Source organism: Sparus aurata, chromosome 19, assembly GCF_900880675.1.
Source record: "Sparus aurata chromosome 19, fSpaAur1.1, whole genome shotgun sequence".
Taxonomy (NCBI): Eukaryota; Metazoa; Chordata; class Actinopteri; order Spariformes; family Sparidae; genus Sparus; species Sparus aurata.
Genome location: NC_044205.1, coordinates 3075837 through 3147925, shown reverse-complemented (window position 1 = coordinate 3147925; position 72089 = coordinate 3075837). Strand labels below are relative to the sequence as shown.

At 42.4% G+C, this 72089-nt stretch overlaps 1 protein-coding gene across 1 annotated transcript; it reads right to left on the bottom strand.

Annotated features, from left to right (window-relative positions):
- Positions 1 to 48509: 48509 nt before the first annotated feature.
- On the bottom strand, positions 48510 to 52164 carry LOC115570454 (uncharacterized). The gene is given in 4 exon segments (XM_030399058.1): positions 48510 to 49330; positions 49914 to 49992; positions 50137 to 50371; positions 51083 to 52164. Coding segments are annotated over 4 exon segments (2217 nt in total).
- Between the last annotated feature and the right edge of the window lie 19925 nt (positions 52165 to 72089).

The window sequence follows — 72089 nt, the reverse complement described above, 5'->3', positions numbered from 1 at the left end:
CTGGCAAGTTTGACCCAGTCTTAAAAGAACATGTTAGGCGCATCACCGCTGGTGAGAAACACACTACCTACTTAGGGAAAAGCATCCAAAACGAGCTGATTGCCAGTATAAGTGGGAAAGGAAATAAAACAGTCAAAGTATTTTGCAATCATTTTAGACTGCACCCCAGACATCAGCCACCAGGAACAAATGTCAGTTGTTGTCAGAATTGTCACACTAACACCCCCAGAGATTAAAGAGCACTTTCTGGGTTTCTTACCTGCCAAGCACTTCAAGCTGGAGGAGCTTGGCATCAGTTTTCAAGACTGCAGCGGTCAGTCCTATGATAATGGCTCAAATATGAAGAGGAAAAATAAAGGAGTGCAGGCCAGGCTGATTGAAAAAAATTGTCGTGCTCTTTATGTTCCATGTGGGACACACACCCTGAATCTAATGGTTGCAGATTCAGCAAAGCAGTCAACAGATGCCATCAGCTTCTTTGGTGTAGTTCAGAAGCTCTACACCCTGTTCTCTGCTGCTCCTCAGAGGTGGGCCATTCTCAAACAGCATGTCAACATCACACTCAAATCCTGGAGTGAGACGAGATGGGAGAGCAGAATCAAAAGCATTGAGCCGTTACGTTACCAAACTGACAAAGTCAGAGAGGCCTTGACTGAGGTCAGAGAAAAGGCAAATGATCCGGCTGCAAGAATTGAGGCCCAGTCCTTGGCAGAAGAGATAGGGTCATTCAGATTTCAAATCTATACAGTGGTTTGGTTTGATATCTTGTCCAAAATCAACATCACTAGCAAACTCCTGCAGTCGCCCAAAATGCAGCTTGATGTCGCTGTCGATCTTATTGACAAAACAAAAACATCCCTGAAGCAGTACAGGTTCACAGGATTCTCTGATGCCCAGACAACTGCAAGAGAAGTATGTGAGAACATGAATGTGGAGGCAGAGCTCAAGCAGAAGAGGCTTCGTAACACCAAAAAGCAGTTTAGCTATGAGGCAAGAGATGAGACTGTGACTGATGCATTAAAGAGAATGGAGATGACATTCTTTAATGTTGTAGTTGACACTGCCATTCAATCTTTGGAGGATCGTTTCACGTCACTGAGGGATGTCAGAGATAAATTTGGTGTTCTACTCAGTTTCTCTGACATGGATGACAAGGCACTCAGAGAGCACTGTGAGCTACTTGGGAACACACTCACTGAAGGGGGGGGGGGGGGGGGACTGACCTGGACTGGCGAGAACTAGCCACAGAAATCCAGAGCCTTCCAAACCTACCCAAGACAAGTATGACCACATTTGAGCTTCTCACCTTCATCCACCAAAATGAGCTGACTGGGTTTTATCCAAACCTTTGGGTGGCACTGAGAATAGCCTGCACACTACCAGTGACGGTGGCATCTGCAGAAAGGAGTTTCTCCAAGCTCAAACTGATCAAGACCTACCTAAGGTCCTCCATGTCAGAAGAACGCCTCAGTGGACTGGCAGTCATCAGTATCAACCACCAGATTGGAAGCCAGATTTCCTATGATGATGTTATAAGTGACTTTGCATCACAAAAAGCAAGAAGACCAAAATTCTGAACTGGAACAAAGGAAGGAAAAAAAGGGGATAAGGGTGTAATGAAAGTTGTTTTTTGTAGAGTTTTAGACTTGCCTTTGATTTTCTGATTTATTTACTTATTTTCTTCATATTGCTCAATTATTTTATCTGTTAGTCATTTCATATTCTACTTTAATTTTTTTCTTGTTTATTTTGTTTGGATGTGAATTAAGCTTGTTTGTTTACTTGTCACAGGACTGAATTGTATAGAGTTTGAAGTTTTGGGTTGTAAGATTTAACTTATTACTGGCACCTTTGAGTATAAGACAGGGATAAAAAAAAAAGTAATGAAGGTTTTGTTTTGTTTTTTTGAAGTTTTAGACAATATGATTTATTTATTTTTTCTTATTATTTATTTTTCTTATTTTATTCAAATTTATTAAGATTTTTTTATCTATTATTCATTGCATTTTCTACCTTGTTAACTGTTTTCTTGCTCATTTTGTTTAAGTGTGAATGTACAGTATATATTAGGCTTGTTTGTTTACTTGTCACAGGAGAGAATTGTATAGAGTTTGAAGTTTTGTTTTAAGGGTTCTAGAATTTAGCTGTACAGATAATTTAAAGAAAAAAATCTGTTTAAACTGTAATCTTTTGTAGAATCTTTTATCTTTCGGCTACATCAAAAGTAGTGATTTAATACTGCAGGTTTGGAGCCACTTAGTGGACAAACACAGTTACTGCCATTTCACAATATTAACATTAACATTCAGACAAAAACATAGAAGAAAAAATGACAAGTGCAATTAGACAGCTTTAAGTGTTTCAGTGACTCTATTTAATTAGTAATAAAATATCTGCTCGCCATCATGTTGATAGAGGTACAATAAAATACGCAAGGATTGCATACGGTAGCTGGTTTTATGAATATTTGATGGTACATATATACACTGTGAGGCAGGGCCCCCAATTTTATCCTGCTTAGGGCCCCCAGATGTACAGGGCCGGCCCTGAGCGGGACTCACAGTGTTTGATAACAGGCCAGAAACCTACATAGCATGGAGATCTATGTTTCGCAACGCCACTGGAGATTTGAACTTAAAATGCTGTGAAGAGCTTGATTTACTTACCAAATGGCTGAGCGGTGAGTCTCTCCAGCATGCCCTGAGAATTAGAGCTGTTCGCGTTAGCAACCCAGAAGCAGGTCTTCAACGTTTATGGCAAAGACTCAACAGAAATGATGGCTCACCAGAAGCCATCGAAGCTTCTCTGTTTAATCGCCTGGAAAGCTTTCCCAAAGCTGATCATAAAGACAGTCACCTCCTGCAGGAGCTTGCAGATCTTCTCCAAGAGCTCGAAGCAGCGAAGAATGAAGGGTATCTACCAGGCCTCAGCTTTCTCGACACTTCAAGAGGAATAAACCCAATTGTGGAAAAGCTCCAAAGTGGCCTGCAGGAAGCGTGGGTCAAAGAAGGGTCGAGATACAAGAAAGATCACAAAGCTCACTACCCGCCTTTCTCCTATTTTGTCCAGTTTGTGAATAACCCCGCTGAAATGAGAACAGACCCCAGCTTTATTCTGCAAAAATGTGGCACTGCACACATGAAAGCAGAAAGGCTGCCAGTGAGACAAACACGGTTCAAAGTTCCCGTCACAACGAACAAAACACAGGTCGGTGCAACTAACAATGAACCAAAAGCTCCCTCTCTTGACCCTAATAAACAGTGTCCAGTACACAAGAAGCCACATTCACTCACCAAATGTAGAGGATTCAGAATGAAGACACTAGATGAGAGGAAGGGCCTACTAAAGGAGCTGTCAATCTGCTATAAGTGTCTCTCATCAACAGAACACAGGGCCAAAATCTGTAAAGCTGTTATTCACTGTGTAGAGTGCAACAGTGATTCACACACTTCCGCCATGCATGCTGGGCCACCCCCGTGGGCAGATGCAGGCCCTGACACCCTACCAGGGGCACATGGCGGGAAACCAGATACCTCAAGCCCCACAGTGACCACATCCAGCTGTACTGAGGTATGTGGACAAGGACTACAAAGTCTTGCTCTAAAATTTGCCTGGTAAATGTGTACCCCTGCTCAGCCCCCCGTGAAAAAAGAAAAGTGTATGCAATCTTAGATGATCAGAGTAATGTGTCATTGGCCCACTCCACCTTTTTTGATATGTTCAACCTACATAGTGAAGCCCTCCCATACACAATGAAAACATGCTCTGGAACAATGAACACACTAGGGCGCAGAGCTCACGGCTTTGCCATTGAGGGCATGAACAGGAAAGTGTCGATGTCACTACCCATACTCACTGAATGTAATCAGATTCCAGACAACAGGATTGAGATACCCACCCCTGAAGCTGCAGCTGCACATCCTCACCTATCTCATGTAGCCACACAAATACCGCCACTTGATCCATCAGCTGACATTCTTCTCCTGCTGGGCCGAGATGTGATTCAGGCTCACAAGGTTCGCCGACAGATAAACGGCCCAAACGAAGCACCTTACGCCCAACAGCTTGATCTTGGGTGGGTAATTATCAGAGATGTCTGCCTCTCAGTAGCCCACAGACCCACAGTAAATTCCTACAAGACAAACATACTTGACAATGGCCGCCCCAGTTTTCTAGTTCCCTGTGAAAGCAGAATCTACACAAAGGGAAGGTTCACAGAAGACAATCCTTGTTGTGAGAGCACGCAACCCAAAGATGAGCTGAGCAAACACATCTTTGAACAAACGGCAAATGATGACAAACTGGCACTCTCTGCAGAAGATGAGTCATTTCTGAATGTTATGCACAATGGGTTTGCTAAAGATGAGGCAAATAACTGGGTGGCTCCCCTGCCTTTTCGTCATCCATGACACCGCTTATGTAACAACAGAGAGCAGGCTCTCACCCGCCTCATGTCACTACGCAAGACATTAACCCTCAGAATCCCAAATCCCGCCGGCGGGATCAAAATACCACTTATTTTTAAATGACTGGCATTTACAAACCATTTGTCCTATCCAAAAACCGAAAACACTGGCGTAATCGTCAGATTCTCAAGGTTCCGAGGGTACCTGTATGTATCACACGCGACAAGCGCAACATGTCTAAACAGGCCGGAGAACACAGGAGAATTTCATGAAATTTCATCAACCTCGCTTTGATAGCCATGTCTTCTTTGAAAATTTGCAGAAAATAAACCGTTTACTCTATCCAAATTCTGTAAACAACACATAATTCTACGCATCTTACTGCTTCCGGGAAGCCCCGAATGACTGACATACGTCGAGTATACACCCTTCAAGGTTACTTTGGATTTTACGTCCCATGGCATTGTCTTGCAGGCTTAACATATCTGCTCAGAGCCGCTCAGCACCAACGAGCAGGCTCTATATGCCTGCTGTCAGTGCCTTACAAAACTTGTTTCAGGTCAAATTAAAAAACGTATTTCCCGAACAAACCTCCTTTTCACGAAGGGTGACTTAAGAAGTAGGAGAGAGAGGAATGAGAGAAATACAGAGAGGAGAAGTTAAGTGTTTATCTTGGGAAAATGGCTCCGAAACATTATTCGAAACGTGATTTATAGCTTTTAAATCTTGGTACACTGCATGACAATTCTGACTGCATGACACACACATAATTGGTTTACATCAGCCTATAGCCATGGTTGTCCTGAATCTACAGAGGTGCAGCACTTCACTTTGCAGAGAAAAATGAGACCACAGTGAGTAAAAATGTGACAGAAGCAAAAATGGCCTGGAATTCCAAACATTAAACATCAATAAGGCTTCAGAATTTGTAGATTCTTTGAATGTAGGTCCACCACCAATATTTTCCCTATGTTCCTTAGGCCTGGGGGTACCTGAAAATGTGGTGTATACACTAATTCCTTATTTCTTTCAATTTTTAAGAAAGATAAAATCACAGAAATTGAATTTCCGTTTTTCTTTTTTCTAATGATTTATAGCTTTAAAATTTTGGTACACTGCATGAAGACATAATTGGGTTACATCAGTGAGTAAAAATGTGACAGAAGCAAAAAACGGCCAGAAACTGCTTGGGATTCAGAGAAAGCCAGAGATGAAAGGGCACTACGTGGAGTTTATGAAAAAAAACATTCGACAAAGGACATGCAGAAAGGGCTCCTCCTCTCAAACCCCATCAAGAATGTTGGTATCTCCCAAGCTTTGGTATTTACCATCCACAAAAACCAGGTAAAATCAGAATTGTCTTCGATTCAAGTGCTCAGTGTGGAAATGTGTCTCTTAATCAAGTGCTACTTAAAGGCCCAGATCTTAACAACAGTCTTGTAGGTGTGCTTGTCCGTTTCAGAGGCAAACCATATGCGGTGATGGCTGACGTGGAACAGATGTTTCACAACTTTATGGTCAGGGAGGACCATCATGATTATCTGCGCTTTTTGTGGTTCCGTGATCACGACCTGGATGGAGAAGTGGACGAGTTTCGAATTACAGTTCATGTGTTTGGAAACGGTCCATCCCCCTCAGTCGCCATTTATGGACTCAAGAGAACTGTGTGGAGGGAGAGAGGGAGTACGGCAGCGATGTGAGGACATTTATTGAGCGCCATTTTTATGTAGACAATGGGCTAAAGTCATTCGCCTCTGAGAATGAGGCAATCGACATCCTTTGCAGAGCACAAAAAATGCTGGCTCAGTCTAACATCCGTCTCCACAAGATCTCGTCCAACAGTCCTGTAGTCACCAGTGCCCCGCCCATGCAACACAGCATCTGACTGGGCTGGACTTGTCCACAGACCAGTTCTCATTTCAAGTAGAAATAAGTGACAAGCCCTTCACTAAATGCGGCGTATTAGTGGTCATCAACAGTTTGTATGACCCACTTAGGTTCGCTGTGCCAGTCAGTATTGAAGGACGCTCCATTTTGAGAGAGGGAAGGATATCAGTGAATGGGATACTCCACTACCAAAGGAGAAACAGGACAAGTGGCCACAGTGGAAAGACTCTCTAAAGCACCTAGAATAGCTCAAGATCTCCCGTATGTATACATCCATCCCACTGTCCAAAGCAAAGAGAAAAGAAATGCATGTTTTTTGTGATGCATCCACAAAGGCAGTCGGGGCAGTTGCCTATCTGAAACTTACAGCTCCTGATGGACACAGTGACGGGGGCTTTCTCATGGGCAAGGCTAGGCTGGCTCCAAAACCAGACATTACCATTCCCAGGTTAGAGCTCTGTGCTGCCGTGCTGGCTGTAGAAGTTGCAGATATGGTCCAAGAAGAGCTCGATGCTACATTTGACGAAGTAAACTTCTACACAGACTCCAAGGTAGTGCTGGGCTACATCTTCAATGAAAAGAGACGCTTTTATGTGTATGTACATAACCGTGTGGAACGCATCAGGCGCTCCACTCAGACCAACCAATGGCATTATGTGCCCACACATATAAACCCAGCCGACCACGCCACACGTGGATTGCCCGCTGACCATCTTTCCAGCTCTACGTGGCTCAGCGGGCCTCCCTTCCTTACTGACTCGGGCCAAGGTCAAATACTGGAAGTGCCCTTTGAGCCCATTAGCCCCGAACAAGACACTGAACTGCGTCCAGAGGTTTTATATTGTGCTACCTCCCTGTCAAAAGGTACGCTCGGAGCTGCAAGGTTTGAAAGATTCTCCAGCTGGAGTCGTCTGTTGAAGGCCATCGCCAGGCTGCTCCACATAGTCACATCCTTTAAAGCTGCACCTGAGAGCGCATGCCATGGATGGCACAAGTGTGACAAGAACATCGCTGAAGAACAACTCCAGCAGGCCAAAGCCATCATCATTGGTGCAGTTCAAAATGAGGTGTATGCAGATGATATCAGGCACATAGAACGTGGTGAGTCTGTTCCCAAGCAAAGCCCACTTAGCAAACTGAATCCAATCATGGACACTAACATGATTCTCCGGGTTGGAGGTCGGCTAATGAAAGCTCAACTCACGGCAAACGAAACACACCCCATACTCATCCCCAGTAAACACCACGTAACTCAGCTCATAATCAGGCACTTTCATTCACAAGTACGCCACCAGGGCAGACACTTTTCTGAAGGCGCAATCAGAGCCTCAGGTTTCTGGATAGTGGGTGGGAAAGGTCCATCAGCAGTGTTATCTTTAACTGCGTTACATGTCGCAGATTAAGAGGCAAACGACAAGAACAGATCATGTCAGATCTGCCAGAAGACAGAATGTGCACAGACCCTCCTTTTACGTGTGTAGGCCTTGATGTTTTTGGCCCATGGCCTGTCACAGTCAGAAAAACACGTGGAAGTCAAGCAGAAGCTAAGAGATGGGCTGTAATTTTCACATGTATGAGTATTCGTGCCATACACATTTAAGTATTAGAGTTAATGGACACTTCGTTGTTTATCAATGCACTGCGACGTTTCTTTTCCATCAGAGGTGCTGCCAAGCTGCTCAGATCAGACTGCGGTACAAATTTCGTGAGCGGCTGTCACGATGGCAAAATCAATACCTATCTCAAAGATAGTGGTTGTGAGTGGCATTTTAATCCCCCACATGCCTCCCACATGGCTGGATCATGGGAGCGCATGATCGGCGTCAGTCGGCGGATTCTAGTGCAATACTGCTACAACACGGAAAGGCCAAGCACGAGGTGTTAGTGACATTCATGTCGGAAGTCTCTGCTATAGTTAATGCAAGGCCACTCACAGCAGTGTCCACTGATCCAGAACATCCTGAGATTCTCACTCCTGCCATGCTGCTCACGCAGAAAGTTGCCATGCCTCTAGTCCCCCCAGGCCACTTTGACGACCGTGACCTGTTTAGAACACAATGGAGATGTGTACAGTACCTGGCCAATTGTCTTCTGGGGACGATGGAAGAGGGAATACCTCAGTGGACTACAACCTCGTCGCAAGTGGAGAACACCCAAACCCAACCTACAAATGGGAGATGTCATCCTGCTTAAAGATGGGCAAGAGAATAGGAATGACTGGCCTCTTGGCGTTGTTGCAAAGACCTTTCATAGCCAGGATGAAAGAGTGAGGAAGATCCAAGTCAAGATAGTCCACAACAGCGAACAGAGACTGTACTTGAGACCTATCAGTGAAGTCATCCTGCTGGTATCGAAGGACCACACCTGAAAGACATATCCTTTGAAAACAGTGGGTGTGGGTTATTAGGTGTGACATCCTACTGATGTCAGACGGGGAGTGTTCTGTCTCTCAGTCTTGATTGTTAGTATAATCTGCACTTGAGGTTTATTTTGTGACACATTCCAGCTATTTCGCTCTTGTTTTAATCTGGTAAATGTGCCTTTAAGAGAAGTCTGTGGATTTTGCATTTGTTGACAATCACCGCCATCTAGTGGCGTAAAGCGGAAGCAGTAAGTGAGTTTGTATCAGGAAACGGAGTATAGCCGAGTCCTCCTAACATGTCGGTCCTGTGTGGAGTCTGCTGTTTTCCTCACCTGTTGCGCTTGAGAAGGTCATAATCTGTAAGTTCAGTGCAAAGATGCTTGATTATGGACGTGTATTGGTGCTTTCATTTTGTGTTATTATGGCCGGTATGCTATTCAAATCAGTAAAAGCTACGTGTTATGATTTAGCCTTTTGGTCGCTATTCAACTCAGGAGCTGTTGCTAATGTTAAGAATGGAAATTGGTTATTTTACACATGGCAATAGTTTTGAATGTGAAAAGTATGTTTTTACACTGGAACTGAATGCTCTTTATTCTGTTTCTGTTGTCACAGTTTTACAAGTGAGAAATGGTGCATCAGTAAAACTCAGAAGAATGCTACAAGTGACTCACGAGTGGTTACTGAAGCCATTTATGTTTAGCTCGCTGCATACGCTAAAGCACTCAATTTAGCCGAGGGCAGAAGAACATCCCTCACTGTGGTGTGACACAAGTTTAATGTAAATAATATTACGAGGGAGCTTGGTTGTGACAGTAAAAAGTCTGGAAATGTGCAGACTGGAGACAGAGACATTGCGAACAGTGTCCAATAGTTTGGAGATTGTGTTGGAGATAAACACAGCTTTCGCTAGCTGTTAGCCATTAGGTACATGGTAGTAAATGTAACAACACAATACAAACTAAATAACATATTCAGAAATACTAACCATTCTGAACTGTCCTGCTGCAGCCGCAGAGTCTGAATTTCTTTAGGAGCCTCTCCTTCTGGGTCCGATTCTTGATCAAACTAGTATGGTTGAACGAAAGCATCTCGGTGAGACATAGCATTACACCGTAAACATTAACGCATTCTGCCACTAGCGTAAGCGGCATCGTCTCCCTGAGAGGGGCATGCAACAGGTAAGGCAGGCGTTGACAGACAAAGCTCATTAGTATTTAAAAGCGCAGGCACAGAAACAGCCTGCTCTCAGTAGAGTAGCGCTTTTAGACAGCTAAAATTCAGGACCACAGATGTGTTTGGGGCAATACATTTCAAATACAGTGTTGTTGGACCTCTGACCGCTGTGTGAAATTGATGAAAAACAGTATAATATGGGACCTTTTAACGATGTATGGACCACAGCTGGTACGTATGTATAGTTAAAAGTGCAAGTCAATCATACAACTCTCCACTTGAAAACATATGTACATTTTTTTTCTTTTTTTTACAAATCATCATCAACATTTTTCAGCACACATGAGGCCTATTCCTAACAGAAAAACAAAAAAGACAGAAAATACTTGCATACACACATAGTCCAATCCCTGTTTGTGTAGGATATTCTTGGTATATCATTCAATTAAATTTTTGTTAAAATTATTAGCCTCTAGATTGGCTTACTTAGTCCTCAACATTAACAAACCTGCATTCACTACTTCTGATTTTCCTATCTACCCATGTCTAGTGTAGGAAGTTCAACTCAATACTAAAATATACTCTAAAATCTTCTCAAATTGGAGCATGTGGTGTGCAGTGATGCTGAGATAAGTCCATCTGGAGGTGTGTGACATGGAACTCTTAAGAAAGTTGTGTGATTGGAAACAGAGCATCTCATTTCAAACACCACACCTCTGCAACACCAATCACCAAACACACACCTGCTTGTTGTTATATTGCTGTGAGTAATATGAGAACTCCCTATGAAAATCACAACCATGTCAACTCAAGTCCCTGTTGGTGTGTAAGTGGCTTAGTCTCCAATTACATGTGTGAAGTCTCGTCTTGTCACTACACCCATACAGATGCGTGCTGGCGCGCGCGCACGCACACACACACACACGCACAACCCCAAGCAGTGAGTGGAGGTTAACGAGGCCTGGCGGCACCTTGATCTGTCCCAGGTACACTTCCTGCTGCTGATGTGGCTGATGCGATACTGTGCCCTGACCGTGCCGCACACTGACATTCATCTGGAGATTTGGTAATTAGCCTGTACTGACACACTGCAAACACACACATACACGCACACACAGATCTGCAACCATCTATCAATCAAGGCACCTAACAGTTGTGTAATTCTAACAACGTAAGGAAAAATGTACTTACCAGTGGTAAAGAGGAAGAAGAGGAAGTGGAGTGTAGGTACACCAAAGCCCTGATAGATACAGCATGAAAGTGAATGCATTATACCCTGTGTTTTTCCTTAACTAAATAGGACATTAGTTCTAATTAACACTGCAGCCCACCAACCAGCCCTCCTTCTGTCCTCTTATCTTTTGTTATCTATCTCTCCTTGCTCAGCCTCTGTAAGCCAATTACCAGTCAGATATGCATTCCTTCTCTTTCAGTGGGTGACAATCCCCCCGGAAACCTTGCCAAGATTTTGCTTTAAAGAAAGTAAATAAATATGCAACTCAACTCAACTCTCAACTCAACTTTATTAATAAAACACTTTAAGCAGCCATAGCTGGGACAAAGTGCTGTAAATAAATTAGAAATGGAACATAAAACATAAAAACATAAAAAAATAATATAAAAACAATAAAACAATAACAATGTTAAAACAATAAAAACAATAAAACACTAAAACAAGAGCAGAGTCTCATCCTGGGTTGAAAGCCAAAGAAAAAAGATGGGTTTTAAGATGAGTTTTAAAAATGGACAGTGAGGGGGCTTGTCTGATGTGTAGTGGGAGGACGTTCCATAGTTTGGGACCGGCAATAGAAAAAGCTCTTTCCCCTCTGAGCTTCCGCTTAGACCTCAGTACCTCCAGGAGCAGCTGGTCAGCTGACCTGAGGCACCGGGCAAGAGCGTAAGGGTGGGGCAGTTTAGAGAGGTAAGGCGGGGCAAGACCATTTAAAGATTTAAAAACAAATAAAATAATCTTAAAATGAACTCTAAAGTGTACAGGCAGCCAGTGGAGGGAGGCCAGAATGGGAGTATTGTGCTCCCTCTTACCTGCTCCAATTAAGAGGCAAGCAGCAGGCGAGCAGCAGCATGCAATACAAATTTTGAGTACATTGAAATTGCATAGCTTCTGTTCAGTTGAAGCTTTATTATTACCTTGCGGTAAATAAAAGAAGGTTGAAGTCTTTATTTTTTTACACAAAATAACATGTTGTAGTATTGATAAGAGTATCGATAAGTATCGGTACGATAAGGGGTATCGGTATCAATAAAATCCTAGCGATATACATCCCTGGCCATGATGCTGTGCGCTATAGCAAAACACACATTTCTTATGCTTGTTTGAACATTAAGCTGTTATATTCAAAGTAAATGTCTTCATCATTGAAAAGTTAAAGTAAAAAGAAAATTACTTTCCAGATTGGTACTGTAAATTGTGATGTTAGGTTCATTAATAAAGTGAGTATAGTCAAAATTTCAGAAACACTAAGGTCACGATTTTAATGTCCACCAGCATAACCCCATCCACTTGACTAACCTGAAACCCCTAACCTTTCCTGAGTATTAAAAAAGGATGGAAATCACAAATTGTTATTTTATTTATTCATATAGCTGTTTCATTATTTTTTTCTTTAAATTCTATCTCTGTTTAGGCCACGCTTAGTGTTCTTTCAAAGCCTCTCAACTGCCAAATATTTAATTCTACGTAGAATACTAAACCCCTTTTACTGAATGTAAGTTATTGACTTTATTGGGGGGTTTAACATTTGCTTTAAGAAAACATGCTGTTTTTGGCTCAATAACAGACATAAATAACTAGTTATGGTGGAGATTTTTTGCAGTGTGCATGTACACAGGATATTAAAAAGAACCCAACAGTTTAGGGAGGGGGAGGTGCGTGTCTGTGTGGGTGTGTGAGGGTGTGCGTGGTGTCGGGCCACAATGCCTCATTCATATTGACATTAAGAACTTTCTTTTATCTCCCCTTCCCCTAAGAAAAGAGGCCCTGCAACATTCTGAGGAAGCTTAGCTCCCAGAGCACAATAAAGAATAATTTGATTCCTGTTTACTCAGATATCAGCTGCTATTTCACAGCTCCAGCAAGAGTATATTGCAATGGTGTGTGTGTGTGTGTGTGTGTGTGATAGCACTACCTTTACTGACAAAGCAGTGGTTCAGATTGGGATGTTTGTCAGACATCATACTGAAATTAAAAACATGTTTGTCCAGGATGCAATGGCCAATCACTTAAGAAGTCAAATCACAAACAACTGAGATGATAACATCTACAATGTTCCATAAAGGACAATAATACCTCAAAAACCTGAAAAGAGAATTTAGTTTATTAATTGACAAAAGTGACAATAATTGACAATACATCAAAGGTATTTAATGTAGCTATATGAAATATATATATTTTTTAGGAGCTTTTATAATCATAATCACATTTCTGTTTCACATTTTGATTAATAATAAAGCTTTAACTGGGTGAAATTGAACAAAAAAATAAATACACGAAAATTAGAGAAAAGAGAGTAAATAAATAGAAATAAATTACTTTGATTTGTTGCAGTAATTTAATTTTTTTCAAATACCACAGATGTGTACATAAAAAAAGAAAAGACGAAAGAAAAAAAAAGGAAAATGAAGAAAAAAAAATGGGAAGGGGTGCCTGAATGTGTGTGGTGGTGGTGTGTGTGTGTGTGTGTGTGTGTGTGTGTGTGTGTGTGAGGATATCACTTTACTGCACTAATATAACAATTGCGGAACTCCACCTCTCATTAAATACATCTGTTTGGAGTACCAGGGCAAGTTATTTGTTCCATCTGGTAAAGTTCCCAAATCTTCTCTGTCCACATCCTACATGTTGGGGGTCAGGTTTTCGCCACTTAGTCGTGATACATTTGAGTGCTGCTGTTAATAGTATTTGAAGGTGGTAGTCTTTGCCTCTTCCAATGGTATTAATCCCGATATTGCCATCTTTGGATCCTTCATGAAACTTTGCTTGAATACTAGTCTCAGTGCCTCAAATACATTGTCCCAAAAGGATTTCAACTTAGGGCATGCCTGAGATATATGGGTATGGTTACCAGTTTGTGTCCCACAGTTTCTCCAGCATTTATCAGAGTGTGTAGGCTCCATTTTAGACATGATTTCTGTTGTTCGAAAACATATTGTTATTACCTTCTATCTTAATTCCCGCCACGCATTTGAATTAGTTACTAGATGTGCTTCAGTGCATATCTCTTCCCACATGTCTGGCTGTATGTCTGTATTCATTTCATTTCCCCATCTTTCTTTTATCTGTACTGTATCATTTGGATTCATACCTATAAATATTTGGTAGAGATGGCCAGTAACCTTTTTATTCCTGTTATCTGTTTGTATTTTGACTAAAAACTCTTCGATTGGGGGGGGGGGGGGTTCAAGGACTTTATACCACTCTTTATGTTTTGTTAAAAAGTTCCTTAATTGTAAGTACCTGAAGAAGTCTGTATTAGGAAGTGTAAATTCCTCTCTTAATTGTTCAGTTGATTTGAGGCTGCCACCCGTAAGTAGTTGATGTAGATTGGTGAGGCCATTGCTCTGACCATTTTCTGAAGCCTGCATCTAAAAGAGAGGGTACAAAATCATCTACAAATCCAGTATTTGTTAGTGCCGAATTTGCTTTAGATAACCCAAATGAGTTTTATTTTTCTCCAAATCTTCAGTGTCGTCCTAGTCCATTCCCTGATTTTGGTTTCTATTAAGGGGATTTCTAAGAAGGCAGAGTCCGCAAGGGCCATGTACATATACGTTTCTCAAGGTTGAGCCATTGTGTACAAGTAGAATGTTGCATCCATACTATTAGGGGTCTAAACTGTGCAGCCCAGAAATAACGCCTTTTGAGTTTGAGCCCTCCCTGTGCTTTAGATAGCTGTGCTTTTAGTCTAATTCTAGGCCGTCTCCATTGCCAGATGAATTTTGGAAATTGGCGGATCTATTTTATCAAATGTAGATTTAGGAATATCTAAAGGTAACATCTGAAATGGATAGAGGAGCTTGGCAACACATTCATACGCGCACTCTCAATGCGACCTGACAAGGATAAGGGAAGTGCTGACCATCTGTCCAAATCCTTACCAATATTTTGAATTATGCTTTAATTTACATCATACAAACTGTCTAGCGATGGGGGAATATGCATACCAAGGTTTTTGATGCCATCTTTGGGCCATTTGAACCCATTTTGGAGTTTGACCACCTGAGGAATTCTGTTGTCCATGTCTATGACTTATGTCCATGGCCATCATCTTGTCTAAGTTAACCTTGTAGCCTACAATGATAATTTATGTTGTCCTCCATTTATTGTCAGTCCCTTTATATTATTGTTGATATCTCTGATAAGCTGTGCGAGTAGTTGAATACCTATATCAAACAGTAAAGGTGATAAGGAGCAGCCCTGTCTGCAGCCACGTTTTAGTGCAAATCTATCTGATAGGAATCCAATCACTTTGACGGCCGAATTGAAATCGTTTCAGTGTTTGAAATAGGTAATGCCAGGATACTCGATCGAATGCCTTCTGGGCATCTAGGGACAATATCACTGTTTCTTTCTCTTTGGCTTTTGGGTGCATCATCAAATTCAGCAACCTTCTGACATTGATACTTCTGACAGTATCTTCTTGTGATGAACACGGTCTGATCAGGGTGGATAATGTTCGTGATGATCTTATTAGTACGTCTCGCCAGAATAGACGTTTATATGTGTAGCTCTGCATTCAGGAGGGATATGGGCTGATATGACTCATATCTGGCTGCATCCTTGCCTTCCTTATGTATTACAACTCTTGGTGTGTCCCTCCAGGAGGAGGCTACAGTTCCAGATTGTAACGCATGGTGCTTGTTTGAGCTCATTAAGCAGATTTGGGGATGGTGTTCTTTTATGTTGTTGCTCTAGTTGCAGTATTTTGTTTTCCAATTGATGTTGCCTTTCTTCCCTTCTCTTTTTTTGCACTTGCAAATGAGATGATGCAACCTCTAATGTATGCCTTGGCACAGTCTCATAGAATGAAAGGTGATCTTTCGGGTGAGGTGTTTATATGTAGGCAATCACTTTGTTCAGTTGTTACAAATATAATACATTTCCCACGATAATGCTAGGGGAGCACAATCAGATATTGTAATTGGCAAAATCTCTACATTTACATTTACATTTATGGCATTTAGCAGACACTTTTGTCCAAAGTGACTTACAATAAGTTCATTTGTCACAAGAGAGAAACCACGACATATCAACGCCGATGTCAAACCCTCATCTGAGGATCATAAATGATATTTGCGAAAAGATTCTATAACCCTAGTATTATATTCGTTTCTCCCCCCTTACTTTGGTGTTCCCGGTCAAATTTGACCGGTCTGCTTTAACTGCTCTTACATTACCACAAAAAACATAATTCAAACATAATCATCACCAAATCTTATTTACCACCTTTTAATGCTGTAAACAATGTTTCCAACTTCTTGTCAACATGCATAACTGTAGTAAATACACAAAGAATAGACACTGAAAATTATAATAATATTCAAAACAGAGACCAAATTCACAGAACATCAGAAAAAATCAACATGAATAGTCATCTGTGTGTGTGTGTGTGTGTGTGTTTGTGTGTGTGTGCCACACAGGAGTGGCATTGTACAATCAGGTTGGAGTGTGCCTTGCAAACATAGGCATCACATTTGTCGCTAACTTGTTTTATTTATACTCTCGGGGCAAGGAGCTTGCATCTCTTCCTCTTTTGCCACTGTCCTTGATGGGGGGCAGCGGCTGGTGCTTGTAGACTCCTAATCAGACTGGCAGAGGCTGGTGTGCAGGGAAGGTGCTGTCGCCGTTGAATAAGAGGAGTCACTAAAGCTTTCCCAAGCCCTGCCATGAAGAGTTGCCTCTTGAAGCATTCCCCCGATTCGAGACTGGGTCGATCCACACCACGTATGCATTATATGCCAGCAAGAATCAGCAAACCCATGTATGCTTGGAGGCCTACCTGGTCCAATGCTCTCCATGTGTCCCCAAACACACGCCCCTCCAGGTTTGTCATGTCCAGCATAATTTCCTCCATGGACTCTGGTAAAGAGAGTTTGAAGCTTGACTTGATGTCATCCACACAAGATATTACGTATCGTGTTGGCCCTGGCATCATCCTTATAATGTTTTCCACTCTTGCTCTGCCTCCTCTGTCCTGGGAGTAAGTATACCAAAGCAAGTTGCCACCCTTGGACTGGAATGTCACCTCAGGTGCCTCTTCTCCATGTGCCTCTTCCTCTGGGGCCTCTTCATCTGTTGACTGGTCAGTCTCATAAAGGTCCAGATCAAAATCAGGATCGATGTTGTCTTCCATGACTGACACATCTTCCTCCATCTCCAGTTCAACTTCGCTCTCCTCTTCATCTGATTAAAAAAATCTGTCCAGAGCCTCTCTGACAGTAAATTGCTTACTCGTTGTGGTCAAGGAGTAAAATGAGAGCAAGGCACAAATAAAGGTTTATATAGGTTGTCCATGAGAACATAGTCTATTATGTAAGGTGTGGTTCACGTGGAGGGATAGGCACATAAGCATAGGAAAGAGATCAATTCCCATAACAAACACCTAATTGTTTAGTTTGAAATGTGTAAACCTTTATATATGGGGCCTTTGAACAGGTATGATACATTGTTAGGTCTGGAGATTGTGGCTGCCAGGTGGCCACATAAGCGCGAGAAAGAAACAGGTTCCCATAAATGTCACCTAATTCTTCAGTCTGAAATGTGTGGTTCACGTGGGGGAATATATGTGTGTGTGTGTTGGATAGGGGGAGGGTGGTTGTGGATGTAGATGTGTGGGTGTCCATGGGGATGTTTTCCATCCAAAGAATGAACATAATCTAGTATTGCCCATTAAGTTGCTATCATGGTCAATTTATATGTTCAAATGCCTAGTGTGGAGGATATCATAAGGCCTCGAGGCAATCGGAGGAAACATAAAATGTTTATGATCCTATGAAGTTGTAAATCGGCCAGATTTGACCTGAACGTCATAGGAGAGTTAAGTGCATACGTGCTATGATTGAAGTGCTGACAATATGAACATAAAAGTTCATACATTTTAATTTTTTTTAATTGGGGGGGGGGGGGGGTATCATGCTATGTGGGATCGAACAAATGAGTCTTGAGTCTTTTGCGGGAGATGGGAGTTCATTCTACCACTGAAGTGCCAAAACAGAGAAGAGTCGCGACTTCGCTGAGTGGGCTTTGTTTGCTCTCAGCAATGGGGGTTCCAGTTGGCCAGCTGATGCAGTGTTGCCTACTTGGTGACTTTCTCGCTAGATTTAGCGACTTTTCAGACCCTCTCAGCGACTTTATTTCTAAAAAGAGACAAGCGACAAACTTAGCGACTTATTCAGATCAATGGGGGAAAGGCGAGAAATATATTATATTGTAATTCACATGCTGTTCAGAGTCATCGCAGTCCACAGCTCCTCTGCAGCAGTGCCGGGGTCTCTCCCCTCCCACGCAGCTGAGCAGGCGGTAGGCCAGTGTGTGGGGGCCGGCTGGGGCAGGCAGGAGCGGACACCGCGGCTGCTCGCTCTGTGGATTTTAGACTGGATAGCTGCCGTTTACTCTGTTTTGACCTGTTAATTTTCTGACTTCTTAGTCTTTCTCGGTTCCACTGGTACTTTACCGGTGATAACCTTAAGCTGCTGAGTCTAGATCACATTTGATCTTCTCTCTCACCCTGTCTCCAGATTAGGACGTTCCTCTTATCTTGTAAAAATGTACATAGTTCGTTTTGATCTTCTCTCTCCCTTTACAGTTTTTACTTCAAATATATTTGTTCCTGTAGTTTGTGAGTTTGTGATTATTTGGTAAAGATTTCTTTATCAACCTTTTCTGTATATATATGGCTTAAATCTTCCCCTCACTGCAACAGACACAGCCAGTAAGCATTATGCAAATGAGTACGTGATTACGTCATCGATATGTAAATGAGCGTATGACGGCACCTGGCGACTTTTGGAGCTAGTGCTAGCTACTTTCATTGGAAAAGAGTCAGCAACACTGAGCTGATGTAGATCAGCAAAGTGCTCTCGCTGGGGCTTGTGGTCTGACCAGTGTTTGGAGGGAGACGGTTGCAGTTCCGTTGACGGCTTTGAAGGCCTGCACCATCGTCTTCTATCCTGTGTAGCTCTGCTTAGGGGGTAAAGAGAAGATTGATTCTAGAATAAGACGAGTGTCTGTGTGAATAAAAGGTTAAATCTGTAGCTTTAGGGAATTTCCTTCTCCAAGCAAATTTTGAGTTTTTGATTTAGGTTGTCTCATCCAGAAGATGAGACAGAAGATGAGACAACCCAAATCAGCAGCAGGATTCCTAAACTGTGCTGTAGGATTATGGCAAAGAATCTAGTGATGAAGCCAGGTTTATCCTCGCTTGAAGCGTATATGTTAAAATGCAAAACTTATGGATCAGTGGATCCATTTACCAGAATAAATCTCCCCTTTGAGTCCTTGTGGACTTTAGTTGCTAAAAAGTTAACTTGTCTATGTATCAGAATGGAGAACCCCATTTTTCTACCTGACTGATGCGATGAGTGAAATACTTTGTCTGCCAAAGATTTTTTTAAATTTCTCATGTTCTTTATCCAGAGATGGGGACTCGAGTTTGCGACTCGGACTCGAGTCGCACTTGAGTCTCACACACAGAGACTTCAGACTTGACTTGGACTTGTGCTCAAGAGACTTAGACTAGACGCAGACTCGTGTTTTGGGACTCGTGAACAATCATTATGTTTTCTTTTTTAGTGTATTAATATTAAGGAAACTCTGAAACGTCTGATGAGGTTAATGTGATTACCTCCTTTTTTTCATGTTAACAATGGTAACCATATTACGCATCGGACACGCGCCTCGCAGCCTCATGCGCTAACGTCTGATGACTATGGCGATTGGTGGCACACCTGAAGCTGCGTCTGTACCATTTTGTTTCATCAAATTTGGTTACAAAAACTTCAAACAGCATGGCACAAACAAAAGGAGCACTGACTGAAAAGTTTGCAATACACGTATCAAAGATGCTGAATCCACCACATCAAATTTTATTAGGCACCTGAAAACTCACCCGGATAGGTCAGTCACATTAGCGCATATGGACGGTTAGCTCAGCATCAGCTATGTAACGTTCACTTAGCTTGCTACTAGCTTTTTAACTGAATATTTGAAAAGATGTGTGATGTTAGTTAGCTTGTCCTTGTCGCACTTGTTTGCATTGAGTGGTGCTGACATGACATGAAAAAAAAAAGGCCAGGTATTGTTAATCATCTATGTTCTGCTGCCACTATCTACTGGCTGATGTTAACCGTAGAAAAATACATAGTTATACTGTCGGCTTACAGGCAGGTTACAGGTTAATTGTTGACCACGTAACGTTAATGTTACAGGTTTACCAGGTTACCATTACACTGAGTTTGAGTGAGAGGATAGAGGAATGTGTCATTAAAGATCCAGTGTAATTAAACAATACGGTTGCAGAGTGCAACTTTTAACTTTTTTGTCCTCTGGCAAAATGGCTAGACTAGTGAATGTTGAAATTTTACCAGCCACTCAATCGTTTACATTTGTTATTTTGGCTGGTGAGAGCAGCATACAGTACCAGCCACTTGCCTGATTTACCAGCATCTGAATGGTGTTAATTTTGTGCCCAGCAGATGTAGCTATCTATAACTGAGATTGGGTGATTTGTTATTATTGCATGACTAATAATGTTAGATTTACAAGATTACAAGATTACTTTATTTGTCACATACATAAGTAACAGAGTAACATGCAGTGAAATGTCTCCTGGTTACTCCTAAACTAGCCTTATAACTAGAATAAATAAGATAACTATGAATAAAATCAAACTAATATGATGTAAATAATGTAATTAAATATAATCTAAATAATATAATCAGAAATGAAAATATGTGCAAGGGTGTGTGTATGTGTGTGGGTCAGGCTGAGTCCTGGTGATGGGGGAAGTGGTCAAATAAAGTTCTGGTTCAGGAGTCTAATGGCCTGAGGAAATAGCAATATTTTCCTGTCACCCTGAGTTAGTCCGTCTTTTTTAGCAACCCTCTCTATAATCAGAAATAAAAGCTGCTATATAGCCTGCAACATTAGTTTAGATCCAGTTCTTCTCTCAGAAACATATGGTCCCAGATGTGTTTTGCTACACATAAAAATGTTAGCATATCAGCCAAATCTTATTACTATAATTAACAGCATAATTTTCCATGTTGTTCATCTACAGGTTTTCTGAATTCAACACAGTGAAAAAAGTGGCCAGTGGCAGTGCAGAGGGACAGAGCAGCCTTGACTCGATCTTTACAAAACCAGGTGTGCAGTTATACAGCCAGGGCCATCTCAGGCAGAAGGCCATCACTGAATCCATAATACAGGATCTCATAATTTCATGCAATCTGCCACTGTCTTTGATCAAGAAGCCTAGCTTCAAGAATTTCATGTCAGTGGTAGAGGAGAGATACTGCCCAGTAAGCCAAAGCACCGTAACCAGACGTCTGAGTGAGATAGCAGCAGACAAAGAGTCCAAGATCAAATACAAACTAGAAAAGACAGACAATGTGTCTGTGACTGTTGATATTTGGACTGACCGAAGCATGCATGGCTTTTTAGGGGTAACAGCCCACTTCATGGAGATAGAGAAAAACAGCCCAAGCTTGCAGGCAGTTCTCTTAAGTTGTGAACGATTTACAGGGTCACACACTGGAGAACGAATAAGTGAGAAATGTGAGGAGATATGTGTCAACACTGTTGATTGTTTCCACAAGAATGTTACCCTTTTCTTCAAGAAGGGTTAGCCAATCACTCCAGTGATATTCCATTTTTATTTTTACTTTTAAGCAAGGAATCATTTTTGTCATACAAGGTGCCTTTTGGAACAAAACTGATCATGTTTTAATATCACCAGTTTATATACTTATAAAGTATATTTCAGATAATATGGCAGCAACAGTTTTGCCTTTTTTGTGAACACATTTTTAATTGCAAATAACACAGAAGTAACATGTTCAAGTGTTTCAAGTACTTTGAAGTGTTTTGCTTACAAGTTGTTTGCATTTAGCTAAAGTGGGATGTTTTGCACTAATTGCAGTGATGTTAATTATACTGTCTTTGACTGGGTGAGGTGTAACATTTTCTATATTTGTTCTTATTATGGTCCCACTGAGCCTGCACTATGGGGGGCAAGATATACTGTACCTATATGTTCATGTTGGAAGAATACAGTTTCCTTTAAAGGAAAGCATTCATTGTGTGTTTTCTTCATATTGCATTGCAATAGCCTGTTTAAACTGATCATATAACAAACAACTAATCAGTTCTGATACTGTATGCTAATAGATAAAAGAGTGATAATAATACAGTAAATGCTTTGAATTTCTTAGATATAGCTGTGCAGTATTCTAAGAGTGTCACGGTGACGCTGGGACAGTTTTGAGGCTGTCCTCTTTTTCTGTTTTTTCTTCTGTCTGCCTTCTACTCCCCTCCCTCTTCTCCCTCACCTGCTCTCTCCCTGTGTGTGTGGCCGAGGGCGGGAGAACCCCAGCGTCACTCTGCTTCGCAGCCAGCCTTCCTGCCCGCCCGCCTGCCTGCCTGCCTGCCTGCCTGTCTGCCTGCCTGCCCGCCGGCTTGGCCGAACCCCGGGTGGCCCGTCTGCGAGTCCGGACGACAACTGGACCCCGCACCTACCAATCACCTTTGCAACGCCTCTAAATAAACCTTTATTCATCTCGCCAGCTCTGTCTCTGGTCTCTGCATCTGGGTCCTCGCAAACTCAAACGTAACAAGGAGACCGGATAGCAGCAGATGACAGAAGGCTCATTACAACCAGAAGAGACATAAGACTTTTATTTTTTAGACACTTGAGACTTGACTTGGATTAGTGACCAAAGACTTGAGACTTGACTTGGACTCATGACCAAAGACTTCAGACTTGACTTGGACTCATGACCAAAGACTTCAGACTTGACTTGGACTTGCAAAAAAAGACTTGTGAACATCTCTGTCTTCATGTTAAAGGTGGGTCTCTTGCAGAAGAGCTATCTGGAAGTTGGCTCTTTTTAACTGATTGTGGATTTTTTTTTTCCTCTTTGTGGGACTATTGAGACCCTTGACATTGTAGCTTATAACCTTAAGTGATCCCATTATTCAGTGTTAGAATTTGGATAAATACAGAATTTGCCTGTGAGAGGGGAAAATCCCAAGTGGGGTGTAGTAAACTATACAGTAATTGTGTATGGGGTTGTATGAGTGTAGGTGAGTAAATGTGGAATGGTAAGTGTTTGCACAACATGTTGAGGAGGATGATACTGTAAGGCAGTTCAAAATAGAGAAGTTGTTCCCTGCCTCTCCTCCTACACGATGTGTTACTTGATACTAGATGTAGCATATTGATAGGTTATGAATGTGATACATAGGGGTGTGGCGAGATTACTCAGAAAATAGTCAGTTGAGGTTGAACTGCGCTGTTGAACGGCTCGTTGCATGGATGGCTCTGGCTTGCTGTTCTGTGCCTGAGTCGGAGCCATCAACCCAGCATAACTGTGTACGGTTTGTTACTGTTTGTGGCTGTATACTTTAACTGTCATGATCAATGTCATGGCAGCCCCTCCTAACCCTTTGTTTGTTGTCTTATTCCCCGTGTCTGTCTGATCCTCATGTCTCCCCGTCTGTGTTCTCTGTGTATGGGCCTGGCTAACTCTCTCCTGCAGGAAGCGCCGGGTGAAACTCATTCCACTAATCAACCACTCCATAAAGCCTCTGGATCTCCAGCCACTCATCGCCAGATCATACTATCAGCCAGAGCTGTATTGAGTCCTGATCCTGGTCCACTCGTGTATAGTATTGTTCTCTCATGTGAATAGCTTGTGCAGCTATCCTGCTCAACCAAAACATCTTTGTCCATCTGTAAAACTTGAAGTTTTGAAACTGCTGGGTGAGCTTGATCCCAGCTGCCCGTGATCCGAATATTGCCTCCCCTCATTCTCTCTCCCAAGTCTTCACACTTTTCTTTTAAGCTTTGCACTTGTTGCATGAGGTCTGTCACTGTTTTCTGTATGAAATGATTTTAGGTTAAAACATTATAAAAGTAACAAAAATTACAAGGAATATTAAGAAATAATGTGTCAAAGATGTCTGTGTACTGCAGTGATACATGCTAACCAGCCAGCCCCAACCTGTATATCTGGTAATACTGCTTTGCACCTTGAGAGGTAATAGTGAATTCCTATAGCTTCCAGTAGTCCAACATGAGAGATAAAGAAGGGACACTTCCTCTAGGGTGTGTTCTAACCACCTTCTCCCAACAAGAAACCACATTAGGCTTAAAAAAGGAGGGATAAAAATAGAAGCAAAACAAGAATTAACATTGACAATTTGCTTTCCAAAACTGGAGACAGGTACTCCCCAGCATGAGTAAAGGGAAATAGTTTGATGCTGAACTTGCAACGTTTCTTCAAGACTGGTAGGCAAACAGCTGTTCATAGTATTGTTGACAATTGAGCAATAGCTTATAATATAGCTAATTGTGTGAGGTTACTGACAGTTTTAGTATGTTTGCAGTACTAGTTGTTTGTTGAAATAAACAGCTATAAAAGAGACTGCAATTTCTTACTTTTTATGATAAGTGTGAAGCCAAAAACTGTCTGTTGATGTGTTGCCTAATTTGTTTGGAGTATGAATTCCAGAGGTGGCCAATTACATCACCAACAGCAATCTGCTATTCCATAGCTCAAGTAAAGTGGCTGCAAGGTCTGAGTTGAAAGTAAGATAAATGCTACTCTTTTGCATATCTAAATAGAGATAACTTGAAAAACATCATCTGTATCCTGCCTTGAGGCAGTGGTTATCAAGAGGTTGTCAAAGTGGAGCCTCCAGGGGGCGGAGTTAGAACAGAGGGGTGCGTCAAGGCTAAATGTATGAGTTGTATTCTGCACCTGAATCAAAGCATGGACAAAGTTGGGACCAGACTCCCAGGTTAACTTAAAGCAGATAATGAATCTACATAAAAAAAGGCATGTCCAACTATTCCACAAAGGGCCGGTGTGGCTTCAGGTTTTCTTTTCAATCAAGCAGCAGCACACCAGACCTGACTCAATTAATTAACTGATCTCAGTCTTCATAAAGTTGACTGGTCAAACTCAAACTCAAACTGTGTGCTCTTGACTGGTTGGAACCTGCAGCCACACAAGCCCTTTGTGGAATAGTTTGGACATGCCAGTCATAAAATGTTACGACTTCCAAAAACTTGCTAGGTTTGGGAACTGCTGCCGTTGGATGACGTTGTTGCAACATTGTAGCCTAATTACAGAATAGTGTCCTTAAACAGTTGGAATGTGATATAAAATGAAGGCCTGGGTCAATATTTCTTATGAACGTATCCAACAGAATTCACAGACAATGGACATAGACATTCTATGGGCTTGTTTGGATCATACCCTCTCATAGTTTAAGGGCTGTTAGTTTGAAGATAGTGGCAGCTAGGACGAATTCACCTCAGTAAAGGTGCAAGATTTTGTTTGCTTTCATGAAAAACCATAATGTTTGCAGTGGACGTTAAGAAATTATTAAATATGAACAACAAATTATGCTTATTCACTTTCTTTGAGGATTAAATCTTTGAATGTATAGCAGTACTGTGTGTATTGAGTACAAAGCTAGACTAAGGAGCTTATCCTAGCATAAAGACCTAAAGGCATAAAGACATGAAGGTTTGTCCAAAATTGAAGAATACACTCGCCTCCGAAGCTCAGTGATCAACACGTTTTATATAATTTGCTGAATGTAGAGAGGAGTTGAGAAACACAACATCCCAGCAGAGGTATTTCGTAACCTTGTCAGATGTTTGACTAAGAGTAAAGGTGATATGTTTCATTTCATTTTTGAGGGTTGTTGCCGCTTTTTATCCCCCTGAGGGGTTGCGGGGCTTACTGGGGCCAAATCCAGATTGACACATGGGCGAAGGCCAGGGTACACCCTGAATGAGTCGCCAGCTCATTGCAGGACCCTTACTGATGGCAGTGGGTTCAGTGTCTTGCTCAAGGATACTTCGGCATGTAGCTCAGTGCCACCCCAGGGGAGCCGGGGATTCGAACCAGCGACCTTCTGATCACTGGTCCACCAGCTCTACCCACTGAGCTACAGCCGCCCTGGGTGATATGTTGTCTTTTGTATTGTTGTCATAAACCACTGTCATCAGACAAAAACTGTGTCTGTACGTAAACATACACTCTGCATGTTGAAATGTATGGTTTCACGCAGAATACTTCAGCAACTGGATAGATTGTGGGCTACTAACTTTGGTGATTAGGTCATAAAAACAGCACCGATTTCGGCATCTGGAAACAAAACCGTAGGCCGCACCAAGTCAAACCATGCCATGCTGATTCTTTTTCACTACCAGTTTTACTGGCACTGAGTTGTGCCAATCAGGAGATGGAACCTCTCTGAGCCTCCAAAGCACATCTGTCCCATCTCCAAGCAGTCTGCAGTGACATCTCGGGACTACAGGCAACCCAAGACAACCCCTTTCTCTCCCTCATACAAGCAACTCACGTCTTTGCAGGATGCCAGAGAGAAAGGCATTTTTAAAAGTGTCTGTGTGTTCAGTACTTTTGTATCTTCTAACTGAATCTCTCTTTAAAACCCAACATATCCTGATTGCACTGCTTCACAACAAAAACATTTAGATAATTAAATTTTGGGAGACCTTTATCATGCAGAATACTCCTTAGCTGAGCTTAATTAAGTATAATTGTTTGATCGTACTGCAGGGAGGAAGAGTCAGTACCCACCATCAAGAGAGGGGGCCCGTTGTGATCGAAATGCAAATCCTTACGTAATGAGCTCAAGAGCCGAGCCAAACCAAGTCAACTGGAGCCAGCACATGTGTATGGAAAAAGGTCTATCCCATCCTGAGTTGACTGCTCTTACATGCTCTTGTTCAGTATAAATCTGTATTAAATTACACTGATAGATCTTACATCTATGAATGTAGATACTTGTAGGGTTAATGACTGACACAGCAGCCAAAGCAGCTTATTATTGATACAGTAACTGGGTGAACATTTAGATATAAAGGGCAGCTGAGTGTCACATAACATGTTAGCATGAGCATCCATGTGGCAGCATCAGAGACAGCAGAAGAGGCTGGTGGAGCCACAGGATCTCAGATCTTATAGTGGGTATGTGGTCAATACAGACAATTGTGTAAGGTCCATCCTTGATAGATTTTAGTTAAGTTTAGTGCAGGACCTACTGTGTCCGTAATAGGCATCATTTTATTAGCTGCAGTAACTGCAAGCAACTAGTTTGCTTAGAAGATACTGTCAGCTATCATACTAACTCAGCTCTCAGATTCATTGAGCAAAGAGGGCAGCATCATGTTTTGACACACACAGCTCTCTACACACACACACACACACACACAAACACACACACACAGCACAGTGCCAGTGAAGGCGCCGTTTTCGGGCTCTGTTTAAGTGGCTCGAACCTGTGTGCATTTTGCTTGTGCGATCATGTGTGTCTGGATATAGACCTTGTCATTAAAATGCTGAGTAACCTTTATACAATTTCTTGGCAGTGAATCAACAAGCATTGTCGTACCTAATTCCTCAAATGTGAATGAGATTACGTTTCCACGCAGCAGAGTTATTCATGAGCCTCCTCAACGAGGTTAGCTGCACGCTCTGAACAGACAAAAGCTGTTCCATTGCCAGACAAGAGAGGTGCGAGAGGAGCTGAACAGAGATGTCGCTCCCAAAACATTTCAACTTGTGACAGCTGTATATTGGTGACTTCAGGCCCCCTGGCATTTCTAATAATGCCCCTCTGTTCTATTTACATTTTTCCCTGCTGGTGTTTTCTTTCTTTCCCCTCCCTCTCTCCCTCCCTCCATCCTCTGCCCATCAAATGTGTCTGTGGAGAGAGATGCCGAGCGCCTGTCATGTTCACAGCGTGATGCCTCCTTACTCATTATGCACCAGTGACATCATTACAAAAGCAATCACAGGGCTGTGATAAACGCCAGGCTAATTAAAAAGACAGTCTGGCGAACTAACTAACAAATGTGTACACTGAGCCTGTGCAGCACTCACATCTGTACAAACATAGAAATGTCCTGGCAAACTGTGCTGCAGTTTTTTTTGTTTGTAACAAATTGTACAACTGCACAGCTTATTTCTTAGATAACACACTTTGCAGTGTTAGTAGCCCGTGCATGCCTACAACATAGGGATCTTTCTAAATCCGGTGGCACCTGGAATGGACATATTTTGTCATATTCAATAATAAAAATGTTTTAAAAAACACACTGTCTGCATTGCATGAATCTCCAACTTGTCTGCTCACATTGTATAGATCAACAGACTCATAACATGGCTGCTCATGCTGAATGTAGGCATGAAGATCCCTTATAAGACAATTCCAATGAAGTGTATTCAAACAGAATTCTTGCCTCTCTAACAATGCTGACAGATAGGCAGTGCTGTGATTCTAATGTTAAAGGTATGTAAGGAGAAGCAAGACAAGCATGCAGCTGCAGATGGCTGAAGATGCAGACACTATGTCTGTTCTGCAGTGAAGATCAGTTTATATAACAGTTCAGTCACAGTCCAGACTAAATTCAGCAAAAACATGTCAAATATATCTCCCGTAATATTAAAACAAGCTATGTCATAATTCATAATATGTATATGTTGATGAGGGTCTCAAGTAAATGACACTGCTGTGTACATACATACACATATCTGTTATTAGTCCATCCATCCATCCATTTTCTTTCGCTTATCCGGGGCCGGGTCACGGGGGCAGCTTTCTGAGCAGGGACACCCAGACTTCCCTCTCCCCGGACACTTCCTGTAGCTCCTCCGGGAGGATCCCAAGGCATTCCCATGCCAGCTGAGTGACATAGTCACTCCAGCGTGTCCTGGGTCTTCCTCAGGGTCTCCTGCCAGTGGGGCATGCCAGGAACACCTCCCGAGGAAAGGCGTCAAGGGGGCATCCGATACAGATGCCTGAGCCACCTCAGCTGGCTCCTCTCGATGTGGAGGAGCAGCGGCTCTACTCCTAGCTCCTCCCGGGTGACAGAGCTCCTCACCCTATCTCTAAGGGAGCGCCTCGTCACCCTGCGGAGGAAACTCATTTCTGCCACTTGTATCTGGGACCTTATTCTTTCGGTCACAACCCAAAGTTCATGACCATAGGTGAGGGTAGGAACGTAGATTGACTGGTAAATCGAGAGCTTTGCCTTTCGGCTCAGCTCTCTCTTCACAATGACCGACCGATACAACGACCGAATTACTGCAGCCGCTGCACCGATCCACCTGTCTATCTCGCGCTCCATCCTTCCCTCACTCGTGAACAAGACCCCAAGAAAATTAAACTCCTCCACTTGATGCAGGAACTCTCCCCCAACTTGGAGGGAGCAAGCCACCTTTTTCCAGTCGAGAGAAATGGCCTCGGACTCAGTAGTGCTGATTCTCATCCCACCTGCTTCACACTCGGCTGCAAACCGCTCCGGGACATGCTGGAGGTCCTGGCTCAAAGGAGCCAACTAGACAACATTGTCTGCGAAAAGCAGAGATGAAATCCAGTGGCTCCAGAACCAGACCCCCTCCGGCCCCTGTCCGCGCCTACAAATTTTGTCCATAATAATAATGAACAGAACCGGTGACAAAGGGCAGCCCTGCCTGAGTCCAACATGCACCAGGAACAGGTCTGACTTACTGCCGGCAATGCGAACCAGGCTCCTGCTCCGGTTGTACAGGGCCCGTACAGCCCTTAGCAGAGGGTCTCCGACACCGTACTCCCAAAGCACGGTCAGCACGGTCAGGACTGTAATTAGTCATATTAGTGAAATGGTTATACCTTAATATAGAGAGCACACAAGCTGTATTGAATATTTTTATATATTTATTTGGAACCCCTGCACCCTATGTCTAAAAACCTTATTTATACAGCCCAAAATCACAGACTTAGACCCTCGATTCGAGTGAGGAAAAACTTGCCATATTGAAAATAATATCAATGGAAGAAACCTCAGGAAGAGCCACAGAGGAGGATCCTCTTCCAGGACAGACAGACATGCAATAGTGTACAGAACAGAACAACAAAATCACATTTTACAAGTTGAACTGACAGAATATATGATACAGTTTAGCCTGAAAGAGGGCAGGACACACAAGGTACTTAGAAGTAAAAAGAAAACATCAGAGTGAAGAGGCATCAGATTTGACAGAAATACAGATATAAGGAGAGAGTGAAACAGAGGAGAGCAATGATCCAGCTGAGCCCAGGTTGTGACGATCCAGATCTGTCAGTATGTGAGGCAGCAGGAGCCAGGAGAGCGAGATGGTCCCAGGGGCCCGTGGTCCATCAGAAGGGAGCCTTTGACTATAAGCTTCAGGTTTGTTAAAAGGCACTGTTTTGAAGAAGAACACACATGGATTAAATCATGTCTGTTGCTGGTTGTTCAGAGATCAACCTATCAAGGCTGTATTTTCTGTATTTTCATTATTTGGGAGAGTGAGGATATTAAAGCTTAGGAGATTTTACGTATCATAAGGCCCTGAGTCTTTTGACCTTTTCAGAGCCGATGATGCTGTTGTCTTTGGGTGTGAGGGAATTAAAGGATCACTCAGGGATAGCTTGTCTAATCTCATCAGTGTGAATCAGGGAGAGGAGTTCCTGCGCTGTGGGAGGCTGCAATATGAGGTGTGGGACTATATATACACCCTCTTTAAGTTTCTGCAAAGGGCATCCCTTAATCAACTGACAATAGAGAGGAGGTGACACTGAAGGTGAACGTCCACCTTTAAATATTTTTCTGATCAGCTCCAGGTGGCACTGGGCTCACTTATCATCCTTGTTAGTTCTGATGGAATACCTTAGAACTGTTCATCTGAATAATGTGGCTTTGCTTCAGAGCGAATAAGACAAATAAGTGTATTTTCAAAGTGCCATTACATTAAAGGCTTGATTGTACTGTAGAAATTATCACTATTACACAGTGTATTTGTTGATGTATTTATCAACAAAAAACCCCAGAACATTTATTTCTTTAACATCCTGTTAGTCATTATTAAGTAAAAACAGTAAACATCCTGGAAAATGACAAAGTTGCGTTTTTGCTCTAAATTACATAATTACATAATCACCATCAGTGACAGGATGCTCTCTGTCCCTCTCACTCACAGGTTGGGATGCTGCTGTTTTTCTAGGGAAAGTTCACTGAAGTCTTGCTCGATAGGGCTTACCGTTGCTGTGATTTTTTATCAATAAAAGTTCCCAGAGTCGGTGACTACAGCAACTAAATAGTGGCAGGTGACAAAGACGTAGTGAGATAGATCAGATGTTGTTTTTCAGGCAGAAATGTGAAAAAGAGTTGTTAGGACATACAGGATGATATTCACTTTTCCACGTAGAACTGCAGTATTTTTTTTCCTCATATAAGTTGCCAAAGACATTACCAGTTAACAGACTACTGTTGTTTGGTTCTGTAATGCTGCTTTGTGGGTTGTGGGTTCCAAGAGCATAGAGACAAGTTTGTGTTTATATGAGATTTTTGTCACCTGGTGATAGAAAACTCACCACTCCTCTTTCTCTGAGGTGGTTCTTTCAGATCAGACTGCACAGCAAACCAGTTCACCTTCAGTATAAATGTGTTATTGTTAATCAAAAAAGTGGGCAGAAACAGAAATAATAAAAAGTCTGAAAGGTGCTCAGTGTGAGTAGGGAACCAGATTATTTGACTAAGCCTTGCCTAAAGAACTGGCTCTTTTGGCTCCCAAATGGCTCGTCATTAGTGCCACTTCACCTTATTATTTATTTATTTTATTTATTTATTTATTTAAAAGGGACAATGCACATATATTGCTGCTTCGATTTTCAATTTAGGAGATATTGTGAAAAGAACACACTACATATATTGTATCCAAACAAGGCCTACTTATCCACTCATGCAATGTGCTTAGTAGTTAATTAGGGCCTGAGCCATATTAGTGCGAGGACCCTATTGTTTCTGTTAGTTCAAATTTTTCGTCTCCAACAAGAGCATGTCTGGCAGCCTAAACATACCCCAAAACTCACCAAACTCTGCACACACATCACATCTGGTGAAAATGTTTATGATTCAACATGATTGGGTGCGGGTGTGGCCAGGGGACTCCATAGCGCCCCCTAACGCCGGGTCATGTGACCAAAAACCTTCTCTGATATGCATGAAATTTGAAGGACTTTAAGTCTCATCGATATAAAATTAATTCTGAGGAATTTTTTTTGCCCCACCCAATGGCAGGTGCCAATTTCATTTTGCAGACACTGTTCAGAGGACTTTAGGATGTTCACAGACTCACCAAATTTGGCAAGTAGTTTAAAGCACCATAGCCCAGATCATTCATATGAAAGTTTCCATAAAATAGAATGGGCTTACTGATGAAATAGCCTGGTCACTAGGTTATAATAAAAATCCAAAGAATAGGCTGATGAAATAGTCATTAGGCTATATAAAAATCCTTAAACAGTCCTGATTCAATTGTTGGAGCATAGGCCAATGTTCGCATCAGGCATGAAGGCAGGTTTATCAATCAACGTTGGCAGACAGACGGCTCACTATTCTCTCTTTTAGTTAAGCCGACACAATTTAGAAAGTGGTTCTTCCTTTCTGCAGAAAGGTTTGTGCAGTTCCCTAAAACATTTGGTGGCTGCAGGTGCAAGGCAATTTCCTGACGATTGTTAAACTACGCATAACTCAATAAGCAGAAAATTACTATTATTATTATAAAAGGGCTTTCCTCAGGTTTTATTTTATTTTATTTTCTGGGTGACTGTGCTCCTGGTCTCTCAATAAAGCTTAAGACACAAGTCAGTCCTTTCCACGTGGGATCAGTGTTATAAAGAATATTCATATAATTAATTAACTAACTTGAAAGTTATTTATAAAGGTGATAAAATAAACTGAGCCAATGTGCAACAGCTCAATACTGTACACTGATTCAAAACTGGTTACATGTAATTAAGCTGCATTTAATATTGATTCAACACAGATTTGTTATTCTGAATAGGTCATAAATGAAAGTGAGTTACTTTACTGTCAGGAACCAAACTGAAAGGAAAGACTCGTGAAGCAGAAATTGATGTGTGTGGCAGACCAACAAAAGCAAACATGGACGGAGTTAAACTGGGTAACTTTTTCCCAAATAAACAGGTTTGATTTCAAGTTAAATTTGACATCACATAAACAATAACACACAAAGGATAACTCTCCACACACATCAAAGTGTGTTTAAAAATGTAAGGGGTACTGCTGCATATGTGAAATTGTTGTGTAACTCCTTCAGTGTCTCCAGAAATAGCTGAAAGTCTCATAAAACTTCTCAACTGATGTCACCTGAGTCAAGTTGAGTGAAAAAGAAGTAATCTTACCTGACCTTCGTAGCCTGCTCCTAATCTCCTGAAGCTAGCAGCTCCAGGCTACATTAGCTTCAACTAGCATAGAACACTTAAATCTAACCAAAGTATACCCAAACTGGGGTGTGTAGTGTTAAAGACACTATTTGATTAGTAAAGGATCTGTTTAACTTTGATTGTGAATGCCATCATCATGTTTCATTTCCCATGTTGCCCACTTACCCTTACACACAGATGTAGTCTCTTTTCTGTTGTGGCTCTGTTACTATGCTGGCAGATCAGAGGCCGAATGAAACTGTCCCCTCATTCTACCTCTGTCATTTTCATACAGACGGCAAGGTGGGGTATCAGCACAATATTCCCGCCTTGAAAAGACAGTGTGAATAGGGCTATCAGCAAAATGCAACAATATATAACAAAGGTCTAGTCCCTGATTTTTAAAGCAGAATCCTTAGATATTATATCTTTAATTCAGAAGTCAGAACCCTTGACCAAAACACTGGCTTGGAATGAATCATCAGTGGGTGGGTTTAGGACACAATCAAAGTAGGTAAGGGAGGGAAACGTGGAAACAATTAAGGAGACATGAAAAGTACCCACAGAAAGGAGGGGAAGGCTAAATAGGGAGATGCAGAGCAGGTGTGGACAGCAAGAAAACAAGAGGGAAAATTACACAACAGGAGGAAATGAAAAGGAACACGCAGAGACAAAATTACAAAAGAAAACAGGAAACAACAAACAAAAAACAGAATCATAGCAAAGTTTATAAAATAAATGACTGTATCTAGTGCAATAATTTTAACAGGTTGTAATTGTTCTTTTACTGCTTTATTTCCTCTGTAGATTCCCACACAGACTCCATTTCTCAAGACGAGACAAAAAGAAGACTAACTGAAAATACTTAAAGCAAAACTCCTGCCAAAAAGCAACCAAGGCTTTATTTGGGACTGAAAATGAGTCAAACCTTCGTGTGAAAGCATAATTACGACGAAAGAGGCACTTTTAAGATTTACGGTAGTTTCGGTTTTGGGCACGTTAGGTCGCACTCGGGGATCAACACTTTTTGTCTGGCATGACGGCGACGCGCAGGAGCGCAGCAGCTAACGTGAGTAGTTCAAAAACCTTCTTTTTCATAAACTATGTGTACACAAACAATGTTCTCAATGCTCTTGTTCATGAGTAGAGACCTTAGTGATGCTACGAGCAAAGTTTCATGTTGTGTCGAGCCTTTTTAGTGTTCTAAAAATAGCAATTTTGATGCATGTCTTGCCCCATGTACTCCTGTTCAAAATTGACGTGCCCAAAACCGAAACTACGGTAAATCTTAAAAGTGCCTCTTTCGTCGTAATTATGTTTTCACACGAAGGTTTGACTCATATTCAATCCCAAATAAAGCCTTGGTTGCTTTTTGGCGAGAGTTTCGCTTTAAGGTAATTTACACTTGAATTTTTACTGTTCACATTCCAAATAAACATGACAGATCCAAATAGCAAGTCCTGTTTTTAAAAATCAGTGGATGTGCTTAGGTTCTGTCTGCCTCATGTGAGCAATGTTCAGATACTGAGCTTCAAAATACAACCAAATGTAGCCCTGCAGCAGATAGTGTTCATCAATACATAATGGTTCAATCTGTCACCGGCAGTCAGGGGACAGAAATACACTGTTTCACTTATGATTGGACCAAGCGTCTCGTCCAGCTCGACCCACCGACAGCCTGTGTGGAGCAGGGTGTGTGTGTGTGTGTGTGTTTGTGTGTGTAGGTGTGTTTGTGAGACTGTTTGCGTTGGTGAGCCCAAGTGTAAAATTTAACTGGAACACCTAATAAAGGGAAGAAAGTGTGCACCACTGGACTGGGCCTGTTTAGATGAAAGTCACGGCTTCCACTGCCTGTTTTATAGACTGGTTCCCCGTCATTTTCAAAAGGTCAATCCTCTGTTTTTTCAGTAGTCGTAAAATGGAAAGAAGGAACACAGACAGAGAGAAAGAAAAGACAGAGAAATTAGTAAAGTTTGATTCCCCTGAGATTGTGAGTGAACCTGCTTGACATTTTAGGTATGATAAGGCAGTATTTTATATTTTTGTTATGGTCAACAAATCCAACGTAAAGACCGAAACCAGCACTAGACATATCTACTCAGGGGTACCGTGTGTATCGAACCCTTACATGTCTTCTTCTGTGCCATAGAGCTCTATTTTTGTTCGGCAGAAAACTTCGGCAGCGAAGGCAAAGGCGAAGGATGGGACCTTCAGGAGGCCACCAGTGGCAGCGAACGCTGGGACCCTCAGGAGGTCGGCGGTGAAGGCAAACGCTGGGACCCCCAGGAGGCTGGTGGAGAAGGCAGGGATCCACTGGAGGCTGAAGATGAAGGCTGAGACCTTGTGGAGGCCAGCGGGAAAGAGGAAGGCCCTCTGGAAGCTGGCGGCGAAGACGAAGGCTGTGACCCTCTGAAGGCCGGCGGCGAAGGCAAGCGATGGGACCCTCAGGATGCCAGCGACACACAAGGGCCTGGTTTCAAAATAAAACAGGAAATAAGGAGGCCGGCGGCAAAGGCAAAGACTGAGACCCACTGGAGGCCGGCGGCAAAGGCAAAGGCTGAGACCCTGTAGAGGCCGGAGGCGAAGATGAAGGTTGTGACCCTCTGGAGGCCGGCGGCGCACGCAAATGCTGCGACCCTCAGGATGCCGGCGACACACAAGGGCCTGATTTCAAAATAAAACAGGAAATAAGGATGCCAGCGGCGGAGGCAGGCGACAAAGGCAAAGGTGAAGACTTGGAACTACTGGAGGCCGGCGGCAAAGACAAAGGCTGAGACCCTGTAGAGGCCAGAGGTGAAGATGAAGGCTGAGACCTTGTGGAGGCCAGCGGCGAAGATGATGGCCCTCTGGAAGCCGGCGGCGAAGATCAAGGCCCTCTGGAGGCCAGCGGCGAAGATCAAGGCCCTCTGGAGTCTGGCAGCTAAGACGAAGGCTGTGACCCTCTGGAGGCCAGTGGCGAAGGCAAACGCTGGGACCCTCAGGCTGCCGGCGACACACAAGGGCCTGGTTTCAAAATAAAACAGAAAATAAAACACAACAAAAAGACACTGAATTACAACAACATTGATGTACCAACTTCACACAGACACTCACGCAAGTAATATCTGTCAATACAACGTAACATTTCATGGTGCATTAAATGTTTACTGACCTGTATAAAGCAGGTAAAGCAGAGGAATGAGGACACAGTGCTTCTTGTTTTTCTTCCAGATTGCCTGTAAGGACACAGCAGCAGTTGCTCCATTCCCTGGAGCAACTCATGAGAACACAAACCTTACCCCCATTTCCATTGTAAATGGGGCACCTCAAGACAATATATGACCTCTGATTAAAAACACAAATATGTAAAAAAACTAGAATGTACAGTTTTTCTTGGACTAGAATTCAGTCAATCCGGGTATGACTTAATTCCCAGTAGTTTTCCTGTCAGTGTGAGTGTACGATGAAGGTCCAGTGTGCCTGACACTTGAAGGTTGTAAACTGTTGTTTTCACCAGCAGTAACTCATTGTGGGAGTTAGCAATCAAACTATTCAATTGATTAGGTATGAGGATGTGTTAAATCTGGGGTAAGCAAATAAATACTAACAACAACAACAACAACAAAAAATGAAACATGAGATGCCACTGGTTATTAAGTGAATTTTTGAGGTGTTGATAGGTTTATTTATGAACTTTGCAAATAGCCAGGCTTGCTAAAACACTGGATTCTAAATTGCCCAAAATATCTCACGGGGGATTATCCATTTAACCTCCCTCAACAGCCATGTGCTCACTGAAAATTTCTAACTTTTACTCTAAGTTTTTTGTTCTAAATCAAGTCCTATAAATTAAACGACTGTTGGGGCTTTTCCGTGCCATGGTCATTTTCTTTTCCATGCCGACCACCCTTCTCTGGTGTAGGGCCTCAGCGCTCCAGCCTCACCTCCAAGCAGGTCGCGGTGACACGACAACCCCCTTCTCAGCCTCAAACAAGCCTGTGTTGCAATACTCAATGCAATCCTGTCTGCACAGGAAACCTGAGAGAAAGATGCTTCTGCTGAAGCTTCTTTGTAGTCTATTATGGAATCTCCTTAGTTTTCTCCTCTGTGTCATTGTTTTGTACGAAACATATTTAACTATGTTGCCATGTTTGCTTTAGGCTGTTTCAGGAGTAGTTTTAAGTTACGTAGCTTTGTAAGTGGTTACTCGTATATAATACTACTTGAAGGAAGATTGCTTATAGCTGCTACCTTCATCACTATTCCAAGATTCAGTCCAGTTAGACACGTCTTTGAGCAGGTAGCCCTTTTGTAAAGAAAAAGCAAATCCCTGCCTGGCTGGGCTGATGTGCTGAGTCAATCCGAGCCAAACCTTAAAAAAAAACTGCCTTCACACATGCTGAACATTTGCTTTAGATGTTACTTGAACCTTACTCTGTGCCTCCGTTATAAATATCCCAACCTACCTGTGGTGTTCATCTCCTTGCTCCATTACACCATCAAAGACAATGGATGGAGCAGTGTGTTTGTGCCTCCACCCTCCACCTCCCTCCACTGCTACTTAACTGGTAATTTTATCTGCAAATAAACACTGCTCTATGCTTTGCAATGCCCAGCACTTCACCACCCACAATTAACCTGACTGTGAACTGGACCGCTGCTCCGGGGAAGTGCCAGCACCAATCCTAGCTATACTGATCTGAACTGAACGTGTGCATGTGTGCGCATGTGTGTGTATGTGTGTCGGAGTGAGGCGAGCTGGTTTTGTGTGCACCACCAGAGGCTGATTACACAGAGGACATCAGGAAGATACTGTCTTGTTTTGATCAGGCTGATGCTGACCTCCAGCACACACATAAAATGACACATCCATATTGGTCCAACCCTTTTCAGTAATATATGCAAATGAAAAAAAGAAAAGAAAGGGAAAAACAAAACAAAATGTACAACATTATTTTTGTCAGGTTTTCTAAAAGAGATTTTATCAAGAAATTAACCTATGTGCTCAATATATATAATATAGTATGCCAGTTCTTTGCCTACTAAAAACAGTCCTCTGTGTTTTCTGCCTTCAGATGCCTTTCAGCTTTTAGTTTCTTGAATTAAGAATTACACTCATATATTATTCCCCCCCAGGGAAGAACAGGAACCATTATTTAGTCCTGATATCTGCAGATCCTCCTCTCTTGCTGTGTATGGCTTCAACAACCAATACCAATCAGATGGTTAGGTCTATAGATCTCTATGGAAGAGCTAGATACCAGATGCAAAGGTGGTGCCCATCCAAACCAATGAGAATTACTCGCCTAGTGCATATAAGCTGTAATTCAAGATGGTGCCACAGACGGCAGCCACGATGTGTTGGTGTGCGTTGTTTTGTCTTGTTATGTTTGTTCATTTAACTTTTTTTGCAGGAGGCACAACGTGTGCTAGCCGACCAGATAGAATGCGGAGCAGACTAAACCGGACTCAAAGAGTTAATTAATTGCCCAACCAGAGAGAACAATATTCTGGATCACTGCTACACCACAGTCAGCGATGCATATCACGCGGCCCCCCCGCACTGCACTGGGCCTCTCCGATCACAAAGCAGTGGAATAGTGAAGCTGTGGGGGACCTGCAGGCAGGTTTGGACTGTACAGACTGGGATGCTTTCAGGACTGCCACCAAAAGTCTGGATGAGTATACAGAGGCTGTGACGTCATAACAATGACAAACCCTGGTTCATAGCTAAACTCAGACTCAGCTAAGGTTGCAAAAGGAGGATGCGCTCCGGAGTGGGGACAGGGACAGGTTTAAGAAGTCGAAGTACAGCTTAAGCAAGGCGGTGAGGGAAGCTTCACAACAGTACTCAGAGAAACTCCAAGACCAGTTCTCAGCTAATAGCCCTTTTAAGATAGAAAACGTGGCACATTTGCTGTAAGGTAAAGGCGGCAATGTGTCTTTCTAAAATGGAGGTGTAATATTCCTTGGCCGCAATTGGGGTAGGCGTAAACATGCGAAGCATGAAGTTGGACAGTGAACAGTGACAACGAATTTGTCTTCAAAATAAGAGCTTTACATTGCACCCCACTGGAGCTTAGAAATGGGTTCTTAGCGGGGGGCTTTTAATTTGAAAGTAGTGACCATTCGTGGCTTGCCGCTACAACAACAAGCAGACACAACCAAACAGCTACAGAGACCGAGGAGATGCTAGCATCTCCTGGACCTCAGCGGCTGTCCAGTTGCTCATCTTAATGTCTGCGGATGAAGTGATGGACTGACTGCTGTGATCAGCTGTTTCCCGGTTTTAAATTTCCCCGGCTGTGGGTCACACAACAGTACGCAATTGCCGGCATATTGACGTCTGGGATTTAGATAGCAATGGAGGCAGAAATAAATGTACCATCCAAGGTGGAAAATTGGCGGACCGAAACACACCCCCAAGTTACCGCCTTCTGTCTCAATCCGCGGACCTAGCCACAAAAAGGACGGCCAACTGGCGGCTTGTTGCCCAGTATAAAAACGGCTTCTTTCTCTCGATCCACCCTGAAGCACTGCGCTGACCAGCTGTCTCCAGTGTTCACAGACATCATCAACACTGGAGACATGTCATGTGCCAGCCTGCTTCAAAGTCTCCACCATCATCCCCGTCCCAAAAAACCCAAGGACCACAGGACTGAATGACTACAGACCCATTGCCCTGACCTCTGTGGCCATGAGGGCATTTGAGCACCTTGTGCTGTCCCACCTCAAATCCCTAACCAACCCCCTCCTGGACCCACTGCAGTTCGCCTACAGAGTAGTGTTAATTTTGGCAGCTATTTTTATATTTAGTTTTAGTCTTAGTCCTGTGTCAAATGTCCTTGTTAGTTTTTATCATATTTAGTCACCTCATTCTGTTTTTATTTATGAAGTTTTAGTCGACTAAAACTCTGAGCATTTTAGTCTTATAATAGTCAAAGAAAGCAGTAATATTTTAGTCTAGTTTTAGACAATCAAAAACTGCTGATATATGTATACACATGGAAATGTCCTGATTTGCAAAATTATTTCTAAACATGGCATGTCAACAACACAGGACACACACACCAATTCCAATCAATAACATGTCTATTAACATGAAATGATTATGTCTGGACCAAAAGGATGAACTGATCTGCAAATATGCCACTTTCTTTCTGAAATGTCAATTTACATTTCCTAAAGATAATCTAACATTCAAATAAATTAAAATATAAATGTACATTTTAAGGTCCATTGTACATTTCAAAGAATAAGCAAACTTGGAGCATTTGCTCTCTTGCAAAAAATGGATCTCTTGGAAAAAATAGACCCCAGAGAGCCAGAGATCTCACATACACCTGAATCAGTCTAGACAACAACACATGTGTGTCTGCGTGTAATTGTTTTCTGTTGTTGAATGTGAACACTGAAAAAGAAAACTTCAATGAATTTTCAAAAGTCTCTAGGAGCCATAAGCCATCACACTAGTGCTTGTTAATCTTAAGAAAAGCACTTCTTTCCAGTGTGTTTCTTGCGCTGTTGCGGCGGCCACTTGACAGGTCACCGCTTAAACTAAAGACCCACTCAGCAGAGGCCTGTGATGCTGGCATTGCCAAAAATTCCAAAGCCAGAGGTTTCAGCAGTCCAACACAGAGCAACTCTGAGAAGTTCAAGACTCCACCGCAGATTCCTCAGCATTATCAGCAGCAGCATGAGACAGCCCTTCTTTGTATTTCTGAATCTCCTGTCTGATATAAGAGGTCTTGGGTCTAAATGGATGAGTGGTGCTGAAAAACCTGAATCTGGGCCGCTTTGCCACTGGCAGATGGGTTGCCTTTGAAGTCTTTGTGTTTTCTTCTTCCTCCTCATCATCAGTCACCTGCAGTCTTGGTAGCATGCTGTTAACAATGTAGTCCTCCCAAGGACGAAATTTTGATTTCAGAGGTGGGGGGGACACAAGTATTTTTAATAAAACTCTAACTCTTTCAGTTCACTGTGTTTTCTAGTAGTTCTTCTAGTTTTCTATTGCTACTTTTAAGTTTACTGTTCACCTTGTTAGTCAACTTCACTCCAACTCAGTACCACCAATTTACACTCATTTGTGGAATATATGGTAAACAGACCTCATTTTATAGAGGAAAAAACTTAGTTTCACAATTCTCATGAGTTTGGATATATAAAATCACATTTGTAATCCGAGGTTTTACTACATTTTTCCCTAAATCTTTCATTGTTGGTGTTTTTTTAAACAGTTGCAGCCTTTCAACATAAAAATAATACATGAAAATAAATGTATCGCTTTGGCATTAAATATAAGCTTTTTAAAAATCTTTGCATTGTTGAGGCTCTACAGTTATAATAATAATAATAGTAATAATACATTTTATTTATCAGCACTTTCAATAAAACTCAAAGACACTACAAGACTATTGAGAGCTTTGTAATTGATGACGAGGATCTTGAAGTGGATATGCTGCTTTATTGGGAGCCAGTGAAGGTGTTGCAGGATGGCTGTAACGCATTTCTTTGAGTACCGTAAATTACCAAATGATAGCCGTGTTTCCCTTTAAGTCTAATTTATTTATTTTTTTCAATCAAGGAGAAGAGGTGTCCACTGACACTGCACGTATTTCTTCTTCGCCTTTTTCACGTGTTGTGCTGCTTTCTGTCAGTTAATATCACATTGATGATCGCCATGGCTCCGCTGCAGCAAAGAAATAAAAAGTACGACTTGAAATTTTACATTTCTGTCGTAAAATATGCAGAGGAAAACTCGGGAGAAGCAGCCGATAGACGTTTCTCTGCCGCCCCCAAGAGAGGGAGAGACTGGCGAAAAAATAAAACTGAGCTTCAGCGTCTGTCCAAGGAGGACAGCAACAGGGCCAGGCTGCCTGGTGGAGGGAGGAAGAAGGCTAGCGAGGAGCCTGAGATAAACATGCGGGAATGAGTTATTAGCAAACGGGCACGCCACGAGAGAGTGTCCCGCAAAATGATCAGGGTGAAACAAATGTACGCCACCGTGAGTGACAGCAGAGATGAGGAGTTTCCTCCGCCACAACAACTTCACTTGCAGAGGACACACAACTGTTGAATTAAACGCCTGGTCCCAATTAAACGCCGGGTCTGTTAAGTGATTGAAACAAATAAATGCCCCGGCTATTATTTGGTAATTTACATCCTGGCTGCGCCTAATTACCAAACACACATACACACACTCACACACACACAATCACATACGCACATACGCACATGGACACCGATTCAAACATTAATGTAAATTAAATCTCTGATATAACAATCCTTCTAGCGGACGTGTCCCAGGCAGAACAAACGCCCAATTTACAGTGGCAGATAAATAAGGACCCCTGGGCAGCTGAAAAAGTGCAGGGGGACGACCAATCACACAAGAAACAGGGGACATGTCCCCTGTGTCCCCCCACAAAATTACGTCCGTGAGTCCTCCGCCTTTTTTAGAAGATTCTTGATTTCCTCATCATCATTTTCCACAAGAGCTTCAGTTGATACTCTGGGGTCAACGAAACAAGCAGCTGCAGCAAGAGGAGAGAACTTGCTGGCCGTGACATCAAGGAAACAGATGAAGTGTTGCTCCATATTTGCACTCATCCTCTGTGCCAGTGTAGCTGCTTCCCTGTTGCTCCTGGCATGAACGAGGGAGAACTCAGACAGGTGATTCCTCAAGTCCAATAGTGCAGACACAGCAAGGGATAGGGAACTGGTGTCACTTTCCAGCACCTTTGTGTGTTCTGCAAATGGTAAGAGAAAGTCTTTGAGGATAGCCACCTTCTGCCTGTCACTGGGTAGCAGGCCTTCCCAGTTCATGGTGTCAGCTACCAATGTAAGATGGTCCCTCACTTCCAGAACACAAGACATCATCAAATGCATACTGGACCATCTGGTTGGACAGTCTTTGAAGAGGAGGAGTCTACACTGTTGCAGTAACCGCTCTGTGGCAGCAGATGATTTGCAAAACAGTTTGACCAGGTTCCTGACTTTGTCCAGCAGACGTTTGATTGTGGGTTCCTTCTGGATCATGTTAACAACCAGCTGAAGGGTATAGACCACACAGGGGGTCCTCTCCAAGGTTCAAAATCCATACCTAATAAAAAGTGGAACGCAGAACACACAGACTTTTCATAAATCCTCCCAGAAGAATTGATCTCATACATTAGCACATAATTTATCACCACACAATATATAAAAAATGCTGATTACAGATCAAACTTTAGGAGAAGTATCTAAAACAGTGAATAGTCACAGTATCTGGGAAGACTGTGCATTGGGTTTTGTGTTAGGCACAAACATCACGTGAACAAGCATTTTAAAATACATAAATATAAATGACAAACATCATGCAGACTAACCTTTTGTCTTCTTCTCCCTCTACATCATCACTATCCTGGAGACTGTCCTGCTCAGAAGAACTGGTGTCCTCCGCAAGGTTGGGATGAAAAGCAGCAACCATGTTGCTTCCATTATCCGTAATAATAGTGAGAATTTTTTTTTGGGATCCCCCATTCTTCTGTACACTCCTCCACAAGAGCAGCGATAGCCATAGGAGTATGTGTTCAGCCTTATTATCCTGGGAGTTAAAATAACAAGCACTGACTGGCAAGAAAGGATGCTGAGGGCCCCTTTTTAGTCCATATGTCCAAGCCGATGATTATTTTGCGTGCCATTAACAGTCTGAAAAATACGGTTAGCTGATGTTGGCCTCACCTGTTGTCACTAATGCTGCGGGATGTCCAGTAAAAGACAGATGCCGCTGAAGTTGATTTCAAGAATTTTTACTGTAGAGGCTTCGTCACCATTCACAGCATATCCACACGCAATCACCCACAGCAGTTTCCAAAGTGCATTAATGTGGTTCTGAAATGAAAATAACAAACATTGTTGAATATTTACCTAATAATTATAAATTCACCCATATGCATATTTAAATTAGAGCAACATTAATCCAATGATATAACATAGAAGAATAAGAAACCTTGATCTGCATGATATTAAACATAAACATGCATGTGGATGCATTGAGATAAAAAGGTATAAAACTCCCACACAATAGTAAGAAAATGGGTGACAGGCTCCAAAACGTCACACATGAACTAACAAACTTTACTTAATAGGACCACAACAATTACCAGTCCCATTTACACCTAATGTTAGCACTAGTAGCTATTAGCATGTGTAGCACACACACAGAGGAACTTCCAGGCATGCAAGAGTTGAAAATGAAACCATTTACTGGTCTCTCTCAAGCTGGAAATACAGAGGAATGGGCACATCAGCACAACATGGCTACATGGCATGCAGGATAATAACGTGGACTGAGCAACATGCGCTATTAATGTTCACATTTCCTCTAATATTAACAGAAACCAACGCTTTTACTACGATATGCAAACATACACACTGATAATATTCTGCACACTCACACAGTCAATATTTTAGCATGCTACAGGTTATAACTCTACTGCTTTCCTCGTTAGCGATGTACTCAGTGAAGCACTGTTTAACACACAGTTAACTTGCAAAACTCCACTGTAATTCTCGTAGACGGTCCGTTAATCTTGCACCCTTACTGTACATTGGTGTTGCTACGTTTATACCTCTTTTCATCACTTATGCTCACCTGGAAATACAGAGGAACACATCAGCACAATATGGCTACATGGCATGCAGGATAATAACGTGGACTGAGTAACATACATGCCCACCTAAGTCACATACAAAGGACCCCTGCTGCCCAAGGTGCCTGAGTGCATTCCTCATTATAACCACCCATTTATCAACTAAAATATTATTGTTGCGGTTGCAACTGACAATATGTCAGTGTATGACTGGACAAAATAAAAACAAAATGATAAATAAATCAGAATGGGGGGTGTACACTGCCCATAAATCTGCCCAACATTACTGTGGGTCCCACACATGCCATCAACATTACAATAGAGCTAAGTGCGGTCTCCAACTTGCACTCTCACAGTCCTGACTTGGTCATCTGATCCAGGGAGGACTTGTGAAACCCGTCCCACTGGCCAGAGTGCTTGGGGCAACTGTGGGTCTACAATCATGACCGTGGTGCCAACCTGGAGATCTGGTGCTTTTGTCTGCCATTTCTGACGTGCTTGGAGATCAGGCAGTTAGTACTTCTGGAAGTTTCTCCAGAAATGGTCTGCCAGCAACTGACTGTGCCTCCATCTCCGCCGAGTCAACATTTCAGACTCCGGATACACGACCTTTAGGAGTAACGCGTCTGGCCGCCACATCAGGAGAGAATTTGGGGTTACCTGGTCCGAGTCAGAGATGTCTGAGGACGTATAACCAAGCGGTTTCAAGTTGAGCATCAACTCAATCTCAATGTGGACCGTCCTCAGGACCTCTTCCGTCACTGACTGAACACCAAGGGTGACCTGTAGGAACACAAGCCCTTTCGTCTCTGATTCTCAAAGAGGTCCTGTTTTGGCCATGATTACCTTTCAGCCAAATTGACTCGTCTTTCCAGCATATGGGCCTGAAAGCCCCTCACCTCTTGACCTGGCAGACCCTTCTCCTCTCCACCAAGCAGGAGGATGTTGTTTTTCTGGCTATAAACACGCCATCTGAGACTTTCTTTTAGTAATTTACAACAAAGAACCACATCTGGTTCTTCCCCCCCCCTCAAAAGAAGATGCACTCCTTTTCCTTAGGTCAAACAAGGTCAAGCACAATAGAGTCTTCTCTCTCCAGATCAGAAGACAGATGGTGGGGGGAAGGTTAGTGGGGAAACCTAATCCGGGTTTTAACAGAAAGTTCTTTTCTTTTTGATTTTTAATATATCGTTAAGGTATCACCGCCTGATCCAGAAGAAGTTGAATTAGTTTAAGAATCAGAACTTAACTACTTATTAAGTAGTGTATCTTCTACAGACCCGTAGAGCTTGCTTGAGGGAGCGGATCTCCCTTTCCCAGCAACCACCAAGGTTTGGCGTGCTTGGGGGATAGAAGGCGAGTTGGTTGGTAAGTTGGGATTGAACTTCAGGCCGGAGAGCCGTGAAAGTTTCCTTCAGCTCTCGTATCCTTCAGCTCTCGTTTCCTTCAGCTCTCGTTTCCTTCAGCGTCTCCTTCAGCTCTTGTTCTCCTCCCCTGAAGTTCATCCCCTGGTCGGACAAAACGGTTTTCCTCGCCAAGCCACAAAGCGCCAGAGTGCCATCAGGTAAGAGTCAGCATCTATGCTGCTGAGGAGATCAATGTACACTGCACTCGTAGTCATACATTTAAAGAGAATGCCCCATCTCTTTTCGCTCTTGCGACCGATCTTAATCTCATAGGGGCCGAAACTGTCTTCTCCAGTGGAGTAAAATGCAGGCTTGTGGAGGTCCAGTCTCGCAGAGGGTAGGTCAGCCATTCTAAGAATCTGGGGGGTTCCACGCCATTGTTGACAGTCAGCACACTCTCGCTGATGAAATTGCATAGCTTCTCTGCCACGGATGACCCAATATTATCGGCGACCTTCAGCGAATTCTCGCTCTGGGCCAGGGTGAAATAACTTATCGTCAAAGTCTTGGGGGTCAGGCACAATTGGATGACTGACTAGCCTTTGATGCGTCTTGGGCCGGCGCTGTAGTGGTGAGGCCACAGACTAGGGTTTTCCGGAGTTCATCTCCTTCTGCAGGTGAAGTGACTGGTTTCTTAGGCCACTGCTCACAAGCCCCTTGTAGGCATTATGGTCCCTGGTACCACCGACTCTGCGTGCCTAGCTCGGCAAGAATTTTCCCATGGGTTATATCATTGGCGGTATTTCTTGAGGTGTCCACATAGCACCATGAATCACAGTCCGTTAGATCTTGGATCTCTGCCACCCTTGTGCCGACGACTACCTTCAACCTGCACGAGTCAAATTGGAGCCACGTGCGGACCGTGGTGGAGTCGGACTAGAAGATGGTTTGGCGGATGGGTAGAGAGAGCTCCATCCAGAGCACCTTAGCTAACTGCTCCCCAGTAAATGCAGCACACAGCTCCAGACGATGATTGCTGCTTCCTAGGTGCTACTCTCGAACGTAGCTGCCAAGAATGCCACCTCAACCTTGCCACTAGACCCCTCTGTTCTGAGATAGGCCACTGAGCCATAAGCCCTTTCCGATGCGTCACAAAACACGTGGATATCTCTGGCGCTGGTGAGGGAAGCCATATCCTGACTGCTGTAGCACCTTGGAAGGGCTATCTGCTGCAGGTCTGGCAACTCACTCTCCCACCTTCTCCATGACTGGAGGAGATCTTTGGGTAGCTGGAGGTCGTCCCAGTCTCTCTTCTTACCCCAGAGTTGCTGGACTATCACCTTGGCCCTGGTGGTATATGGGATGATATAGCCCAGCGGGTCATACTGGCTAACCAAGACTCTGTAGATAGTGTGCATGGTAACCTGAGGACAGTCGTGAGATCTGGACTTGTATGACAAAGTATCGGACTGGCAGTGAAGCCCAAGTGCTGATTCTTGAGTTTCTGATTGCCCTTGTGCAATCCAGCATTCAGTACTATCTGACTTTGCCTCAGGGGGAAGATGGTGTATCACTGACGGGACATTGCTCGCCCATTGACGCAAGTCGAAACCTCCTTCAGCTAGATGGTTCCTAAGCTGGTCCACAAGTGCTTTGGCCTCCTCCTCCAAAGTCAGACCCAACATGCAGTTGTCCACATAGAAGGATTTTTCGATTGCCTCCCTGGCAGCATCCCCTGAGTAGCTGCTGTCCCTGGCATATTGTTGAAGGGCGAATTTTGCACAGCAGGGACTGGATGCGGTGCCAAATGGGAGGACACGCCACCCATAAACATTGGGCGGTTCTTCGTGCTTCATATGAGAAAATCTTAGCAGTGGCCTGTCCTCAAGGAGGAGCCTCACCTGATGAAACATCCCGCAGATGTCACTGCTGATGCCAACGAAATGTTCTCTGAATCTGAGGAGAACTGAGAGCAGAGATGGATTTAGTGTGGGCCCAGGGCGCAGGAGTTTGTTGAGGTTATTTCCTCGGAACTGGAAGGAGCAATTGAACACTATGCGGTTGTTGCCGTTATGTTGCACCATATGGTGTGGGACGTACCAGCTAATAGCGGTGTCCTCTTCAGCACCAGGTGCTAGTTTGACCACATAGCCAGCTTGCTCTAGCTTCATGATTTTGGCCTTGTGGGCTTGGGCAGCCTCTTCTCAATGCTTCTTAACTGTGGGAGCACAACTTCTTTTGGCGCTCATAACTGAGGCATGTTCTTGGCATGCAAGAGGGGGGTTGCATACCGTCGAACTCGACCCTCACAGGTTTGGCCCCGAGAAGGTCTATGGCCTCTTGGTCTTGACGCGATCTGGCCAAAGCCTTCTCATGGCGCCATGGTAACACGTCCATCTGCCACAGCCTTGCGACCTGACTGTACAGGTCTGCAGATGAGGCAAGAGTGGAGGTAAAAAGGCACTGCCGCTCAATGAAACCATGCCTCAACTCCTGTGCGGGGCCCTGCAGGGTCCATCCAAGGTGCATCTTAATGGCGGCTGGCCCTCCCAGTGGCCCAAGATAAACTGGTTCCACTGGTGTTATCAAGTGGGGGTAATCCGATCCAATGAGTAATAATGGCTGTGCCTCGACGATATGCTGCAATGGCAATCCCTTAAGGTGGCGAAACTTGCGTCGCGAAGAACTGACAGGGAGGGTGTGCTTGGCCAGACCCAACTGTTTCACAGTGAATGCTCCCCAGATGTGGTACAGTCTCTCAGGTTCTGTAGCAGGACAGATGGTGAATGAGACTCCCGCCTCACGAATAACCTGTAGTTCCTGTTGCACTGTGCTCAGGGTTATGTGCTCTGATTGTCCCCTGAGCCCAAGTAGCTGTGCAGCTGCATGGAGGAGGACGGTGTTTTGTGATCCGTCGTCCAGGATCGCAAATTCCTCCATGGTCTTGTCTCCGTTCCTCAACAGGACCTTACTGAGCTTCAAGAGGACCTTGTGACCTGCGGCCAGCCTGTCAACTTTGTCCTTAGTGGCAGGAGCTTTTGACTGTGCACCGATGCCGAGAAGTAAAACCACTGTACTTCTCTACATCTGTGCCGAGAAGAACAGTGGTTGTCCAGACAGCCTGCTTAAGCTCCTTTCGCTGGTCTCGACTCTTTGCCAGGAGCTCCTTCCTTAACCCTCCTGTTAGTTCATTTGTCAGGAACAGCAATGATGTTCCCGGGTCAATTCGACCCGGTGCATGTTTAATTATCCAAAAGATGTCCAAAACCCAAAAAATCCTAATAAGCATTGTTAATATTTCATTACTAACTCCATTACTAACTATTACTAACTATCAATATTTAGTGCAATGGTGTTCCTAACCTCTCACTGGTAATGGTTCAATTAGGATAATTCACTCGCGTTTCATAAAAAAATACATGTCCAAACTTTTTTTTAATGTTTCACCACTTTATTACTTTTGAAAGACCAACCTATAAAACACAATAGTTTTAGAGACATAACATTTAAATTTTGTTTTACAAACATGCACTGTTTGTGAACCAAAAATGAACAAAATAACAAGCAATAGCAATATGAACAAAGTGTGTGTGTGTATGAATTTTGCACATTTCGCACAGGTCATGCTTGTCTTGACATCATCAGATGGCCTGCAGAGCTGGCACCTCTTCCTCTTCCTTTTTCCCCCAGCAGCAACCTAGAAACAAGAGGACCATGATTACTTTACTATGATGACAGCTACTACTTTTTGCTGATCCTAAGACACACACAACATGCTCTCATACACTTATACACACAAATGCACACACATACACACACACACACACACACACTTACTTACCTCACGCACTGGTGTACTAGGTGCGGTCCTCTCCTGGATCTCCCTCACTGTGGCTGCAGCGGCTGGGGTCCTTGGCAGGTGCTGCCTTCGTTGGATGTGCGGTGTCACAAGCGCCCTCCCCAGCTCCTCAAGAAAGATGCGTCTCTTGTACAGCTTTGACACATTCCACTCAGGAAAGATCTCAGTCCAGATGACAAACGCATTGTAGGATGATACATCGATCATGTTATAAAATGCCATTTCGAAATGGCATCACTGCCGCTTCTTAAGGCAACACAACCTTCTCACTTTTGAAAATTTTATTAACCTCAGTATTTTAAGATTTTTTTTAAATGTTTAAATAATCATGTGTCAACACTGTTTTCTGAAGTGGCCATCAGGTGTCAGAGCTCTCACAGAGCGACCACACGAGCATCCACTTGTGGTGATTGTCTCATCCCACTACGCAAGACTTCTTTAGGCCAGTCTGCTCTCTCTGTAAAGGGGGCCAAACTCTGGAACTCTCTGCCCACTGAGTTAAAACTAGAGACCAATAGTAAAGCTTTTAACAAAGGAATCAAACAGTGGCTAAAATCTTATCAATAGTGCACACATGAATAGTTCTTAACTGGTTTACTGCTTGCTCATATTGCCTCTGCTCTGTTGCCTTTTATGTCCCTTATTTGAAACTTGCTTGTATTTCTTTGATTTCTTTTTTCTCTCGTTTTGTTGCTGTTTTTTTTTTTTTTTTTTTTTTTTTCTCCTATCTTTGCCTGTTTTTTTCTTTTTCCATTCTTATTATTTTAATTGCCCTATTTTCTAACTGCTCTATCTTTTCAAAAGCTGCCTATGGACAAGTGTTGTGAATTAGCACTTGTGCTAAAACACTTAAACAATGCATATGGTTTGTCCAATGTAATTGCTATGTACATTTCAAATAAACATTTAAAAAAAAAAAAAAAAAAAGATGACCAATGGCCAGCGCGCAGTCATTCGCTTGGTGCTGTAGGACCCTGTTACTTTGTCCAAGTTGTCAACCCCCCCTTTGGTGGCATTGTAATCCAGGCTCATGCTTGGTTTCTGGTCCTCTCTTGTGCTGATTTCAGCATTTTTGTGCAGAGTGCTCATGAGCACAACATTTTTTCCCTTTTTGGGGCAGTAAGACACTAGGGCTGTGGTGTCTGTGAAGGCAAACATGAAAGATTGAGGGGCCCTGTTCTTGATTACCAGCAGCTCAGCAGGGAGTTCATCCCTGTTCTTTTGGACAGTTCCGACCATTGTGAGCTTTCGCTTTAGAAGCTCCTGACCCAAGTTGTATTTTGTGAAAACATTGTCACAGGTTATGTTGTGCCCCCTGAGACCCTGTGCCATGTCAAGCATGACCCTTGTGCCCTGATTCCTCTCCGGGGCTCCTCCAACCGGCTTTCCAGTGTAAACCTGCATGTTGGATGCATAGCTGGTCTTTGCATCACATGCTGCCTAGATTTGTATTCCCTATTTAGCTGGTTTGGAAGGCATGTATTGCCTAAATGGGCAGCAACCTCTGAATGCCACCAGCCTTTTATCCACTGTGATATTAGGGCCTGGGTTATAGAGTAGTGGAAGTTGCTCTACCCACTTGTACCACACTGTCCTAATAGCTGCCAGCTTGTCTCTCTCTCGTCTGCCAGCCCTTGTCTCTCGCTTATCAAATCGGATTATTCTGGAGAAAATGTGAAAAGTCTCCAGTGACATTTTGGCTTGAAATATAGCCCTGCCTGTCTCTGCATCCCACAGACTGGCTGTCGATTCATCCTTCGACTTATAGACCCCAGCCAGGATGAGGACTCCCAAATACGCATCTAAATGTGTTTTGTCCAGCTCCTTCCACTTTTCCCCCAAAACATGCCTCCCTTCTAGATTAGTAAATTCCAGAATGATTTTCTGGATTGAATCAGGCATGACCTGCTCAAAAGCTGACTTGATGTCTGTCACACGAGTCACTGCCATCCTAGTGGGCCCTGGCACTGTCTTTATTATGTTTTCAGCAGACAGTTTTGCCTGACGCATATTTGGGGATGAAGACCACTGTATTTCGCCTTTTTTTGACGTGAATGTCTTGCTTGGAGGAATAGTAATAGCAATTCCCTCATCTGGTTCAAAATCAGAATCATTAGAATCAGAATTGAACTCAAGATGGTCTTCATCTTCAGACACATCCTCCTCTATTTCACTGTCATGATCAAAGATGAATTCCAGAGCACCCTGACATGTCATCATTTTGCTTCTGCTGCTCATTTTGTAAAGCTCTGACTGACAGAGTGGAATGTTGGTAGGACTCCCATGCAGAGAATCTTTTATATGTTTTGCCCCTCCCCTGCTGAGTGTCCACTGAATGTGGGTGGAGTTTTCCCGCAAGAACATAAATGGTTCCTGTCAAAAGTCATAACAACTACACTTTCTCGCACCCGCACCTGCAATTTCTCACACTCTCGTTGAGAGAATAGGGAGAAAGAGGGGATGGGGGAATTTGTGTGTGTATGTGTGTCTGTCTGTCTGTCTGTCTGTCTGTGTCTGTGTGTGATTGGGGTGAAATATGTCTCACAGTTGCAAATAAAGAAACAGTCTGATATTTGTGACACCCTTTTACCTCCAGTTTGACTGCTGGGTCAAATTGACCCGAACAGTATCTATGTGATATAAACATGCAGGGGGTGGTTGCAAATATGTGAGATGAACCATTTTCATTGTATATGTTGATTACACTAATTAAGGCAAGCAGAAGAAGTTTCATACTGAAAAAATACTTTTAACTATTTTTCCTAGATCTTCAAACTTTAAAACGGGTCAATTTGACTCATAACTTAACAGGAGGGTTAAGCTGTTAGTGAACCTTGTGTTATACTCTTGTACCTGAATCTCAAATTCCAGCCAGCCTGCCAGATCAAGCAGAGTGGGAATGGGCATCCGGTGCGGGTGGATTAAACAGCGGAAGCTGGATCTTAAGTCATGTGGGAGTTTCCCCAGCAGTCTTGAGATGTGTGAGCCACACTCAAGTTCCACCTTACCTTTTCTACCCAGCTACACTAACATACCCACCAGTGAGTGCACTCGCAAAGCGAACAGCCTGAAGGCTTTGATGTCACCACTGGCAATATTCAGGCCATCCATCCATTCAGCAATCCGCTGAAGGGCTAACTGGTGCGGCTGCCTGTACTGCTTGTTAAGAGTGGCCATCGTGTCAGAATAGGTGTACTTTGAGTTACAGTAGGAGTCGGTGACCAATAGAGCTTCTTCCACCTTGAGATGATCCATAAGGATCTGGAATTTGGATCTCTCATTAGCGTCGTCAGGGCAATTTTCATCAGTGAGAACTCTCTGGGGTTTGGGTGAGTATGGTCGGAGTGGGTCTCTTATACAGCCTCAAATGGTTACTCTGAGATGGGGGACTCTGTGATCTAAGTTGGGAGCACCCATGGTGGGCGGGGGACGATGAGCGTTCGAGCTAACAAGAGCGATGAGAGTCTCGGTGGTGAGTGGAGTCTCCCTGTCTAGGTGTCTCCTGCTGACCATCAGCACTGGGCGAACGTGAATAGGAAGCGTCCTGACGGGAGTGGGATGACTTGATGATTTCTTTATGTTGTGTGTGTGTGTAGAAATATATATATATATATATATATATATATATATATATATATATATATATATATATATATATAAAAATAATAGTCACTGTTTGTTTATTGTTTATTGTCTTCAATGCATGCACCTTATTCACCAAGACTAATTCCTCACTGGTGTAAAATCCTTCTTGGTGATAAATCTGTTTCTGATTCTGATAACAGTTAACTGTCAGGCAGGTGCTAGAAGGAGGACTCAGAAGCAAAGGGGCGAACGGTTCAGACAAGCTTTATTTCAGGACCAACTGTCCCCTCGTCGAAAGGAGCGATAAATCAAACAGGCTATAAACACTTTCTGAATCTATGGCAGTCAAACAGGAACAAGAAAAGAACAAGAAAAATCACTCTCACGAGGAAAACTAGGACTACTGTCTACACTGATCTAAATACCAAAAATCTTATGAAACATTAAACAACAAAAATTCACTCACCATGAGGAAAAACATCAAAATTAACTAAACTTCACTAAGGCTGAAAAGGATACAAAGAAAAAGGCACTCCAACGGAGGCGAGCAAGGCTACAAACAGAAATCTAGCTCAAAAAGGCTGACCAAAAAATTACAAACAAAAGATCACTCTTTCTCAGAGGCAAACAGAACATCTAGAACAAACTTGAAACTTAGCGTGGCGCTGGCAAGACTTTGAAGGAAGGCTGGATGTACACAGACAGTGACGAACGAAATACTCTGGCGACGAGGACAGGGGAAGACAAAGACTATATACACATGAGGTGGGATGGCACAGGTGGAAACAATCAGGGATCAGGGGAGATGCCAGACCGGTGACACAGGAGAAAGGGCAAGTGACCTGAAACAAGAGGAGAGTTAGTTTTCAAAATAAAACCGGAAATTCACAGGACAAAAACCCAAGACAGGACATCCCTCACCGCGGTGCGACATTAACAGTATATACATACAGTAAAACAGTCTCTTATAATCATGATCTATGGGGAAAATCTTTTTGGGCTTTGGAAATGTTTTGCTGCAATACAACAGATGACCATTGGGCCAGATTGGAAGCAAGACTGACAAGAGTGGCACCCTCCCAATCCTGGTTAGGGCAGCCAGTTTGTCACCTGGGAAGCAAAACTCAAGTTAATAAAAACAAGCAAAAGTCTTGCTGCTGCTTGAAAATCTGCAAAAATAAAATATGAGTTATACTTCAATTAAAAAAAGTGTCATACCTTTTCTCTGACATACCTGTGAATCCTGAGCTTTATCAGAAAAAAATCATCATAATAGACACAGTAAAGTTAAATTTGAAGGAGCAAATTGGCTGAACAATTAATGTTGCACAAAAATCTCAAATACAAGACAAATACAAGCTCTTCGTGTTATTGTGTTTTTAACACATACCTGTAACTGTGGTCACACCGGATTATGTAATTATCGTGGGAACTCCTTGGTCTCGCAACTCCAGCTGCCTCAACTCAAAACGCAGCCGGTGGGGGTTGCCAGACGACTGTTGACCGAGCAAAACAGCGCCAGAGCCTGAACGCAGACAACCACAACCCCACCACAAGGAAAAAGGCTTAGCTGTGAACAGGATAATTTACTCAGGAGCTATTCATATGTAGGAACATGTCCTTTTTAAACAACTTTATATCACAGGAGATGCGATCTTCAGGTCCACACAGATTTCCCTCTGACCCACTTTCTCTGACACCCTAATGGCCTGACTCTCTCCCTCCCCCTCTCTCCATTCACACTCTGATAGTGAAGAGACAACATGTGCCGGGCAATAAACATTTCTTTGCGAGAAGGGACTGCCGGCTGAGTTCACAAAGGGGGGTTGCCAGACCCCAAAGGATTATCGCTGAAAGTGGGAAGATGACCATTTGTCACCTTAAGTTCCCTCTTACCTGACTTATATAGGGTCTATGTTGACAGACACTGGACATCCGAGACTCAGAAAGGTACCTTTAACATCTGGATATTGTTCACTTTGACGGACTGTTTATAATTCAGTGCGCAGTGGTCACTGGGAAAAACAAGGTCCCAATCTGTTATACCAGGCTTGTCATCAACAGATATCCTCCACATCTGGCATGAGCCATCAAAGTGCCAAAACGTGTGAGTTACGACACCCAACCCAGCCAGAGTGTCTCTACATTCCCAGCAGGAGAAAGGAAGAACTTAATTTGTGTCTTAATGCTAAAAGGGTACTTAAATGTAATCTCATCTTTTGCAGGACAAAATATTCTTAATCAGCTGGATGAGAACCCAAACATACTTTTTTCCCCTGTTTTCTGAGCTCATGGAAACTACAGTTAGTGATTTCAGATTTAATCTTTGAAAGTGTGATGGAGCCACAGCTCCTCCTAGTGGTAAGTCCGGGTATAGTTAAGAGGAGAGTTTCGGAAACGGACGGACTTTATATTTGTACTTATAAATATGATCAACTACCTCCAATGTATATTCTTGTACCAAAAATTAAGCTAACCTTTTTCAAAATGTTTTTAAGCCATCAGTGCTGCTAAAATCGTATGCAATTGTGTGTGTGACTTGTTATAACCAATGACTCCCCTTTTACTTTATTAGGCAATTCCTGTCATGTCCTTTTAATGTTTATGTAACAAAGGTTGATGTAAAGACCATGGTGGATTTAGGTGAATAAGTCGATCGTGATCTTGAAACGTTAAACCGTTATTATATTTCATCAAGTAATAAGTTCGCAATATGAGCTGTAATATGAGCTGTGACGTCACCGGAGGAAGTGACGTGCCAGTCCGCCCTCAATTCTGCCTTCAGCAGAAGTGTTAAAAGAGCAGACTTCACGTTGCTCGCTCTCTCTTCCTCTCTTTTTCGTAACCCCTACCTGCTTAATCTTTTCTACAACACGTTTAAACTTATATTCTTCCAAACTTAATCTCCATACTTTGTTTTTGTTCGCGGCTCCGGACTTTTTCTCCGGAGATTTGAATTGCTTCCAGAACTTCTCCAAAGCAACAAGCGTTATTTTGAAAATAACTTCATTTCGAAACCAAAGCAAGAACGAGATTAACCCTTTTTGTATCCCTTTATATCGCCAAGTATTGCAACTCAGTAAGCCAGAAGAAGCTATTTTATTAAGTAACTAAGACGGACTCGCCAGGCCAGCGTTTCTTTCCCCGTTATTTTTATACAAGATACCTAATTGATATATGTTCGGAGCTCCGCAATAATCAGCTCAAGAAAGAGACTCTGACCAGAACTTGTGATTATTATAAAGTCGGTGCAGTTAACTGCTCAAGAAGCCGTGAAGAAATCCACAGCCTAGAGAAGAAATAGCATCCGATCGTCCCCGGGCAGCCTCCAGCGCACTCAAGCAAGAACACTGCTGGGCCAGGAACTGTCCTCAGGTGAACCGAGACGACATCGCTCTCCAGCGGCTCTGAAACCGCCGCCGCCTCCCTGCACAGAGACGAAGCTGCTCCAGACAGTCCGGAGTCCGGGACCCCGCTCTTCTTCAATCAAAGTAGGCTAAACATTTCACACGACAAGAGTCACACTCGAATGAGATCAGAGTTGGTGTTTGTGGAAGCTTCGAATATATATAGCTTATATATATATATCTCACAAATTCAAAACCCTCCCCATATCGCCTCAATAGAATAAACATTAGTTCATAGTGGTAAATTATCGGTTACTTACACTAAAACCCATCATCGTTTAGAATTCATCTTGTACTCATTTTATTTCACAATTTCTGTTAATGTTGTCACATATTTGAATCATTATTCCACATCCTTTATTCTGCATTTATTTAGTAAATAAACATATATAACCGTATGTCGTTGTCTGTGCTCTTTTAATTTGAAGTGGGAAATCGATGGTATCATGGAAAGAATTCATGACTTCAGAATAGGAGCAAATTGAAATTCAACAGATCAATTTGAGACTGATCTTTTGTGTTCAAGCCAAACTTGGACAGTTAATATTCTGACTAGTTCCCTCCGAGGCTAGTCGCACATAGAACCATCGGAGGTGGTGCCCCGTCTAAAGTATAATTAATTACCAGTAATTAATTATCCCTTTTTATCAAAGTAGTGTCTTCTACACATACACTGCGTACATTGTATTAATGTAAAACTGCTAGGATGAAAAAGTGGGAGGTTTAAGCAAAATAAAACTGTAGACTTTTGTGAGACTGTGGTAATACCTTTAAAAACGTTATTCTCTGCATTTTGGACAAGTGCAGGTTAAAGCTCTCCTCACTGGATTTGTTCTGCATAAATGAGTGCTGCAAGCAAGTGAAACACAAATAGTCTACTACTACACTGAAGTCTTATTCCCTCCCTCGCAGGTACTTTTCAAATTGAGCTCAGCAAATATATTGCCAAAGCCTTGCAGGCAGGCTGTAATGGTTAGCACAGTTTAATGTTGCATATTTATCCTGCATTCCAATGCAGATGAACTTAAACATGGAGCTGAACAAATTGTAACAAATTTAAACCAGGCCACTATTTTGCCACTAAGTTCATGATGATAAATGTTAGTGTAATTACTGTTACAAATGTAGCTGGTGCAAGTAAAACAGTCATCATTAAGGTTTGTTAAATCATTAAATACTGTCAGAATGTACACTACACAACAGTGTGTGTAAATAACAAAACATGACAATTTTCAGTTTCTTATTTAGCCACAGACCCAAATAACAAATTCACCCCTTTCACCCCGGAATGGAGGATCATTATGAAATATTTGTATTTTGACATAGAATGAGCCCTTTTTTGTCCCAGGCTAAACTTGTAAGATACATTGCTTTCCACATCTGTGCTGATGCTGTGGGTTTGCACCATGCTCACACAGTCTTTTCCTTCATCCTAATTAATTGGCACTTCAGATCCCTGCTGTATCACTGAGCCTCCTGGATTTATCTCACACGCTAACACACTGACAGCTGCTGCAGTCTCTGAGGCAACAACACAACAACAAGCAAGCTTTGTGTGTGTACGTGTGTGTATGCATGTGGTTGTTGGGGCAGGATGTTTTTGCTTTATTTTGTAAAAGTGCATATTTGTATCTTTTGTTATTTTTCTTTTGAAACTTTAACTGTACATGAGCTGGAAACCATTAGTGTCCCTTTTAAGTGTGATTTAATCTGACAGACAAATAAGAATAGTATGAATTGCTCCATCTCAAGTGTCAGTTTTTGTATCTTGGATCACATTTGCTGTTGGACACAGTTGTAAGACAGAGATGGAAAATGAGAAGAAAAACTAGGATACGGTTTGTCCACGTGGTAATTACTTAAATTTGCTAAATTACAAATATGTTTGGTAATATCCAACGCTACAGCAGAAGATTAGAGTAGCATCTCTCTATAAAAGCAAGGAATCTCTGTCTGCCTGTCTGTCTGTCTGTCTGTCTGTGTGTGTGTGTATGTGTGCCTCAAATATCTGCGGTTCAGGATCAGACTGACCTGAGAGTTTCAACATGGCTGCTGCGTGGTTTAAGGATGTGCAACGTTGGATTTGTTTGGACTACAATGATACAGTGAATAAATTATTTCAGAAATGCTTTACGAATTCCGCTAGCATTGCTAACCATAGCCACCATCACCCCCTACCTTAAGAAACAAGCAGATTTATAGCTGCAGGGCGCGAGCTAGACAGGGATTTTGCCTGTGGCTCGGTCCCATTCTGTTCTGTGCATCTAAACTAACTGCTGTGGATTTATGACACTGAACGAGTCCGGGCCGAGTCTGTTCGGGTCTGAGGAGATCCGGACACGCAAGGACAACAAACTGTGGATGTTCGTGTGCAGCTAGCTGCTTGCCCACCCCCACCACCACCACCTCCTCCTGAGTCGACGGACGTGCCAGTGTGTCACGTGACCAATTTAAGATGACGTAGCAGCAAGCCGCAGCCTCCGTGAGTCTCGGTTCCAACATATGTGTTGGAGCTGCCTTCAAGCTATATAGCAGTTTTTAAATCGTGTTGATAGGCCAAGTAAAACCGACAGAGATAACGAGTTTTGAGAGTTGAGAGATTTGTGACATTAAGCGTGTTTGGAGTGTATTGTCTGTATGTTATATAGTGTTTAGTTTAGTGTGTAGTGGAGTCGGGGTTTTTTTGTTTAATGAGGCAAAACAATGAAGGGACTGCTGAATGTTCAGCAGGCAGGAAGGAGCTGGGGGAAACATATCACTACATATAACTTTGTGAATTTCCTTTTTTTTAGCAAACAGCAATTTATATATTTGCATTATAAGTAATAAAAATAGTTCGTTAAACATATTTGTGGTTTTTACAGTAAAAAATCTCAATTTTATCTACTCGGATTTTATGTTTTTTGTGATTTATGATCCATTGTGTTATTACAGTTTGTCAAAATGAAAAAAATAACTGTACAGTCACACATGTGAGGTTGTGCTGAAAATAATGACACCAAGCAAGGCAAGGTAAATAGTTTTTAAGGTGAAATGTTATGGCAAAATCAAAAATAGTCAAAAACGTATTATACCCTGGAACATCGGATTTCACAACAAGCCTAAATATCCCTGACGTCCCACCTTCAAACACAGCGTCCTTTGGCCATCCATGAAAAAGCTACTTAACCTCCCACTTTTCTATAGGAATACATATTTCCTACGGGCACTGCACTAGTTAGTATAAAGAACAAGACAAGTCTGACTCAGTGGGTGGTCAAAACCTGACCCCTTCAATCCACTGGACAGTTCTCTGTTATATCCCTCTGGGAGCGTTTCAGAAGTAGAGCACCATGCATGCATGATATTGTTGACTTACTCAGATTGTGTTTTTTTATAATTACTTCTTGGGAGGTAAGAAGTAATTGGGAGGTCATTGGTGCACGTCGACGTTTCCATGAGCAAGTCACTGAATCCGAGTTCAGTACCTTGCTGTAACTTGCTGAATGGGTGAATGTGACAATTGTTGTAAAGTGTTTAGAGCAGTTAGTCGCTTAGAAAAAAGGGTTATGGAAGTGCAAGTCAGTTTACCATCATATGCATTATTGCTAACTTGACTGCAGGTACAAAACTCAATATGGATAGCATTGTGGTTTTAGCCTGGGGTTACTGACTGAGCTGCTGTATTCTGCATTTGGTAGCAGTGTTGGGCATGTTACTTTAAAAAAGTAATTAGTTATAGTTACTCGTTACTTCTCCCAAAAAGTAACTGAGTTAGTAACTGAATTACTCCACAATAAAAGTAACTAGTTACCAGGGAAAGTAACTATTGCGTTACTTTTTCTTTCTTTTTTTTTAAGTTTAAATATGTCTAAGAGTTTTTTTTCCAAGCGGGTTTCACAAGCCAGTTGCATAGAGTAGAACTGCATAGACTACACAAAACCTTAAGTTCAGTTTGTGTCACAAGTTTTTGTGAAGCTGGAGCAGAAAAATCCAGCTTTAGCTGCTTGGACAGCTCCATGCCATTCTTTGTTAGCGGAGTTCACGTTAGCCACACCTGGCCTGCTGTCATCATCAAGAGTGTCAACAACGGTGTTTTTGGCCACTAGCTTTGTAGAAGTGCGTGCCATTGAGAGATGCTTCATTAGATTAGAGTTGCTTACAATGGACGTGGACAAACACTTCGCTCAGGGACATAATGCACACTTCACATGTATGTTTTTGCCTTTTACCTCAAGGAGATTAAAGTAGTGACTGTACTTCCACTTTGAAAACGCCAGCTTTCCCTCCGGACTCACCACTGCTGCAGCTCACCTCTGCTAGTTAGTGTGTGCGAGGCTGCTGTGTGCGTGTGTGGTTTGTGTGTAAACTGAACACTGCCTCTGATTGGCTTACGAACTCTTACTCCTTAGCCAATCATCATCACTTATGCGGTTGTCTCGCCCCGAGCTCCTCCCTCCTGTAGCTGAGAGCCGAGTCGGATGACAACAGCTACAGTGAGTAGCTTCAGTTTAAAACGCGCCACATTTAATTGTCAAAACGGTAATGGCGTTGTAACGATGGAAATAGTTATTAGTTAGATTCCCCGTTCTAATGATGATCTAATGATCTGATCTAATTTGAAAACGGTGGCAAGCTAGACCCAAAGATTGCTATCAAAGAGCAGCAGTTATCAGTCATGCTCTCATATGACCCCTATGTTTTTGGAGATAACTTTAATAGTTTACATTTTATAGTACACACATTACATGATACATACTGTATAAGACACATTTTTTACTTTTTTGTTAACATGTAACTGATAATATTGGCCAGGCTGATTTATTAGACAGGATCTATATCAATAGCTAAGTCCGTAGGGACTTGGCTTGCGGACTTGAAGGTTGCTAGTTCAAGTCCCACCCGGACCAAAAAAAAGAATGATGTGGACTGGCAGTTGGAGAGTGCTGGTTCACATCCTGGGCATTGCCGAGGTGCCCTTGAGCAAGGCACTGACCCCTAACACTGCTCATTGGGCGCCGTGGCATGTGTGGCTGCCCCTTCGCTCATCTCCTCTACACTGTTTGTGTGTACGCACCTGTGTGTGTAATGTGAGTGGAAAAAAGCATTTCCCAATTTGGGATTAAAATAAATAAAATGAAAAATAGTGGTAAAGCAAGAGAGGAGGACAGAGTAAAAAGGATGGAAATACGGTGGGGAAGCAAGGCTGAGAGCAGGTGTCTGAGTGGGAAGCACACAGAGAGTTAAGAGTAGGAGTAAAATAGAGGAGAGGTTGTAAGAGTAGATGAATCAAGAAAGTGGTAGAGGGAGAAAGAGCCAAGGAAAAAAGGGTAAAAGGTGAGAACGAGCTTACCTGACAGAGTAAGAAAAACCAGGCTAAGGTGCCATATGAAGACATGACAAGACAAATGACACTGAAATGGAAATCTCTCTTTCTTTTCCTTTCTCCAGCTCTCCCCTTTTCTCCCATTCTCGTGTCCTGTTGAGGGTTAATGTAACATCTCTTGATGCATTTCATTCACTGTTAGCAGTTTCAGCCAGGAGATACTCTGTCAATGCCATCTACATTACAAAATGGCCTTTTCTTGCCTCTCCTCCCCATTCATCCCTTCCTTGCCACCTCTTTTCCCACCACTTACAACTATTCATCTTTCTAAGGGAATGCATTTGGGCATGGATGAAGGCCTACATTTATCAGAGAGGACATTTAAGTACATATCTCAGGGAAAAGGGGAGATTTATTACATCCTATTTAGAATGGCTTGGAGGGGAATGATCAGCTTCCGACTTTAGTCAGTGGGAGTCGGGGGAGTTTTTCCACCCAAAGTTAGTCTGCAGCATGAATGACATCATAAAAATTCATCTGAAGAAGTGTAACAAAGACAGTAGATTCCAGGTTAAGGATGGAATGATATAAGTAAGTAAATAATCTAAGCAATAGCAACACCAAATTTCTCTTGTTAAGTGAGGTGACATCTCAGTGCTCCTTTAGTAAAGGAAATGTTCCTTTACACTAAGTAATGCTAATCCTGTTATAATGTTATTTTGGACTAAATCAAGACTTATTCTGCCTTCAATCATGACCAATGTTAACCAAAAGGTACAAGTACAGTATATTTGTTTCTTACTTTGTTTAGAGACTTTTTGAAGACTTGATTAAAGTGTAGGAGCTGCCATGTCAGAAGTCTGTTCCGGTCAAGTGTATTTATTTAACTCTGTTCAGTCTTTTTATACTATTTTCTTTTTCACATAATATTCATTTAGACACATCAGTTTTATTTATATGGGCCCCGCACAAAGGGGAGAGTTTCATGGAGACTTACCACTACCATGGGGCTTTCCACTGGCACTTGGATGCGCCCAGTCAAACTCCTAGAAAATCTCCTATGATTCAGAATCTATTCACAATTGTCAAAAATCTATTTTCTAAATATTAAGTATATTGATTATATTGCATATCAGCAGATTAAGGACCCCAATTAATGGCTCAACACACAAACTGAGGCAAAGGACTGAAATAGGGCCCCTTTTTCCATTCATTCAATTTGCCACAGACCTATTTATTTGCATTTCCATTACCAGTTTTACAGAGTGAAGCCAAGCTGCGGGATGGACCTTCTTTGGCCTCCAAGCAGGCCGCAGTGACATCCTGCGACTGCAGCCAACCCATGGTGTGACCCCCTTTTCTTCCTCAAACGAGCATGAAATGTGAGACTCAACTTATGTCTATGCAGGAAAGCTACTTCCACTTCTGCTGCTGGTGCGTTCATCTGGTTAGCTTGTAGAATAATTGAGTGCTTAACGCGCTGACTGTTTGTGTCTGTGTACAACTGCTCGATGTGCTTTAAATTGCCCCCTGGGGACAAAAAAAACGTTTTTTGAATTGAATTGAAAATTGGAACCTCATAGAACATATGGACCCCTTGGAACCCCTTGGAACATATACTAGTTGTATGTGTAGCAATGTATTCAGTGTGTTTACAGGTGTATGTGTTCAAATGTTTACTGTAATCAAAACCATCTCTCATTACCCTCGGCAAGGCTGTCTGCAGCTATTTGTTTTTCTAAAATGCCACACATGTCCCACATGTTTTAGCAGCTCAGAATTATTTGTGTACCATCCCACTGAGCAAGCAACGTCTATGGACGTTCAAGACAAGTTGATATCACGTCAGTCGGTCGAGGCCATAATTAGTTGATAAATGACATTGCGATTATAGTCCAGTCTGACCCGGTTCTGAATGTCTATAGACAACAAAACCGAGTTGCAAATAGACGTTCTGCTACACCATGATCTGGACGTCTATATCACAGCCAGAATTAGTTGATGAAATTGTCCTGTCAGCTGTTGCATCAGCATGTGAGAAGGTGATGATGATGATGATGATGATGATGATAATGATCATAAAAGATTCCAAAACTTTTAATTTGTATTATGATTACTTTTGTAAGTCTGAATAACAAAATGTACGTATTTCATGTGTTTGTGATCAGAAGCTGTGGTTTTATGTCATTTGCTACCATGTAAATAAATATAACAGTGACAAACACAAACACACACATACACACACACGCACACACACACACCACACGGGACAATCAGTGAGTGTGTGAGCTGATGGTCTCCTTTAACCCTCCTCCTCCTGTAATCAAGTGACATTATAAACATAGGAAAAGGCTTTATTTGTCTTATGTGTTAATGGGCCAAGGTTGGCCCGGGTGAGACTTTATGATGTCCCTCTCAGGTGAACATGTCGTGTCCTTATACAGTTTCACCTCAACAACATGCTGAAAAAAAAGGACAACCAAAAAATGCATATTAATCAATAACCATGAAGACATTTGCTCTTTCCCAACAGTATAAGTGATTTCTTCGATTCTTTTATTTAAACCACTAGAGTATAAATGTGTAAATATTTAGGGCTGTCAAAGTTAACGCGTTAATGACTCGTTAACGCAACATCCTCTTAACGCCGTTAATTTTTTTAACGCGCGATTAACGTGTGGTATTAAAAAAAAAAAGAAACGCGCATTGTTTGATTTATGGCCATCGCTGGCACCTGTAGTCTTGATCCAGAGGGTGGCAGAAGAATAAGAAAGGGTATCAGAAGAAGAAGAAGCAGGGTTGGCGTTCGGGAAAAACATGGTGGACTGAAAAGCGAAAGCGAAAGGAAATGGAGAAAGGACTTATGAACGGCAAATTCACTTTCAAAACACTGCCAGATGGTTCAGTCAATAGAACAAAAGTTATCTGCACGTACTGTCGACATGAAATTAGTAACCACTTGAGTAAGTCGAGTCTCAGATATCATTTGAAAGCCAATCACTTGGCAGATGCAGAGAGCCCACCCCCCTCGCCAAAAGCTGACATCACCATATTTTTTATTAAAGAAATTAATCGTTTGACAGCCCTAGTTAATATAAGTACACACTTGGTCAAAAAGCCTAATTTTCCAGTAACAATCGACTCAAAGGATAATTGGCTGTCTCCCTGTCTTCCTGGCAGTCACACTTTCTCAGAGTGAAACTTAAAGAATTATTATCACACATTTGATTACAAACCAGCTGCCAAACAGGTTTTTTCCAGCTCTAGAGCCACAAAATGCTTAGTTTCCTGATGTGGCTTAACTAATAGCTATGAGTGATCATGGGGGGCATAAGTAGTGTGTGTGTGTGTGTGTGTGTGTGTGTGTGTGTGTGTGTGAGAGAGAGAGAGAGAGAATGTGTTCATAAGACTGGGGGATGCCATTCTGTTGTCCTTGATTGTTTGTTTCAGCTATAATAAAAAAAGAGCACTGCTTGTCGTGTCTAAAATCATCTGTCATGGGAAATCCATGTAGCGCAGATGTTGCATCATCTGGGTAGCTGTAGCTCAGTGGGTAGAGCTCGTTGACTAGTGAGTGGAAGGTCGCTGGTTCGAATCCCGGCTCCTCTGGGGTGGAACTGAGCTACATGTGGAAGTATGAGCAAGATACTGAACTCCAAACTCGCTCCTGATGTGCAGTTGGCACCTTGTGTGGCAGCCTCTGCCATCAGTAAGGGCCCTGCGATGGACTGGTGTATTAATGACATTCATTCTGGCTCCTTGAATGTTGTCTTTTGGATGTTCAATAATTATGTCTTGACAACGTCTTTTAATGACATCCATATAAAATCCTAAGAAGACGTCTATACAACATCTAGAAAAGAATAAATAATAATAATGAAAACTTTCATTCTGGCTGATCTGAGGACGTCTTCTGGATGTACAGAGAACACGTCTTTTTGACGTATTTTGGACCACTTTTTGCTCATTGGGATAGCTCTGCCTCACTCAATGGTGACAAAAATGTTTTAAACAAAGTTGATGTAATAACTTGTGTTTCATCATATATGTCTTACCGTTGTTATTCACTTGAAAAGTTTGATCTTTGATTGATGGAGTAATGTGGGTTTCTTAACCTGATAAATTAGTTATCAGTTAAAGTTAGTTATTAGGATTAGGTATAATAACAGAGCAATGTGCTTAAATATATGTTTTACATTTATATAAATGCTTGATCAATATTTGGACACTTGAATAAATTATAATTAAATGCAGAGACAGTTATTTGTTACAATATGTTAAGGAGTAGTTATATTGATACAGTCTTACAGTTATGACTGGTCCTTTGAGGGCAACCATGATGTAGATGTGGCCCGGGGTGAAAATGAGTTTGACATCCCTGGGCTACAGTGTCAATAAATCTCTCTCTTGGTCTTGGGGTCTCGGTGCGGTCAGATTCAGGCAGCTCGCCTCTTGACCCGCCTCCCTCACAGAGGGCAGGTCCAGTGCAATGAGCCCAGAAAAAAGGCCTCTCCATTATTTAATAGTCTTTGCTATGAAGTTATGTTGCCGTGGGCATATATAATATTTCGAAATAATAGTAGTAATAGAACTGGTAAAAAATAGGATTTTAAAAATTTTTAATTATTTTTTCTTTTTCCCCCGTTTGCGGCGCCCCCCGTGGATGATGGCACCCTTAGCATTTGCCTGTACACTTTATGCCTAGGGCCGGCTCTGACTTTTTCTACCTGGGATTAACATATATCCTGGTTGATTTGTGACTGCTCGTGATGGTATCTCACTCTCCCATGATGTATGCAAATATAGCCTCGACGATTACTTGGATGTATGGAAACAATGTTGTTTACACAAAGAAAAGAAGAATTTAATGTATAAGATTTGATACATTTTTCAAGAAGTCCAACAATAGTTATCATCAGTCAACATTTCTCAAAAGTGCAGACAGATGCATAAACAATGTTTATGCCTTGTGTGGGAAGTGGGATATTTTCCCACACATACCGTAAACTGGTGTTTATAAAAACTTCAGATCAAAAGTAGAGGGTAATGTTATAAAGCGGATATAGAGCATTTTTTATGTCTATCTAATTGTATATAATTATATTGGATAGGTGCAAGGTTTTGACCAAGTTGAAGCATTTTCAAGTGATGCAGAAGTATTGCACCGCCACAGGCAATTCCTAAATAAATAGTTTTTTAGCCTAGATTTGAAGAGGCCCAGGTCAGAAATAACACGCATCTCTGCGGGGAGCTTATTCCAGAGCCTGGGAGCAGCAACAGAAAATGCTCGGTCACCCCAGTGTTTATATTTTGACCTGGGCACTTCCAGCAATGGTTGGTTAGTTGACCTCAGAGCTCTACCAGGATTACGGACAGTTAAAAGCTCAGGTAAATACGATGGGGCGAGGCCGTTAAGAGCTTTAAAAACAAACATTAAAAGTTTAAAATCAATTCTATAAAGGACGGGAAGCCAATGAAGGGAGTTAAGAACAGGAGTGATGTGCACACGTCTGTTAGTGTTGGTTAAAAGACGGGCAGCAGCGTTTTGCACAAGTTGAAGGCGATTAAGAGAAGACTGGGAGACGCCAACATAAAGTGCATTGCAGTAGTCTAGCCTTGAACTTATTAGAGCATGGATGGCTTTCTTGAGGTCGTGACGGCTTAAAAACATTTTAACTTTGGCCAGAAGACGTAACTGGAAGAAACCAGTCCTGACAACACTGCCGATTTGTTTGTCAAACCTCAGATGACCGTCAAAGGTCACTCCCAGATTTTTGATGGTTGAACTGAGTTTTGAAGACAAGATGCCAAAGCCATCCGACACAGTATCCCCAAACACAATACATTCAGTTTTATCATCATTTAAATGAAAAAAAATTTGGGCCAACCATTGCTTAACATCAGAAATACAATCAAACAAAGACAAAGCCCAAGGAGCCAGGATCAAGGAGGTTCAAGGAGAGGCTTGGATGTACAAAGCACAATGCAATCAGTACAGAACAAAATGAGACAGAATAATATAGTCCAGCGTAACTAGTCCAGGGGATCAAGTTTATCACTTTGAATGTATTCAATAAAGGGTCCCCAGACTTCAAGGAACTTGTGGTGAGTGTCTGACAAAGTATATCGAATTTCTTCCAGGTAAATACAGGAAACCATATCATTCAACCATTTTTTAAAACAAGGAGGCGAAGCTGATTTCCAGTCTCTAAGAATAACTTGTTTTGCTACGACGATACCAAACATGAGGGCTTGTTGTAGTGATGAGGGAAGAGTGAGAGAAAATTTAGAACAGCCCAATATTATCAGGAGACTGTCAGGTGTCAACTGTTTGCTGTATATGACACTGTACAAGTGGAAAATGTCATGCCAAAAAATCCTAAGCTTAGGGCAGGAACAGAAAAGGTGACCCAGAGTCCCGTCGTCTGATTTGCATTTATCACAGGTGGCCGAGACGGAGGGAAAGATCTTATTCAGCCTGGTCTTGGAGACATGCAGCCGGTGGATGACTTTAAACTGAATAAGTTGAAGTCTAGCATTGATAGAGCAAGATTTGATCCTAGTCAGCCCCTGAGCCCACAGCGCATCTGAAATCTCATCACCGATGTCCGATACCCAGGCTTCTTTAATGTGGAGAGAAGGGGCTGCCAAACTAAAAAGATTAACGAGTTGAGAGGTCAGGCGTTTGGAGGTGGGGGGTTTGGTCATTAGCTCATAGAAGACGTGTTGTTCAGGCAACGTTTCAAAATGAGGGTTGACTGCCTGACAAAATTTCTGACTTGCAAGTATCGAAAAAAATGGCTGGAAGAGAGACCAAATTTTGCCTGCAGTTGGGCAAAGGTCGCAAAGTGGTCATTAACGTAAAGATCTATGATGGCGGTCAAGCCTTTGTTGGACCATTGTACAAAAGCAGCATCCATCATGCCTGGTTTAAAATAAGGATTCTGACAAATAGGAGCGTAGGTGGACACTCCAGGAAGATCCAGCACACCCTTAATCTGTTTCAAAATCTTAATTGTATTACGCATAACAAAATCATCCTTAAAACGTCTAAAAGGTAAATTTTGTTTGTTGAATAGAATGGCTGCTAAGGAGGCACCTGCACGCACTGAAGCTACATGGGACTCAATTTCAGGCCATATGGGATGGAGGGAGCCTATTTGCTCTACCGCAGCTGCAGAGTGACTCCAAAAAACCAATGCTCTGGCATTACAGGCCCAATAGTAATGGCGGAAGACAGGAAGGCCGAGGCCTCCCTCAGCTGTAGATTTCTGTAGGTGTGCCTTAGAGATACGAGAAGGTTTGTCAGCCCAGATGAAGGGAACAATGATGGAATCTAACATCTTGAAGAAAGAGGTTGTAAGATATATGGGTATGTTTTGAAAGAGATACATACATTTGGGGAGAACAACCATCTTGACGATATTGACACGCCCTATTAGTGAAAGAGGAAGGAGTTTCCACCTATCTATCATGATTTTGAGTTTACCGATCAGGTCAGAGAAATTCAACTCAAAAAGGAGCTTTGGGTTCCTGGTGATGTTGATCCCAAGATACATAAAGTACTCGGTGGAAACTTTAAAAGGTAAACTGTTGAGGAAGGCAGAGTCAAGCCCATCAGACAGAGGCATAAACAGACTTTTTTCCCAGTTAACAGTAAAACCAGAGAGCTGTCCAAAATTATTTATCAGACTTAAAAGTGGACAACCTAACGTCCGATAAAGTCAGGATCACATCATCTGCATATAAACCTATAGGGCTATCAGATGTACCATCACCGAAGCCAGCAATCTGGGGACAAGACCTAATGGAGACAGCCAGGGGTTCCAAAGCTAGAGCGAAGAGGCATTCAATTTGGTCAGAAGCTTGCTTAGCGTCTAATGAAATAACGGCAGAGGCCTAATCCAGGGATTTTGACAAACCTTAGCGAAGTTTGTAGCATTCAGTAGGTATTCAACTTCCCCTACCTAAAGTGCCACAATATGCTGAAGGTTTCTATAGGATTCAAATACAAGAAGATTTTGAGACTACAATAATAAAATATACATGACAATAAGGACACAGTAAGAAAGAAAGTATGATTAAGTTAGCGAAATGACGAAAGTGAAGAATATAAAGGGAGTTGGTTCTTTCTGCTTCTCTTTGCTTGTTGATAATTGGTCAGCATCATGCGAAATAGATGCAAACTTACGCATCCAAGTAACAACGCCCGCCAATCTGCCTATGACTTATTCATTTTAAAGATTTTAAAGCTCCATACTGAACTCCAGTCACACGTAAATGGGATTTCACCCCAACATTATCACCTGAAAGTCCTCCGTCCTGTTACCTAATCAAGCTCTTTATGAGAATAAACAAGCAAACAATTAATCCTAATGATAGATTTATTCAGATTTCTGTCCATGGCTTCACTAGAGGCTTGCCTCTAGTTAAAAAACAGAGATCAACATATGCGCTTTGTCCCAGAGGTGTTGTCAAAGTGAAGGACCATATGATTATGATTAGCAATTAGAGCACAAGGTTAATGAAACACGCTTAAGTTCCTGATAAGGGGTAAATGAAATAAGAAAAATAATTGACATCAAAGTATGCTTACTCAGTGGGCTGATACTTGACATAAACTAATTTGACTGCATGTTGCAAGTTGTGTGAGTGTATGGATGTGTATGTGTCTGCATGCATGCAAATGCGTGTGTGACAGAGAGTGTGTGGATGTGCATACCATTGAGTGTTGTCTAGTTATCCACTGCACGTCACTCTCTGGTTTTTCTTCTTTCTGGCTGGGTAATTTTCCTAGAACTGGAACAAACTTTCCCCTTTAGCCCCAGCTGTCTCCAACTATACACCTATAATATATTCAATACAATATGTTCAACCAAAACTTTGAACATAAATAATATCATAGAATTAAGATGAACATCCAAGGCAAGTTCACTCTGCCATTAGTATGATATGACTGGGGTAGGAGCAAATTAAGTAAACACAGGAACAGGAAACAAGAAAGTCCTCTATCCTGAACTAGTGTGTATTAATGCAAACAATGGGAATGAGAATCATGTGCCAGTTGTGACTATTATGTGATGTAAGTTATGTTGTGTACATTACAAGACTAAGTATTTATTGTGCCTAAATCTAATCAACCTATGATATTTTCACAACATTAATAACAGTCCAAAAGTCATTGTTCATCATAAGCAAACTTTAATTTCAAAGTTTAACAAGACATTGCATTCTATGTGTTATTTCCGACTTCACACGCTAAAATAATGGAAGAAGGGTAGGTAGAGTGTCATGGTTTGAAGCTGAAGCTGCCCTTTCAAATCTAAAGATGGTATTTAGCATTAGGTAACTTTTTGATGACGAATAAGGTGGGATACAGTGACAACAATTAATGCTGAGACTACTTCTACCACTGTGACTGATAAATGGCTCCTCCAGCAGCTTGAGTGATGCTGTGAGACAAAAATCCTTCTCTGCCTAATTCACATAATCTCTCTGGAGTAATTTGGTTGTTATTGAATCATAGCATGCTGTTGCTGACCTTGGACCTGACACACTGCCTTAAGTTTATTCAACACGCAGACTAAATGAGAATTATACTCGCTGTTTCTCATCTCCAGGGGATGTAATTACCTCCT